This window comes from Chaetodon trifascialis, chromosome 15, assembly GCF_039877785.1.
Source record: "Chaetodon trifascialis isolate fChaTrf1 chromosome 15, fChaTrf1.hap1, whole genome shotgun sequence".
NCBI lineage: Eukaryota > Metazoa > Chordata > Actinopteri > Chaetodontiformes > Chaetodontidae > Chaetodon > Chaetodon trifascialis.
Genome location: NC_092070.1, coordinates 23,666,927 through 23,736,944, shown reverse-complemented (window position 1 = coordinate 23,736,944; position 70,018 = coordinate 23,666,927). Strand labels below are relative to the sequence as shown.

Below are 70,018 nucleotides of genomic sequence, written 5' to 3'. Positions count from 1 at the left end.
GACCCGCTGAATGACACTGTGGTGCAGCTTTACCAAAAGGCTTCTCTGAAGCTGCTCTCTCAGCTCTTTGCCACGTACGCCTCTGCTGACGGTGAGTTCACCGACCGCAGACACACAACAGATTATGTTAACTGTACATCATGTACATACAGATAATTTACTACTTATTGTATTCTCTTCTGTTTCTGCAACAGCTGCTGATGGAAGTAAGAAAAGTTCCAAGAAAAAGGGCTCATCTTTCCAGACAGTTTCAGCACTTTTCAGGGTAATGACCAATAATAAGAAGGGAATTACACTGGTGGGTTTATTTGGTGTCAGTCTGGTTATGTGGGTCCTCAGTACTACTAGTATTGATGCACAGACTAAGCAGTTTCAGTAAAGATGAAGACTAATTTCCTGTTAATAGACTATAATCTGTGAATCTCCTCCAGGAAAACCTGAATAAACTGATGGCCAACCTCAGGTCCACACACCCGCACTTTGTGAGGTGCATCATCCCCAATGAAACCAAGACGCCAGGTAAGAAGACGACGGAGAGAGCGGAGCTTTATGAAGTTAAAGAGGGAAGATGAGAAGATCGAGTGAGTTTTGATCAAAGAAAGGAGACAGAACATGTTCATTAGTGAGCTGAGGAGGTGCAGGAAGGTTAATTTTGTTACCTTTTTATGCGGAGCCAGGCAAGCTGTTTTCCCCCCCATTTCCTGTCTTTATGCTAAGCTAAGCTAAGCTAACAAGCAAGCTGCTGCCTCATATGCTACATATCCAGTAGATGCACTGGGCCTTGTAAACACGATGCCTTGTCCGCACAGGGTCCATGGACCACCATCTGGTCCTTCACCAGCTGCGCTGTAACGGCGTGCTGGAGGGCATCAGGATCTGTAGAAAGGGATTCCCCAGCAGGATCCTCTATGGAGACTTCAGGCAGAGGTATACACCACACACACACACACACACACACACACACATACACACACACACACACACACACACACACACACACACACACACACACACACACACACACTTACTGAAAGGCACCCATCTCTGAGACAGATACCGGATTCTGAACGCCAGCGCCATCCCTGAGGGCCAGTTTATTGACAGCAAGAAAGCTTCAGAGAAGCTGCTCTCCTCCATCGATGTGGACCACGCCCAGTACAGATTTGGGTACACAAAGGTATTTGTTTGCTTCTGTTTGTGGACTTACTGGGGCTACAGTTTCTGAAATATCAGAGTCCAGCTACTTACAGTCAAACAGTAAAACCACACACCGTGATATTACAAATTGGATCGTTCCATAATATGACAAGTAAATGAATTCGATTAATTCGTTCATTTAAAGGCCTAATGGCCTCAAGAGACTCTATATATTAGCTGCTAAACCACCTTAAATGATTCCATCTGGGCAGTTTTAAATTCCCATTATAGACTTTTCATTAAGACCACATTATCCATTTCTTTCAGAAATAATCAGGAAATAGTGTTCGCTCTGGCTTAAGCAACCTAAATGACAGTAAATTAGTTTCCTCTCACATTTTATCTCCTCGCAGGTGTTTTTCAAAGCCGGCCTCCTGGGTCTCCTGGAGGAGATGAGGGACGAACGGCTGGCTGTGCTGATGACTCGCATCCAGGCTGTGGCCAGAGGTTACGTCACCCGGCTGAGGTTCAAGGAGATGTCGAAGAAAAGGTCTCCGAGCTTTTGCAGCTTTAGTTTGATGAATACATGAGGAATTTCCAGTGAATCTCATCTCAATCTCAACATGAGAAATATCAGAGAGATTTAGGGATTATATGTAATATTACAGTAACACAGCAGGACTGTTTTATCTCATACTAATTTAAATTTGTGGTTAATAGCTTTGGAAAATATGCTGCACTTCCCATAAATAGCATCAGGGTGCTGAGTGTGTAAGCACGCTGACGTTAGCCTTAGCATCAGCTATCCTATTTGTTTTGTGCTAAATTAGCTGAGTTATACCTTTTTTTTTAGTTGTTATTTTGTCAGGGATCATGCACAAAAAACATTAAACTCAACGAGATGAAATGTATTGCACCAAATTTAGCTACTAGCTAATTTCCATTAGAAGTCGCTGGATTATTAGCAGATGTTAGCATGCTAGCATGCTAAACTAAGGAGAACAGTAAACAGCACACCTGTTTAACATTGTTTCTTGTGTGTGTGTAAGCATGCTGACATTAGCATTAACATCAACTATGCTTTATGTTTCGAGCCAATTCAGTTTATTTTTTTTACATTTATTTGTCATAGTCCATGAAAATGTTTTAATTTAGTTATGGTAGGCCTTAAAAAGGTCACTCAGATTTTCATAGGTTTTTAAATATTCTCTGTTGTTTTGCTGTTTCTCTCCGTAGAGAGTCCATTTTCATCATCCAGTACAACATCCGTTCATTCATGAACGTGAAGAACTGGCCGTGGATGAGACTCTACTTCAAGATAAAGCCTCTGTTGCGAAGCGCGGAGGCCGAGAAGGAGATGCAGACCATGAAAGAGGAGTTCTCTCGACTCAAAGAGGAGTTTGCAAAGTCGGAGGCCAGGAGGAAGGAGCTGGAGGAGAAAATGGTCATGCTCGTCCAGGAGAAAAATGACCTTTACCTTCAAATCCAAGCAGTATGTAAACACCCCATAAGAGCAAAGTGGTCTGCTTGCATTGATTTCACTGTGTTGGATAAAGAGATTAGGAAAGAAAAGTCCTTTTTTTTCTTTTTCTGAAATTCAGCAACTGCATAATCAATTCTAATGTAAGATAAGAGGAAGTGTTATTGATCCCTGCAGGGAAACTGGACACAGCAGGACTGAAATTCAACAAAGTGAAAACTGAAGATAGAGCAGGAAGGAGCTGTGAAATCAGCTGTTAATCCAATGATAACACCAGAACACATGAGGAAAAAAATCTAACAACTAATCAATGTTAACACACATACGAATGATACTTTTAAAATAATTTCTGTATATTTATATTTGTATTAATGCTAGGTTTAGCATGTATAATGTTTACCATTATCAGTTTAGTGTGATAGCATGCTAACATTAGCTTTGGCCCTGAACACAAAGTAGAGCTGAGGAGGACGGGAATGCTATTGTTTTTCAGTGAAAAAATAAATATTAAAAATAAAATAGATGCATATTAAAAAACGCCTACGTGGAACTTACAATATGAAATTATTAAGTAACTAACAATGATACTGTACCGTCGTGCCCCTGCTCTGAAGGAGAGGGAGAACCTGTGCGATGCAGAGGAGAGATGCGAAGGCTTGATAAAGAGCAAGATCCACCTGGAGGCCAAAGTGAAAGAGTTCTCCGAGAGGATGGAGGAAGAGGAGGAGATCAACGCCGAAATCACCGCTAAGAAAAGGAAGCTGGAGGACGAATGTTCGGAGCTGAAGAGAGACATCGACGACCTTGAACTCACCATCGCCAAAGTGGAGAAGGAGAAATACGCCACAGAAAACAAGGTGCCTCCGAGGACTCCTCGCACCTTTCACACTGCGATTGGTTTAAGTACACTAATACTCTAAGTTTGAAAATGCTTCTCTGTTTAGGTGAAGAATTTGGTGGAGGAGCTCACGACTCTGGAGGAGAATCTGATGAAGTCTTCAAAGGAGATCAAAGCTCTGCAGGAGGTGCACCAGCAGACGTTAGATGACCTCCAGGCTGAGGAGGATAAAGTGAACTGTTTAATGAAGACCAAAGTCAAGCTGGAGCAACAGGTTGACGACGTAAGTGAAGAGCAGCAGCATCGTCCTCTTTGAACTGGATCAGCGAGACCGTTTGCATCATCTCCCCCGTCTGGTTTCATTGGTTGATGTGTTGCAGCTGGAGGGCTCCCTGGAGCAGGAGAAGAAGGTGCGCGCAGACCTGGAAAGATCCAGAAGAAAACTGGAGGGAGATCTGAAGCTGTCCCAGGAAACCATCATGGACCTGGAGAACGAGAGACAGCAAATGGAAGAAAGACTGAAAAAGTAAGTTGTTATTCAGAGGCGTCTATCCTGAAACACAAAGAGGCCACGATTTGGTTTAATAGTTAGATTTAAGAGTTACTGCTGACAGTCAACACTCAGAGAGATATCACAGTGTAAGTTCACCTACTTACACATTGTTATCCAGTGTTTTAGCATTTACCATTAACCCCTAATTGTAGCTGCAACAGCTGTCGTTTAGCAAACGTTACCTTAGCTCGCTAGTTTAATTTGATGTGTAAGACGATATGTTGTGGTGGTAAACTAGTATTTCTTGGCTTTAAAAGAATTAAACAAAGCTATAACATGTTAATCAGTGAGCTTTAGAAGTGCTGGTGGGTGGTAGCATTACCTTTGCCCAGAACCAGGCTAGCTGTTTCCCCCTGCTTCCAGTCTTTGTGCTAAGCTAAGCTAACGGCTGCTGATTCCAGTTACATATTGGACAGACAGACATGACAGTGATATCAGTCTTCTCATCAAACTCTCAGTCAGGAGGTTTATTAATTAAAAGACTAAATACTTGTATTTTTAACAACTGAATTGTAAAAACTGTGCCCGCTGCAATGAAACATAACTTCAGAGAGTAAATGTTTTATGTGCTGATAAGAAGAAAATGAGCTCTTTTCAGGAAGGACTTTGAAATCAGCCACCTGCAGAGCAAAATGGAGGACGAGCAAGCCCTCGGCACTCAACTACAAAAGAAGATAAAAGAGCTTCAGGTATGATTTACAACAATATTTGAATACGTATTTAAATACATTCTTTTAATATACTACACAAGTTAATACAATTTGGCTGCAGGCTCGCATCGAGGAGCTGGAGGAGGAGATGGAGGCCGAGCGCTCGACTCGAGCCAAAGTGGAGAAGCAGAGGTCCGATCTGTCCAGAGAGCTGGAGGAGATCAGCGAGAGGCTGGAGGAGGCTGGAGGAGCCACCGCTGCTCAGGCCGAGCTGAACAAGAAGCGTGACGCAGAGTTTCAGAGGCTGCGCCGCGACCTGGAAGAGTCCACCCTGCAGCACGAATCCATCGCCGCGAGCCTGCGCAAGAAACAGGCCGACAGCGTCGCCGAGCTCAGCGATCAGATAGACAACATTCAGAGAGTCAAGCAGAAACTGGAGAAAGAGAAAAGTGAGCTGAAGATGGAAATCGACGATATGGCAAGCAGCATGGAGAGTGTTCTGAAGAGCAAGGTGACGGAAGCGTTCATGCTGTCTGTCTTTCTTCTTCTTCTTTTTAATTTTGCTCTTTGTAACCGACGCTTCATATTTCAGGCTAATCTGGAGAAACTCTGCAGGAGCCTCGAAGACCAGATGAATGAATACAAGACCAAAGCAGATGAAGCCCAGAGGTCTCTGAGTGATTATACGACGCTGAGTGCTCGTCTGCAAACGGAAAACGGTTCGTTTCTAAATGTCAAATTATTCAAAAAGATGCAAGGGAACGATCGAGGTGGACAGTTTGTTTGTGTCTTCGTCCTAAAAAGGTGAATTTACACGTCTGCTGGACGAGAAGGAGATCAGCCTGTCCCAGCTGAGCAGATCCAAATCTGCCGGGAGCCATCAAATCGAGGAGCTGAAGAGACTTTTGGATGAAGAAATAAAGGTCTGAAAGACACAAAAACACAAAGACCTGTTTACTGTTTTTTAATCCACAACAGTTAATACCCAGGAGATTAGCTTATAGCTAACCGATACTACTAGCTAACGTTACAGCTCAGCTCAGGAGGACAGCAGTACTGTCTGTCATCGATGAGTGGATGCACTCTTCCATCTGCGCAGTGATACGGTTGGTGGATGTAGTTTGGTGATTGGTGCACGCATGAATCTAAAACAGTGGATCTGAAACTGCTGCTTCCAGAGCCGGGCGATGTTTCCCCCAGACTGGACCACTAATGTGACCATGTAAAACTTTAACTCGCACACTCTCAAAGAGTGGTCACACGTGGCCAATAAACTGTTGTTGAACAAGCTTCTGTTTTTTCAGGCCAAGAACGCCCTGGCTCACAGTCTGCAGTCAGCACGACACGACTGCGAGCTGCTCAGAGAGCAGTACGAGGAGGAGCAGGAGGCCAAAGCCGAGCTGCAGCGCTGCCTCTCCAAGGCCAACAGCGACGTGGCTCAGTGGAGAACCAAATACGAGACGGACGCCATCCAGCGAACTGAAGAGCTGGAGGAGGCAAAGTAAGAAGTGCATCGCGTGTCGCAGTGCTGACGGGTTTCTTACGCTCTCACACCGTTTCTGTTTGGTTGAAAGGAAGAAGTTGGCCCAGCGGCTGCAGGAGTCGGAGGAGATGACAGAGGCGGCCAATGTGAAATGTGCATCTCTGGAAAAAACCAAGCAGCGGCTGCAGGCTGAGGTCGAGGATCTCATGGTGGAGCTGGAAAGATCGAATGCAGCCAGCGCCGCCTTGGACAAGAAGCAGAGGAACTTCGACAAGGTGTCACCGTCTTTTTTCAGTCTTTCTCTTCAGAAGCAGGTTCTCATGTGAATCTACTCAAGGCTGCATTGATTCCTCCTGCTGTCTCCTCTATTAGATTCTGGCTGAGTGGAAACAGAAATATGAGGAGAGTCAATCAGACCTGGAAGTGTCCCAGAGAGAGACTCGAGGTCTCAGTACAGAACTCTTCAAGCTGAAGAATTCATACGAAGAGGCTCTGGACCATCTGGAGACCATGAAAAGGGAGAATAAAAACCTTCAGCGTAAGAATTCTGCCGGAAATCAGCAATTTGGTGGTTCAAAGCTGTAGTCTGTTTTTGATCTTGCTTTATATTTTTCAGAGGAGATCACAGATATCACCGAGCAAGTTGGACAGTCCGCCAAAATTATTCACGAGCTGGAGAAAGCTGCAAAGCAAGCTGAGCAGGAGCGGAGAGACACCCAGGCAGCTCTGGAGGAAGTCGAGGTTTGTGCTTGAACTCCATCACACTGCAGTTCTCGCTAAAGGAACCACAACCCCAAGTCTTCGTTCTTCTCTCCGTAGTCTTCCCTGGAACACGAGGAGGCCAAAATCCTGCACCTTCAACTGGAGCTGAACCAGATCAAGTCAGAAGTGGACAGAAAGGTGGCGGAGAAAGATGAAGAGATCGACCAGCTCAAGAGGAATCACCAGAGAACCGTGGACACTCTGCAGAACACGCTGGACGCCGAGACACGCAGCAGAAACGACGCCATCCGGACGAAGAAGAAGATGGAAGGAGATCTGAACGAGATGGAGATCCAGCTGGGTCACACCAACCGGCAGGCCGCCGAGGCCACCAAACAGCTGAGGAACCTGCAGACCCAGCTGAAGGTTTGTTGGTGCGCTGCTCATAGAGTGTTAGTGTTAGACTGAAATATCGGGTTTTAAGCTCCAAGCCTTCTGTCCCAGGACACCCAGGTCCATCTGGATGAAGCGCTCCACAGTCAAGAGGACTTAAAGGAACAGCTGGCCATCACGGAGCGCCGCAACAACCTGATGATGGCCGAGAACGAGGAGATGATGGCGGCGCTCGAGCAGTCTGAGAGGAGTCGCAAGCTGGCCGAGCAGGAGCTGATCGACGTCAGCGAGAGGATTCAACTACTGCACTCCCAGGTGAGGAGACGGCATGCAGGACAGGACCCTGACCGGGACTGCAGAGACAAGCAGGACACGGCAGAACGGGGCTCAACACAATGTTCTCATTTACACTTATTTCCACCCAAAAAGTCCGATTTTTTTTACAGCGATACAGATTATGTATAGAAAAACTGCTAATTGTGGTTTGTTTTGCGGCTCAGATCTCATTCACAGCTGCTATTAAAATGCAAAGTGTAAATACAAGCTGCAGGAGGAATGCACAAGGAATCAGTTTAGGAATCACAATCGCTGAATTTACATGAGGGGATAAATAATTTATATCTTTTCATAGAAAGCGTTTCACAAAGTTTGTAAAGTGTCCCCAAACTCAACAACTCACAGATTCTCTGTCTGGTGCTGATTTGCTGCAGGTTTTTCTCTGAACTCTTTAAAAATACCAGATAAACGCAGAGACAAGATCAGATGATTTACTGAACACTGATCCCATTTTAACACCAGCTGTAAATGGAACGTGCTCATGATGTTCTGGGGTTATAAAGCTGATACCTGTCCAGATGTGCCCTCACTGGTGCTGAATGGTCCCATTGGCTTGAGTTGAGGATGCATCCGCGAACACAGCAGACAGTGATCAGAAATCTGGTGTTTACATGTATTAGTACGCTGGTTTCCAATGGAGAATTTGTGTTTCTAAAAACTGGAATACTGCTTTACTTAAACACAGATTATTAAACGTTTTCTTCTGTTATTACAGCAGTAATTGATAGAAAAACCTCACAAGAAGGTCCAACTAAAAGACCTTATGGTGGATTGTTTTCTCAAAATGTCAATATCTGCTCACTGTCGTAATGAATGTGTCCCATTTTAATGTCGTCTAATGATCAGAACACCAGCCTCATAAACACCAAGAAGAAGACGGAGGCAGATTTAACTCAGCTGCAGTCAGAGATGGAGGACACCGTCCAGGAGGCGAGGAATGCAGACGAGAAGGCCAAAAAAGCCATCATGGATGTGAGTCTCCCCGCTTTCATCCAGCTCACTGCAGAGAGCCATTTCAACGAGCAACAGATGGACTTTTTGGTCGTGCAGATTAAATTTCACAGCCAGTTTCCATTTGCATACAGGCCGCCATGATGGCTGAGGAGCTGAAGAAAGAGCAGGACACCAGCGCTCACCTGGAGCGGATGAAGAAGAACCTGGAGGTGACGGTGAAAGACCTGCAGCAGCGCCTGGACGAGGCCGAGCAGATGGCTCTGAAAGGAGGGAAGAAAGAGCTTCAGAAACTGGAAAGCAGGGTACGAATCAAACAAGGACGAACTCATTCTGTGGAGAAAAAAAGAGCGAAAAGTGACTAAAACTCGCTGTACTTTCAAGGTTCGCGATCTGGAAAATGAATTGGAGGCAGAACAGAAACGCAGCGGCGAGGCGATGAAAGGTGTGCGGAAATACGAGAGGAAAATTAAAGAGCTCACTTATCAGGTAAACGCCACATCCTGTTATATAACTGTGTCACTGTGAGATTTAACCGCTGGAATCTGAAGAGGAAATGTGCAGAAATGAGATGTGAGAGGAATCCCTGAAACGTTTCAGGGTGAGGAGGAGAAGAAGAATGTGGCGAGACTCCAGGATTTGGTCAACAAACTGCAGCTGAAAGTCAAAGCGTATAAGCGGCAGTGTGAGGAGGCGGTGAGTAAAAATACATGAAAACTGTGTGAAATGTTACCTTGATGTTTACCTAAAAAAAACTCCTTTTCTGTCACGTGCAGGAGGAACAAACCAGCATGCATTTGGCTAAATTTCGGAAGGTGCAACATGAGCTGGAGGAGGCGGAGGAACGAGCCGATATCGCAGAATCCCAGCTGAATAAATTACGAGCGAAGAGCCGTGATGTTGTTGGGAAAGGAGAGTAGAGATCTGCGCCGGCACAAGAGGCCGACCGCCGCTGTGAAAACCATGTATCTCCAAAACATCCCTTTTCTCCGGTTTTCACCACCTGCACTGAAAGCAAACACCTGAAAATTGAAACTTTGAGATTTGTGGTTTGAACAGCAGCTGGGTTTTGGACAAATTTTCATCATTATTTGAAAATTAAATATGAACAGATAACGTAAAGATACTAAAATAAGCCAAACTTAAATAGTCATGCTAGCAGCTCTGTGAAAATGTACCGAGGCACAGTGGTGCTTTGGGCTAAATGCTAACATCAGCATGCTCACAATGCTAACATGCTTATGCTAAGCGGGTTTATCATGTTCAGAATATTATTTTAGCCTGTTAACATGCTAGCATTTGCTAAGTTGTGCGAAACACAAAGTACAGCTGAGGCTAACACGCATGTCATCAGTCTTTATCTTTTTAGAATTTAGTCATAAAGCATTAAACAAATGAACACTTTGACCTGCTGGTGGCGCTCCGTCAAGTCATTTGGATTCACCTTTGTCACCATCTGTGTCTGTGTAAGAACAGAAGGACAAGTTAGACTGTTCAAAAGCAAGTTTCTTGCATACAAACAGCATCTGCTCACCGTTCTGTGTTGTTAAGCCCGGGATCAAACGACACCCAGCAAAGTAAACAGTGACAGCTCGACATGTTCCAGGAATAGTGTCGACAGAAAGATGCTTTTGTGCCGTCAAGCACTGAAATGTATCTGAACTTCATGGGAAATAAATAAAATTAACAAATCTGACTGTAATCCTCCCTGCAGGCCGAGTATCATCACATATTCAGAAGGATATTAAGCAGCATCTGGATTTCAGTCAGATTTATTTAGTGCAAGATGTTAATTATTTAATAAATAATGATGAAAGACACAAAAGTGCACAGGCAGCGACATTTAAAAAAACCAAACAGTATTTCTAATTTGGAATTTTTAACTCTTGATCACCAAAAGATGGAGACACTTTGTCTGTGTTCAACATTATTCCTTAAGCATTGTTCAGTCTCTTGAACAAATAAAGACTATAAAATCTGATGTTTTCCTCCCATGAGAAGCTGTTTTATTGGTTCAACCACATTTACATCCTGAATCTGTCAAGTAGAAGAAAGGTGAAGCAGAGATTTGACAGAGAAATCTGATGTGATTGATAATAAAATATAGAGTTGCTTGCCTGAGGGTATAACATTTTGAGATCTGCAGTTATTAAGTAATAAAAATACAGACACATGAAGTTAATGCATTAAAATAACCTGGTTGTGGGCGTCCCAGTAGCTCACCTGGAGGCCAGGTACCACATGCTGAGGCTGCTTCCTGATCTCAGGGGACTGGGTTTGACTCCCTTCATCCCTCTCCTGTCTGTCTTCAGCTGTAACTGTCTAATAAAGACAAATAAAAGCCAGAAAAAACAACATGAGATGCTGCTATCACACCGTTACATAACTAAAAACTGAAGCACGCAGCTGATAATGAAAATCTGCTTGTCAACACTGCAGTCACTCACCAAGTCAACTGTAAAAATCACATTAGCATCGGCTCAGCTGAAAAACCAGAGATCAGACGAAAAGGCGAATAACAAGCCTGACATTTGGCCATCGTGGAGGAGCCTGAGAGTTCAAACGGACCACATCAAAATCCAGGTTTTTCACTCCTGTCAGCGGGGCAGTAATCAGCAGCAGCTGGTATGTTCATGACATTTGTAGAAATCCTTGTGAAGCAGGGTTCGAGTTACTGAGTGACTTTCAGCAGAGGAAGCTGAAGGTAACCTCCAAGTGAGGAGAAAGTACAAAGAGGAGGACGGGCGGCACTTGAGGAGCTGACAGGTTGTTGTTTGCACTGAGACAGGACACTAAGTGGATCTGCAGGGACAAACATTTCCAGCCAGGCTTTGAGAGACATTCACTTGCAGTGAACACTTAGGCTTGTTTTCGTAGCAAAAATATTCCTATGAGAACATCACTTATTTATTCTCAGAACATTGAAGTAAAGATATTTACACAGAGAGCATATGTAGTAAAGAAACACAGGATACTCAAAAGATAGAGTCCAGAACAACTGTCAAAACACAGGAACTGCATATTTGGACAAAACTGAGTTAAACCAGGATCTGTTTTATAGAAATGTTCATTTGCAATAGAAATGTCTAATTTATTTCCAAAATTTGCTCAAACTGGAATTAACAAACTGCACCGACTACTCTCCCAGACTAGCTGGTGAGATAGCTTTAGCCAAAGCTAATTCACCTTTTTCTCCCCGTTTCCTGTAATTGAAAAAAAAAAAAAAAAAAAAAAAAAAAAAAAAAAAAACTTTGATACTTTAACATCTTAGTAATTGAGTTTTTATACCTCATAAAGAAGACTGGAGCTAAACTAAAACACTGTCATTTTGCTAGAAGTAGAAAACAGGTAAAAACCAAACTGTATGACTAGCACTGTAGCTAGTTACAGTTAGCATGTGAGATCGCATAAGTCAAACCTAATGTAACCATGTAATCATAACAGATAAAAGAAATAATAAATACTCCTCCTAAAAGCTAAGCCAAGCTAGCAGGGTAGCAGTTTCCTGCTGACACGACAGAATCGTCCTCCCCAACATGAAATATAAACATTAGCATCATGTGGAGATTAAACAACAAAATCAGCAACATCACGTTTTTCACCCTTTTCTTTTTTACATTGTTCACCGTCTTTATATTTAAGTATATTCATGTCACCATTTCTAGAGTATTCTGGATTTTTTCACATTGTTAGAACCATGTTTCTCCAGATTTGGTAATTTTGAATTGCAGTGTTGTTGTTGTTGTTGTTGTTGTTGTTGTTAATGTGGAGGTGGTGTTTTTTCATCAATGAAAATTTACGTTTTGGAGATACACGTTCTTTCACAGGACAGTGACAATAGTCAGACATCTGCTTAAGTCAATGGAGAAACAACATTTACTCAAAGAGACATAATCAGCACATTTGAACTACTGTACTTTAAGCTTTGATTTCTCCTTGTTACACTGCGTTACTGCTCGATATTAGCAGATGATGTGATGTATTTTCAAGATGACAAGCTGCTGTTCACACTTGCTTCCACACACTAATATGATGAGAGCTCAGGTTACACCCTCTCTAAATCTGGTACAAAGCGGTCGCCATGTGTTGCTACCCGCTTGTGATGTTCACACAGCCTTAAGTATAGTACACAGCAGATAGTGTGTTAACTTATGAACAAAGCGGACAAAGTGGACAACTTTTCTCAAGGTGACTGGTGGCTATCACTAACCTCAGCATAGAATACCCTGAGAAACAGGACAATAGATGCATTGCAGATGACATAATATTTTTTGAATTATAGCACTGTTTGAATCCAAGTTAATATAAATGCAACTAACTACTAACTACTTATTCTTTGCCCAAAAATGTTACAATCTTCTCTCTGTAGTATCAAGTTCAGTGCACATGATTGTTTCTTCATCAGCCTCTTTAATTGGTGGTGTGCCACAGGGCGCCATTCTTGGCCCATTTGAATTCTTTGTGCGCAAGTTCCAACTAATTATTAATGTTTTTGTGAGGTATCCATTATACTGATTATACTGGTGATGCACTGCTATTTTTCTAATGACTCTTTGAAGCTAGAAGTGATTATTGTCGATGCAATAAAACAATGCATGAATTAGGATTAAGTAGATCTTGTTTGAGTTTCTTTTTATCTTGTGATACTTTTAAAAAAAAATTATACTTTTTTTTAACACTTTTAGGACTAAAAGCATGTGAAAAATATTCTGACATTTCTGAGCCTTATTGTCAGTTGCTGTTGGGGCACTTTTGTGTTTATAGTGAAAAAGATAAGAAATAGGAAATAGGTTTGGTAGTATTTCTACATTTATTACCTTTGATTGGCTATTTTACAGTATAGCACAGCTCGTTGGGTGATGGATAAGAGAGATTGTGTTGATTTAGAGAATATACAATAGCATAAAACCACAAGTTAAATAGCACAAAAACTAAACAAAAATCAATAATATATACGGTGATTAATGGTGGCTCCAAAAGATGATGAAAAGCTTATCACAGTATTTTCTCCTTTTTGATACACTGAATTGGTATTTGTTGTTTCACCTGGATGCAGGTGTAGCTGCTGTTTATGATGGGCAGCGTCCCCCCTGTAGTTTATTACACGTGGTCATACATGTAGCTGTGTTTTACTTCAGTAAATAGCCCACTTTATAGTAAAGTCATGGTTCACATGCACAAATTGTACTTAAGGCTGGGATCTAAGAATTAAAGGAAAAACCTTAAGACAACTTCAGGCGACTTTCTTATCTGTGCATTGACAAAAAGCAGATGGTATTTCATTTTCTCATGACACACTCCAAAACATAATGTCAACATTGTACTGACATCTGTGTCGAGTTTAATCCAGTTAAGCCCAGCAAGGTGCCTTGGAGGTGAATGAGCAGGTGGTCCCAGAATCCAGGATGAACATGAAGGTCATGGTGCATCATGGAGACACTGAGTTACGTATAGTTTCTACCCATAAATACACACAATGAGAGATTCTGTCACTAAATAACCATCATCACAATAATTATGGTGATCAATTCATTACACCTTAGAGATGAGCTGTAGACTCTCTGTACAGCAAACGCAACATAAACGCTAAGTAGCTAATGACAGTTCTTGACAGAATGGGAGGCATGTAAAAATAGTGCTTGAGGATCATCACCTGTTGCTGCTGACATGTTCCTATTACCACTACAAGATCCTTTCCCATATTTAAGTGTCGAGTGGAGATCGATAATGTGACTTGATTGTGACATTGCCAAGTTTGGAGCTTCCGGTTTACTTCAGCAACACATTCGTCTTGATAAAAGGAGCCTCAACCTCCCGCTGGTGTCCAGTTAGAGACGTGTCATTGGCTCAGCGTTGGTAAGATCCATCATTTTCCCTTCTGGCATCTGTCAGCATTGGTGGCTCTCACTGTGTTTGTGTGTTTGACCTGCAGAACCTCTGATTCAATTCTACGAGGGCGTGTAAACCTGGTGAGTGACATAAAATATATCATACGTATCTTTGAAGTTTTTGTTAAATTGCACATAATTGTGCCTCACTTTCTTGCTGTTATCCTCAGATACAAACATGGGTGATGCCGAGATGGCCCAGTATGGGCCGGCGGCCATCTTTCTCCGCAAGCCTGAGAAAGAGAGAGTGGAGGCTCAGAACCGACCGTTTGATGCCAGGACCGCCTGCTTTGTTCCTGATGCCAAGGAGCTGTACATCAAAGGTGTCATCCAGAACAGAGAAGGTGGCCGAGTCACCGTGAAGACGGCAGCTGATGAGGTAAATGTTTCTGTTTGCAGTACCCTGAATGACAACATGCAAAAACACTGAGATGTGTCTTAAAGCCTCACCTGGTTTGGTCCTTGATTTGTTTAAAGACACCAACATTTTATCAACTTTTAACATTATGTTTGTATTCTAGCTGCTCTTCAGTGATATTTTCCTTTCCTTGTTGCTCAGTCAGGTTTGTTCTGCAGCAAGAATGAGCTACTTTCTGCCATCAATATATTTTCATCTTCTCACTTTATTCTCCAGACTGTAACAGTCAAAGATGAAGATTGCCATCCCATGAATCCCCCGAAGTACGACAAGATTGAGGACATGGCCATGATGACCCACCTCAATGAGCCCTCCGTGCTGTTTAACCTCAAAGATCGTTATGCTGCCTGGATGATTTATGTAAGTAACGAGAGCGACGTGTTCGTCTCTCTGCTTGTCTGAATGATTCTCACTTGCTTTATGTTCTCATCTGCAGACCTACTCTGGACTCTTCTGTGTCACTGTGAACCCCTACAAGTGGCTGCCGGTGTATGACCCCCAGGTCGTGGTGGCCTACAGAGGGAAAAAGCGAATGGAGGCCCCCCCACATATTTTCTCTGTCTCTGATAACGCATATCAAAATATGCTTACAGGTACGAAAGAGCATGAAGATATTTCAGCCTCTCACAGGATTGTAGAACCTTGAACTGATGCATTTCTTTGAACAAGATGTTGTCTTCAATATGATATATTGGCCAGATACAGCGGTGGAGGAAGTAGTCCAATCCTTTACTTAAGTAAAAGTATTTGTACTACACTATAAAAATGCACAGTTGCAAGTAAAAGTCCTGCTGATTTTACTTAGGTATTCAAAGTGCAGTAAAGGGTCCCCTGTGACTGTTGTCCTCTTCTCTCTAATCTCATTAGATTATTGTGACTGCTGCATTCATGTCAAAGCAGGATTTTCTAATTGCAAATATTTATACATTTGCAAATATTTATATATTTGCAATTAGATACAAATATTTTGGCATGAAAGTGGTTCAAACCTCTGAGGTGAAAATGAGGTGAAAATCCAAACCTGCTGTAACTTTGTTGGAAAATGTGACGTTCATGAAGGATCCTGTGTAGCTGAAGCTTGTTCATATTTTTGTCACTAACAGATCGTGAGAACCAGTCTGTCCTGATTACGTGAGTCATGTTGCATATCAGTAAACAGAAATCTTATAATTCAGTCAATAACAAACAGACAGTGTGACTCTTTTGCTTTTCTTCAGGTCTCTTTTTTCTGTGTTCACAGCGGAGAATCTGGTGCAGGGAAGACTGTCAACACCAAGCGTGTCATCCAGTACTTTGCGACAATCGCGGTGGCTGGTGGCGACAAGAAAGAGCACACATCTGGCAAAATGCAGGTAATCCCTCAACAAGATATGAGCCCAGAAAAAAGCCCCCACAGAAACAGTCTGAAGCCGGCTCTGTTTTCCAGGGGACTCTGGAGGATCAAATCATCTCAGCGAACCCTTTGCTGGAGGCTTTTGGGAACGCCAAGACTGTGAGGAATGATAACTCCTCAAGATTTGTAAGTCTGAGCTCTCAAAATGAGATCTCTGAACAAGAGTCGCTTATTTTATAGCCCCCAAAATGATCTTCACAGAGGATTTTCTATTTCATAGGGTAAATTCATCAGGATTCACTTTGGAACCACAGGAAAACTGGCTTCTGCTGATATTGAAACCTGTAAGTTTGTTTTTCCATATTAAAATTCATGATATGTGTACTTAGAATTGACAAATAATTATAAAGTCATTATAATTCAACGCAGATTTGCTGGAGAAGTCGAGGGTGACATTCCAGCTCTCTGAAGAGAGGAGCTACCACATCTTCTATCAGATCATGACTGGCCACAAACCAGAGCTTATAGGTACGGTGAGGACATTACATCTTGCAGATTTTGAAGGATAAATTCAGAAAATAAGTGATTCTTTATGTTCATCTCTTCAGAAATGCTTCTCATTTCGACAAACCCATATGACTTCCCCATGATAAGTCAGGGGCAGATCACTGTGGCCAGCATCGACGACAAGGAAGAGCTGTTGGCCACAGATGTGAGTGATCTCTAGTCTATCACTTCCAGGCATACCCATACATTTTATTGGCTTCTGCTAACACTGAATCTAATGTGACAGACTGCCACTGATGTCTTGGGCTTCACCAATGAAGAAAAAGTCTCCATCTACAAGCTGACTGGAGCTGTGATGCATTATGGGAACATGAAGTTCAAGCAGAAGCAGCGGGAGGAGCAGGCGGAGCCCGACGGCACAGAGGGTGGGACTTCTCACTCAAGTCTTTATCAATGACGACGTGTAGATGTTGTTAACACCTATTTCATGTTTATCTCACAGTGGCGGACAAAGTCGCTTTCCTCATGGGTCTGAACTCCGCCGACTTGTTGAAAGGCCTTTGCTACCCCAGAGTGAAAGTGGGCAATGAGTACGTCACCAAGGGCCAGACAGTCCCCCAGGTACTGTGACAGATTTAACCAACAGTGATGCACGATAACAACATAATGCAGAAGGTGAAGCAAAGTAAGGCGGAGTGGTCTTTTGCACCAGCCATACAAAGGTTCTTTCTGAAGTCAGGCTGCCAACTTGTTAGTTTGACGCTAAAGCTGTGTCAGTGAACGTACGGTTCATCTTAATTACTCTGGTGTCCAAGTCCAAATTAACCAAAATATTGTCACTTCCTGTGCCCGATCAGTGGAAAGCTCTATTCTTAATGGAGTGTTTATTACCGTGGTAGCTCCCTCATGCCCAATCATCTTTGAACACTTTGCTATGTAATAGTGAACAGACTAACGGCTAAAAATAGCTAACGTTAATCACCAAACATCAAGTATTCTGTTTCGTTATAACTATACAACCTTAATCTACAGCTAGTGCAAAATAACAACCGTGACATCTAGTGGTGAAACTTAACAACAACAGAGGGTAACGTAATGGTACCCTGATAGTGGGCAGGTGAAAAAAGTACCCACTCCAAACCACGTCCAGCTGGGACATCTGTCAGCCACATTATAACGTTTAATAGCGCTGTTGGTATAAAAATCTGTCTTTTCTGTTGGTGATCTTCAAAATCTCCCGATCAGGTCACCAATGCAGTCAGTGCACTGGCCAAGTCTGTGTATGAGAAGATGTTCTTATGGATGGTCATCCGAATCAATGAGATGCTGGACACAAAGCAGCCACGGCAGTTCTTCATCGGAGTGTTGGACATCGCTGGGTTTGAAATATTTGATGTGAGTTTGGAGTCTGCAGCCAGTGGTGATGATTTCCTGCAGTCATGCTTGATGTGTTATAAGTTAATGGTTAATCCTTGTCACAGTTCAACAGCATGGAGCAACTCTGCATTAACTTCACCAACGAGAAGCTGCAGCAGTTTTTCAACCATCACATGTTTGTACTAGAGCAAGAGGAATACAAGAAAGAGGGAATTGACTGGGAGTTCATTGACTTTGGCATGGATTTGGCCGCCTGCATTGAGCTCATTGAAAAGGTAAGATTAATCTACTCAATCAGCATGTATTACACCTCATTTTAGGCACCACATATGATGTATGTCTGTGATACATTCAACAGCCAATGGGCATCTTCTCCATCCTTGAAGAGGAGTGTATGTTCCCCAAGGCCTCTGACACTTCTTTTAAGAACAAACTCTACGACCAGCATCTTGGAAAAAATAATGCTTTCCAAAAGCCAAAGGTTGTCAAAGGCAAACCTGAGGCTCACTTCACTCTGGTGCACTACGCCGGCACTGTGGACTACAACATCTCTGGCTGGCTGGAGAAGAACAAAGACCCTCTGAACGAGTCTGTGGTGCAGCTTTACCAGAAGTCAGCGATGAAGTTGCTGGCTTTCTTGTACGCTTCATTTTCTGGTGCTGAAGCAGGTAAAATATTACAAAGCTTTGGAACAAATAACATCAAACAGACGACAGAATGATTGATCAAAAGACCCCCAACATCTACAGGACTTCATACCTTGAAAAATGTTGAATACTCTTTCTGTTTCTGCTTTGTAGAATCAGGTGGTGATGGAGGTGGCAAAGGTGGAAAGAAAGGAGCAAAGAAGAAGGGTGGCTCGTTTCAGACGGTGTCTGCAGTTTTCAGGGTATAGAAGTGATAATAATTCATTTAGATATGATCTTCATTGATCCCTCAAAGATGGTGCCTCCACACAGTTCAGTGCAGCTTTGCTTCTAATAAGCTCCATCAATCATGTAATAACAGTTAACTGGATTTAAAGGAGGCAGGATTTGTATGTAGCCCTGTTGGCAACGCTTCTCTGTGTTTCACACTCTCAATGGTTGATCTCCTGCAGGAAAATCTCGGAAAACTAATGACCAACTTGAGGAGCACCCATCCTCACTTTGTGCGTTGCCTGATTCCAAATGAGATTAAAACACCAGGTACAAATTTAAGAAAAAAAGAACCGTGTATCTCCAAACACAAAGGCTGTTATTGATGCACATGATGGTGAAACATCCTCTTAGTGTCTGTTGCCAGTCAGTTCTTGTTGACTTCACTGTAGGTATCATGGACAATCACCTGGTCATTCACCAGCTGCGCTGTAACGGCGTGCTGGAGGGTATCAGGATCTGTAGGAAGGGATTCCCCAGCAGGATTCTTTATGCCGACTTCAAGCAGAGGTCAGCATTGATTCCTACCTCAAAGAACTACGCAAGAAAGCTAATACTCATCCTTTCATCCAAACTATTCCAGTTTGTAATAATCTGTTTTTATCCTACTGTGGACAGATACAGAATCCTAAATGCCAGCGCCATCCCTGAGGGACAGTTTATTGATGGAAAGAAAGCTTCTGAGAAGCTTCTTGGTTCGATTGACATTGACCACACACAGTACAGATTCGGCTCTACAAAGGTACATGTCCGACTGCCTCACAGGGTCAAGTTCCCAAAGCGGTGTAGACTTCAGCCTTTACAAGCAACAGATTGATTAATTTGAACAAACTGGATGCCGCATTACCGCTGTACCACTATATTATTGCAGGTCTTCTTCAAAGCTGGCTTACTTGGCACTCTGGAGGAGCTGCGAGATGAAAAACTCGCTTCTCTCGTGACCCAGACTCAGGCGCTGTGTCGTGGGTATCTCATGAGAAAGGAATTCTCCAAATTAATCGCACAAAAGTAAGATCAGCACCAAAAAGGCTGCTCTACAATGAGAAACCAGTACCAGACAGACTGAAAACTGTTGCTGTATTCCTTCCAGGGACTGTGTCTGGATTCTGCAATATAACTTGCGCTCATTCATGAATGTGAAACACTGGCCGTGGATGAAGCTGTTCTTTAAAATAAAGCCACTTCTAAAGAGCGCAGAGACCGAAAAGGAGATGGCGACAATGAAGGAAGACTTCGTCAAATGTAAGGAGGATCTGGCAAAGTCAGAGGCCAAGAGAAAGGAGGTTGAAGAGAAAATGGTTTCTCTTTTGCAGGAGAAGAATAACCTCCTCCTGCAAGTACAAGCTGTGAGTATCACACCAAACGAAGGTCACTGATCTCAGTCCAGTCACTGTGCAAGTGATCATGCATTAGTGTTGTTCCCTCTGTGGTTTTCTCAGGACTCGGAAAACCTTTGCGATGCAGAGGAGAGATGTGAAGGCTTGATCAAGAGCAAAATCCAGCTGGAGGCCAAACTCAAAGAGGTGACTGAGAGGCTGGAGGATGAGGAGGAAGTGACCGCCGAGTTGACCGCCAAGAAGCGGAAGCTCGAAGACGAATGCTCTGAGCTCAAAAAAGACATTGATGACCTGGAGATAACCCTGGCTAAAGTGGAGAAGGAGAAACATGCCACAGAAAACAAGGTCTGTGATTCCTCCTGGACTGTTTGGCCGGTGCCTCCACTCATCTCCTGCTGAATGTTTCTGGTGCCTTATAATTATTTAGAGGTCAAAAGCCTATCTTGTTTCATATTCTTCCTGATCAAGCAGCATATTTTCTGCAATTAGATCATATTGGCGTGTATGTGTACCACCTGTCGCAGGTTAAAAACCTAATGGAGGAGCTGTCGGGTCAGGATGAGAACATTGGCAAACTGACCAAGGAGAAGAGAGCCCTTCAAGAGGCTCATCAGCAGGCACTGGATGATCTTCAGGCTGAGGAAGACAAAGTCAACTCTCTGACCAAAGCCAAGTCGAAGCTCGAGCAGCAAGTGGATGATGTGAGTTGCTGTCGACAATAATCCACCGAGACACTGTCGTTAATTGACAACTCAATTAACTTTGTGTAATTTGCTGTCAAGCTTGAGGGTTCACTGGAGCAAGAAAAGAAGATCCGCATGGACCTGGAACGAGCCAAGAGGAAGCTCGAGGGGGATCTGAAACTTACCCAAGAGTGCCTGATGGACCTAGAAAATGACAAACAACAGTCTGAGGAGAAGATTAAGAAGTAAGCTCCTGCTCTGATCACGTAAATCATGTGTGAGGAAGGTAAATCTGTCTTTCAACTGTCGTCATGTTTCTTCTTGTCCTTGCAGAAAAGAATTTGAAAACAACCAGCTCCTCAGCAAAATAGCTGACGAGCAAACGATTAACAACCAGCTTCAAAAGAAGATGAAGGAGCTCCAAGTAATAAACCTCAGATTAAATTATATATTAATCGGCCTGTAACAACCGATCATGCCCTCATGACGTGGTCTACGTTTTTTTTTTTTTTTTTTTAAAGGCTCGTATTGAAGAACTGGAGGAAGAAGTCGAGGCCGAACGTGCCGTCCGGGCAAAGATTGAGAAGCAGCGGTCCGACCTCTCCAGGGAGATCGAGGAGATCAGCGAGAGGCTGGAGGAGGCCGGAGGAGCCACCGGCGCCCAGATCGAGATCAACAAGAAGCGCGAAGCTGAGTTCCTCAAACTGCGGCGAGACCTGGAGGAGTCCACGCTGCACCACGAGGCCACGACCGCCGCGCTGCGCAAGAAGCAGGCGGACAGCATGGCCGAGCTGGGAGAGCAGATCGACAACCTCCAGAGAATCAAGCAGAAGCTGGAAAAGGAAAAGAGCGAGCTGAAGATGGAGGTCGACGATTTGGCCATTAATATGGAAACGGTCGCAAAAGCCAAGGTGAGATTTTTAAATCTGGAGTCTGATTTCAGCAGGAGGGACTGCTTGAATTTGTGTTGCCTTTTCATACTTGTAGGTCAACCTGGAGAAGACCTGCCGCTCACTTGAGGATCAGCTGATGGAGCTAAAGACCAAGAATGATGAAAACATGCGGCAAATTAATGATCTCACCAACCAGACAGCCCGTTTTCAGACTGAGAATGGTAATTATTTTCCTCCTTTTACTGAAATCCTTAAAGTCACAGTTTTAATTCAAATATGTTTTATCTTCTGCTCCTGGTAGCTGAATTTTCCCGACAAATGGAAGAGAGAGAAAGTCTCATTACCCAGCTGACGAGAGGAAAACAAGGATTCACAACACAAGTTGACGAGTTAAAACGGCTGATCGAGGAGGAAACGAAGGTAATCAAAGGCTTGCAAACAATCACTTTTTTAATTTACTTTTATCTCACAAAGCTCCTTATCTTGTCCTCCTCAACAGGCGAAGAACGCCTTGGCTCACAGTTTGCAATCAGCCCGTCACGACTGCGATCTCATTCGTGAGCAGTTTGAGGAGGAGCAGGAGGCCAAAGCTGAGCTGCAGCGCTGTTTGTCAAAAGCAAACACTGAAGTGGCTTTGTGGAGGAACAAATATGAGACTGATGCCATCCAACGCACCGAGGAGCTCGAGGAGGCAAAGTAATTATACGCTGAGATAAGACCCATAGATCAGGCTAACGGTGGCTGCAGGTAAAAATATTAGACATCAAACAGTGTCTAATATGATGGAGAGTAAACAACAGTCCATTTTATTTATTAATTTTTTTTCTTTATTAACATTAGATTGAATATATATTAGTTATCAGAACTTCAGGAGCCTTTTCTCCTCTGCTTTTTCATACTGATTTCAATGCCACATCTTATATTGCCGGTCCATAATTCCGTCATCATATTTGTGTCTGAGGAAGTTGTAAAGTTTCAATAATGTTCAGGAAAATAAAGACTGTGTTTATTTGGTCCGGTTAATTAATTACAATCCTACAGTCTTGTAGTCAGTGCACAGCCACATACAAAAATATGATAAAGTTCCCATAATAGATGAATAATGACTGACTATTTGAGTTTTCTGGAATTCAACAACTGCTTTTAAACTCAACACAACTAATTAAAGTCTTAACTGAGAGAACAGTAATATTATTTACATGTAATAATTATTAGTAAATTCCAAAGAATTGCTTTCCAGAAACGTTGATAGCTGCTTTATTAGTTGCTACTTCTGACTAGATTCTTAATAGCTTTTCTTAATAATCCCCCTCTGACAGGAAAAAGCTCGCCCAGCGTCTCCAAGAGGCTGAAGAACAAATCGAAGCCGTGAATTCAAAGTGTGCCTCGCTGGAGAAAACCAAACAGCGGCTTCAAAACGAGATGGAGGATCTCATGGTTGATGTGGAACGGTCCAACAGCTTAGCCGCCACCCTCGACAAGAAGCAGAGAAACTTTGACAAGGTGGCTTCTTAACCTTAATACCACATCAGTTTCTTTACATTACATCGTGAGTTATTACTAACTACTGTTTTGGATGAATTCAGATTCTAGCTGAGTGGAAGCAGAAGTACGAGGAGTCCCAGGCAGAGCTTGAAAGTGCTCAGAAAGAGTCTCGATCTCTGAGCACGGAGCTTTTCAAACTGAAGAACTCCTACGAAGAAGCTCTGGATCACTTGGAGACCATGAAAAGGGAAAATAAAAACCTGCAACGTGAGTGAAATCTTATTGAGAGAAGCTGCAGATCACAGATCAGTGATTTCATGATGTGTCTGTCGTTCCAGAGGAGATCTCAGATATGACGGAACAACTTGGGGAGAGCGGGAAGACGATTCATGAACTGGAGAAGATGAAGAAGCAGATGGAGGCAGACAAGTATGACATGCAGACATCACTGGAGGAAGCTGAGGTACAACCAATAACAAACACAGCCAACAAATATGTCTTCAGTGAAAACACAGCGTGCAGCATTGGTCTAAGTAACCAAAACTGCTTTTTAGGGCTCCCTGGAACAAGAGGAGTCTAAGATCCTTCGTGTCCAGATGGAGCTCAACCAGATTAAAGCTGAAGTTGACAGAAAAGCTGCAGAGAAAGACGAGGAGATCGACCAGCTGAAGAGGAACCACCAGAGAGTGATGGAGTCAATGCAGGCCACCCTGGATGCTGAGGTCCGGAGCAGGAACGATGCCCTGAGGGTGAAGAAAAAGATGGAGGGCGACCTCAACGAGATGGAGATCCAGCTGAGCCACGCCAACAGGCAGGCGGCCGAGTCCCAGAAACAGCTGAGGAACATACAGGGGCAACTCAAGGTACAGCAATGCAGTGCTAAAGTCAGAGTCACTGAAAGAAGAAAGAGCATGTCTCAACTCAAAATTAGCTGCTGCAGCCTTAGTTGGCTAGATGTGACCAGTAGCTTATGGTGGCTAATTTTAGCTAATGTTTGAAATGACTGACTTTACACCTCCTCTGTACTTGCTGCTGTTACTCTATGTTTTAGCATTAGAAAATCTGATGAAATCACCTGCTATAGAAACGAGCAGGTTGATTGACAGCTTTACTGTGTTTTACAAAATTATTAGCTTACAGTAGACGAGCTAGCATGGCAACCGAAAACTAGCTTAATGAAGCATAACAGCCTGTCGAGTCCTCACAGTGTAGCAAGCATTTTGTGTTTTGGCTTTAAAAACTGTAAATGCATTTTTAGGATGCCCAAATCCACCTGGATGACTCAACAAGAGGGCAGGACGATATGAAGGAGCAGGTGGCCATGATGGAGCGCAGAGCAGCCCTGATGCAGGCTGAGGTCGAGGAGCTTCGAGCAGTGGTGGAGCAGACGGAGCGGAGCCGCAAAATGGCCGAGCAGGAGCTGGTTGACGCCAGCGAGCGTGCAGGTCTTCTGCACTCTCAGGTAGGTTGTTTGCCAGAGTCAATGGATTGAACAAACCCTCTTGATTTGCAGGAGTCATGCTCTTTTTGTCTCTGGCAGAACACCAGTCTTCTAAACACTAAGAAGAAGCTTGAGGCGGATGTGACTCAGCTTCACGGTGAGATAGAGGAAGCTGTCCAAGAGGCCAGGAATGCAGAGGAAAAGGCCAAGAAAGCCATTACGGATGTAAGCTGCTCTTACAGGGCTCTTATTTTGGTAACCCACAGCTGATGGACCTTAAAAGATCAGTACTCCTGTTGTGGTACCTCTAGGCTGCCATGATGGCTGAAGAGCTGAGGAAGGAGCAGGACACCAGCGCTCACCTGGAGAGGATGAAGAAGAACCTGGAGGTCACAGTGAAGGACCTGCAGCACCGCTTAGACGAGGCCGAAAACTTGGCCATGAAGGGTGGAAAGAAGCAGCTTCAGAAACTGGAGGCTAGAGTGCGTCTGCTCACCACAGATACCCACATCAACCATCAGGATAGACTGAAGATAGTGATGGGAAATGTTTTTAAATTTGGAGTTTGCACTAAAATAGACATGATGTTTGGCAGTAATGATGATGGAGAGGAGCTCAATCAATTCAGGACTTTTTATTCCTGAGTTATGTAAATTAATCTCATTCAAATACATTTATTTATTTATTTAAATGTAATGTTTTTTCTGGCTCAGAGCTGATATGTGGACAGAATTTAGATGTAGTTGCGCCGCATATAAATACAAAAACAAATGAGTAGCACATTTATCCACGTGTCAGCGCCAACATTGTGACAGCTGGCAGAAATGTTTCTAAGAGATGGTGAAAAAAAAACTGTTAAAAACATTGTACAACAAAGAAAATTCAGTCGATTTCTCATCAGCTGTTGTGAGCCACAAGCTGGAAGCAGCTGTTTGGATCAGGATACCATTAAATTTAACAAGTAGCTAAAATAAACAGGACGTACTGACTGCAGTACTGCCACATGTCCGTCTACTGAAGGTCAAAAGGGAGCTATGCTCATGTGTGCAGGTCCGTGAACTGGAAAACGAGCTGGAAGCTGAGCAGAAACGATCCACAGAGGCCATCAAAGGAGTCCGTAAATACGAGAGGAAGGTCAAAGAGCTCAGCTATCAGGTCGAGCGACAGCAGCTGTTTTTGGTTGGAATCAACTGAATCATCCAAGAATCCATCAGTTTGCTCGACTGACAGTTTCTGCTTCTTTCAGTCTGAGGAAGACAAGAAAAACAACGTCCGGCTGCAGGATTTGGTGGACAAGCTCCAGAACAAGATGAAGGCCTACAAGCGTCACGCTGAAGAAGCCGTGAGTGAATCACTGCCAGCAGAAACCTGCTCAGAGATCCAGTGACGGTTCAGATCACAGATACGCTTTCTGGTTGATTTCCAGGAGGAGCAGTCCAACATGCACATGGCCCGATTCAGGAAGGCTCAACATGAGCTGGAGGAGGCGGAGGAGAGGGCTGATGTGGCCGAATCCCTGGCCAACAAGATGAGAGCCAAGAGCCGCGAGATAGGGACGAAGGTACCGAGTGGCTTCTACTATGTGGACAAGAGATGCTAAATGTTACCTTAACGAGTTAAAAACTAGTCATCAAACAGTCAGTAATCAGAGTTTTTAGTGCAAAAATATGCAAAAGTTGTTTTTTCAGTAATGATTATAATATTTTTATCTTGATTGTATGTTTGAGGCCTTTTTGTTAATTCTGTGTGCACAAACAGTGTTTTTGCATCGATGTGTTTGTTTTGCAGGGACAGGAAGGACAGAGCGAGTCCCTGAACGTTGGACTTTAAGTCTCTCTGAACACCAGTGGACTCAAACGTGCATGACAGAAATGTTTGACGAAGAGTTTAATCACATCATATTAACATCACAGCATGTTGACTCGTAGCAGCAAATAAAGTAAATTAAACAATCATCCATCAAATGAGTTAACAGTCATCCATACGTATTGAATAACGTGATAAATCTGCGTTTTTGAGAAGTGTGTAACAGGTGAACTGTAGCTACAATATTTATGCCTCCAAATAGTGAAGATAAATGGTTTAATAATACTGATTTTAATTGGTGAAAAAATGAAAATAAAAAGCAAGTATTTTAATTATTCTCCACACAAATGTAGTATATTCATTATGTTTTAGGAAGGCTGGTTTATAAAACCTGCAGCTGCCTGAGGGCCCGAGAGCCTCAGGGGCCACAGAAGAACCAGGTTCACTGAGTCACCGTTTGCTCTTTAAACTGATTAACAGGAACTTTGTTTGGCCGAATGAAATATTAAAACACAATAAAAAAAAACTGATCAGATGCGCAGCTGAGTCCTCTAAAAGCTTTTTTAATTGATCTTCTTCTACACTCAGGTGTTGAATATTCCTCAGAGTTACTCATCAATATTCGACAGCCATGAGATCACAAGAGCCTTCGGCACGATTTCATCTTCATTCGATCATTTTGTCTTTGCTGTTAGTTTTAGAACAATAATAAATGTTTGTAAAATTAATTTGTCCTGTTTTTTAATTTGTCTGTGCTTCCTCTACATTCAGCGGTGAAATAATAATAATAATAATAATAATAATAATAATAATAATAATAATAATAATAATAATAATAACATCCCTCTCTCTAGTTTAATTCAATAAAACAAGGACTGAGGTTCTTTTTTTTTTTTTTTTTAGATTTTATTGAAATTAAAGCAACATGCATCCACAATGCAATTCATCCTTTAAAGCCACTTTGTGCTCAGTTTGTCATCTGAGGTTTTTAACAAAGACGCTCAGCTTGTGGTGAAGTTGGCGAATCAGTCGAAACAAAAAGCAACAAAGTGAAAGAGGCTTAACGATGACGATCACGTGACTGAAGCGTCCAATGAAAAGATGCCGACTTCACACAGAAACACCACGTTTCCATCATGTTTTCCTTCTTTGAGCTTTGACTGGGGCTCTTCTTCTGCAGAGAACTGGGTTCATCTCAATGCAACAACTCCTTTTATTCACTTCGCAGCAGAGTTTAGATGCACAGTTTAATCTTCTGCAAATTTAGTGTAATCTTTGGCAGGTGGTGGCTGCCTCCAACTGCTCTCTGCGGGGGAGTTTCTGGAATTTCCCCTTGCGGGATGAATAAAGGAATATTGAATTGAATTGAATTGAATTGAATTGAATTGAATTGAATTGAATTGAATTGAATTGAATTGAATTGAATTGAATTGTTACATTATGGCTTTAAATGAAGACATAAACACATTTCCAGTGAAGAGTATGTTGAACACTGTCTCATCTTCAGAGACTCGGCAGATCTGATCATCTCCTCTGCAGCCTCGGTCTACTCTCCGCTGTCTTTGGCCTGGTGGAGAGAAAACGAGGAAGACTTTAATGGTCATCATCAGTGTTAGCAAGACGCAGCGTGTTGGAAGAAGCCGACCGACTCACCTTCCCCATGTCACGACTCTTGACCTTCATCTTATTGACCTGCGACTCCGCGATGTCGGCTCGCTCTTCGGCCTCCTCCAGCTCGTGCTGCACCTTCCTCAGCTTCATCAGGTGGGCGTTGGCCTGCTCCTCCTGTCGGGCACAGAGGAACCGATCGGTAAAAACCTGCAGATGTGGAGTTAAACGACGTTTCGCTCGGGGTGGAGGGAGTCACTCACGGCTTCTTCTGCCTGCCTCTTGTACACTTTGACCTTCAGCTGGAATTTATCCGCCAGCTCCTGCAGCCTCATCATGTTTTTCTTGTCCTCCTCAGACTGACGATCAATAACAAGACAAACACGTAACACCAGTGACAGAATGCAAACAAGCACATTTACTCAAGTACTGCACTTCAGTACAAATGTGAGGTACTTGTACCTATTTATGCAGCTTTAAACCTCCACTACAGCTTTAGTTACTGGTTACTTTCCAGGTTACAGTTTTTCATCCCCTTCCTGGCCAGTGAAAACCACGTATCTCCAGATGTTTGTGATAAACTGAAGGATGAAGCGTTCCTCACATCTTCTTCGTACCTGATAGGTGAGCTCCTTAATCCTGCGCTCAAGCTTGCGAACGCCTTTGACAGAGTCTGATCCGTGTCTCTGTTCGGCCTCCAGCTCATTCTCCAGCTCCCGCACCTGCACAGAGAGATAGAGCTCACAAAAGCTCTTTAACGGACTGAATAAATGAAAGTGGTCAGCCTCTCCTGTGAGATTAATGGCCTGCATGCAGTTTTAGAGCAGTGTTAGCAAATTTGTACACGATTAAACTCCTTCAAGTGGTCTTTGTCCTGAAATAAATGGTTCAATAAAGCAGACAAACACACAAAAAGATTAATGAGTCCAGCAGGATTTATTTACTGGAGACAGAACTTTACCCTTGCTTCCAGTTTCTGGAGCTGCTTCTTTCCTCCCTTCATGGCCAGGTTCTCGGCCTCGTCCAGACGCTGCTGCAGGTCTTTCACCGTCACCTCCAGGTTCTTCTTCATCCTCTCCAGGTGAGCGCTGGTGTCCTGCTCTTTCTTCAGCTCCTCAGCCATCATGGCGGCCTGAAAGGTGTGGTTAAGTCATGACTAGATGGCTGTTTATGAAGCTGAGAATTTAACAAAATCCAGACGCTTACATCAGTGATGGCCTTCTTGGCTTTCTCCTCAGCGTTCCTGGCTGCTTGAACGCTGTCGTCCATCTCGCCCTGAATGTGAGACAGATCAGCCTCCAGCTTCTTCCGACTGTTGAGCAGACTGGTATTCTGGAGGAAAAGTTAGTATCTGATGACATCTGAAATATGACCTCAGCTGGAGAAACTCTCTTATTTTGTCACAAACACACAGGAAGTCTTCTAACAATAGTGGTGATGCATGAAATGCAGGTAGATTTGCACCTGTGAGTGGAGCAGCTGCACTCTCTCGCTGGCGTCCAGCAGCTCCTGCTCCGCCAGCTTGCGGCTCCTCTCGGTTTGCTCCAGAGTCACTCTGATCTCCTCCATTTCAGCCTGCATGAGGTTGCTTCTGCGCTCAGTCATGGCGACCTGCTCCTTCATGTCCTCGCTGTTTCTCAGAGCGTCATCCAGGTGAATCTGAACTTCCTGTTTGGTGGAATGAAAATACTCCATGTTTGAAAGGTGACACTGAACTCACTGTCACTGTAAGTGCTGCTGACATTGAGTAAAAGAAGCCTTACCCTTGTCCAAGTTCAATAGAAACTGATTATTATAGCACAGAAAATGAATATTTTCATGTTTTTTCTAATGGTATATGTAGGCATTCTCCAAAAAATGTCAATTTATCATCTTTATCTACATAAATATCTACATTTATATTCATGAAATGTATATTTTGTCCACCTTTATTCATATTTAAGGTTTCTCTACTTATATTTTGGCTCCATATCTTCATATTGAGCTCATTTACTGTATTTCTAACTTCAGATCGTGTGTAATATCCCTATCAGCACTGAAATCCTTGATATGAGATGATCAGAGCTGCAAATAATTCACTGCTTTGTCATATCAGCGTGTTCAGATTTTCATTGGCTATTCAAAGAGTCAGTCATGTTCAAAACTGGTTGTGATTGGCTTGTTCTGCTCAACCAAGACTGCTTTTGGCTTCGATGGTTGCTAGGATTCATATGGCAGCTTGTGATTGGTCAATTGGTCAACCTGAGACTCCACAGAGGAAGTGCCGTCTGTGTATGTTTCCGGAAAGTGTAACAGGGAAAACACAGAGAAGACGAGCACATTGTCTGGAGAAAACTTCTTTCTGTGTATTATTATCATGTTTTGGATGAAGTATTTGTACTGCAGTGGATCATCTGGACCTTTGTGGATGCGACCAAACCATTTTCATCAGAGTTTTATTGATCTGTGGCTCACAGAGAGACGTCAGCGGTGAGTTACCTCAACTTTAAAAATGTTTCTTTTTGTCTGCTGTTGGCGTTTGTTGTGATTGTATCTTGAAAAGGTTTGCATCCTCACGCAGATCGTAGCTGTCGAACGGTGGATAATATGAGTGTAAACAGAGTGTATGTGTCAGTGGAAAGCATCAACCCTCAGGCGGGCCATTGGAACGTTAGGGCTAAGCTAACACCCTCAGTCTTCACACGCTCCTCTTCCTCACCTTCAGCTGGACCTGAACGTTCCTCAGCTGTTTCTGGGACTCGGCGGCCTGCCTGTTGGCGTGGCTCAGCTGGATCTCCATCTCGTTGAGGTCCCCCTCCATCTTTTTCTTCACCCTCAGGGCGTCGTTCCTGCTCCGGACCTCAGCGTCTAAATTACTCTGCATGGTGTCGACGATTCGTTGGCCGTTCCTCTTCAGCTGCTCGATCTCTTCGTCCTTCTCGGCGATCTTCTTGTCCACCTCAGACTTCACCTGGTTCAGCTCCAGCTGGACTCGCAGGATCTTGGATTCGCCGTGCTCCAGGGAGGCCTGAGCACAGGAGTGAGATGAGGCCACGTTGAGCAGAGATGTTAAAACAAATGATGTTTGTTCTTCTCACCTCCGCCTCCTCCAGAGCGCTCTGCGCCTCCAGCTTCTCCTGCTCAGTCTGTTTCTTTGACTTCTCCAGCTCATGGATGCTTTTTCTCGTCTCCCCCAGCTGCTCGGTCAGATCCATTATTTCCTCTGGAAAAGGAAACGTGTCTGTCATTGCTTTGCATTCAAAACACTGGCTGTGCATTAGCGGCAAAGGAGGGCGCAAACGTACGTTGCAGGTTTTTATTTTCCCGTTTGAGCGTCTCCAGCTGTTCCAGACATTCTTCGAAGGCGTTCTTCATCTTGAAGTTCTCCGTACCCAAACAGCGCACCTCCTTTATGGCTGACTCCACCTCTGCCTGACTTTCCTCGTGTTTCTGCTTCCACTCGGCCAAAACCTACAGGGACCGATGAAAAAGAAAAGGCCGACGTGATCAACAGAGGTGAAATTAATGCTCCTTTAAGTTAGCAGGAATTTGATTTGTGGTGTCCATGTGGTTCTTGGGACCCTGTTCATTTTTCAGACCTTTATTTAACCACATTTAGGTTGCAAAAGCAGACAAAACAATACAGAATCAGGCAATGGATGGAAAAATGTTTTTAAAAAAGATGATAATAGTCAAATACGGCTAAAACAGAGACAATAAAATGTGTGTAAAAAGCCAGGGAAACATGTTTTTTCTGTTCTGTCAAAGTTTTGCTGGAGATTTTTGGGCAGGAGCAGCAGTGAAGCATCATGTCCCTTCTAGGATGCAGGTCAGTTACAGTAAAATGGATCGGGCTCAGACTTTGTGGTACTGCATGCTTCATTTGCTCTGAGATGTTCACTCTGCACCTTGCTGGTTTATGGTTTGGCTGCAGAGTTTTACAGGAGGCGTCGAGGGTGAAAACCACCTGGTTGGTTTGATGAATACATGCCTGCTAACCTCTGCCAAAGTGCAGCACACAGTGGAAAGCGTTTGCTCCAAACTGAGGTTAAATGAGCCTATTTTAGCAAAATAAAACGTTATATTTAATACCATTGTATTTGGGGGAAAATGGAGTCGCCAGCTGCCCTTCACTATGAATACTCCATTACTCCAAACACTTGAATCAGTCACTTTCACCTTCATTTACACGACATTTTAGGAAGTCTCAAGATTCAAACCTTATCAAAATTTCTCTGCTTCTTGTCCAAAGCAGCAGCAGCAGCATTTGACCTCTCAACGTCCATCATTAAGTCCTCCACCTCTCCTTGCAGCCGCTGTTTGGTCTTCTCAAGGGAGGAACACTTGGAGTTAACGGCCTCCACGGCTTCCTCTGCATCCTGCAGGCGCAGAGCCAGCTTCTTCCTGCAGGAGAGCAGACATGTGAGGCCTCGGGAGATCATCCCGCTTTGAAGTTTTGTGGGGATTTCTCTTACTTTGCCTCCTCGAGCTCTTCGGTGCGTTGGATGGCATCGGTCTCGTATTTGGTTCTCCACTGAGCCACCTCGCTGTTGGCCTTGGAGAGGCAGCGGTGCAGCTCGGCTTTGGCCTCCTGCTCCTCCTCGTACTGCTCTCTGAGCAGCTCACAGTCGTGTCGAGCTGACTGCAAACCGTGAGCCAGAGCATTTTTTGCCTGCAAAGAAATTACAGCATAAACACTTAATCTGCACACTGAGACTTTAAAAGACTGGCTGTGCTCGTCTCTTCTGTTCAGACTTTACCTTAACCTCCTCCTCATGAAGCCTTTTCAGCTCCTCAATCTGCTGAATGAAGGCTTGTTTTCCTCGAGTCAGCTGTGACATTAAGGATTCTTTTTCTTCAAGCTGGCGAGACATTTCAGCTGCACGATAAGTGGAAATAAGTAAGAGCGGCCTCGTCTGTGAGTGGATGTGACTGCTGGCTGTTCGGATACGATCAAATCTTTCTCACCGTTTTCAGTCTGCAGCCGAGCTTTCTGACTCGAGAGGTCATTTATGAGCCTCTGGTTCTCCTCCTCTTTGGTTTTCACCTCACTCAGTTGATCTTCGAGTGAACGGCACATTTTCTCTAAATTAATCTTGAAATTTGAAAGACAAAAGATGCACTTATTATGTCTTTACATGGAACTCAATGTAAGAACTGTGAATTTGATAACCAACCTTTGCTTTGGCCACGGTTTCCATATTGCTTGCTAGGTCGTCCACCTCCAGCCTGAGCTCGCTCTTCTCCTTCTCCAGTTTCTGCCTGACCCTCTGGATGTTGTCCAGCTGCTCTCCCAGTTCAGCCACGCTGTCTGCGTGTTTCTTGCGCAGAGCAGCAGCCGTGGCCTCGTGCTGCAGCGAACACTCCTCCAGCTCCCTGCGGAGTTTCAGGAACTCGGCTTCGCGCTTCTTGTTCATCTCGGCCTGAGCAGCGGTGGCTCCTCCGGCCTCCTCCAGCCTCTCGCTGATCTCCTCCAGCTCCCTGGACAGATCGGACCTCTGCTTCTCCACTTTGGCTCGAGCCGAGCGCTCGGCCTCGATTTCCTCCTCCAGCTCCTCGATGCGAGCCTGCAGATGAGAGATGATGTAAGTGCGCCCACTGAATTCTGGTTCATGATATCACCTCAAACTCAAGCCAATGATTGAGTTCTTCACCTGCAGCTCTTTGATTTTCTTCTGTAGCTGAGCACCAAGAGCTTGTTCATCTTCCATCTTCGTCTGCAGCTGCGACAACTCAAAGTCTTTCCTGTAAAGTGAAGCTGTTTCTTTTAAATCCATCACAAACTAATGATGCAGAACTACTTTTCATTTTGAAGCATTCAGACCTGCTGCTGCTTCCAGTGTGCTGGCTCTGTTTTTGATTGAACTTTATTGGCATTGTCAAACAGGACAAGACAGACCTGATAAACCAACGCACTGACTGTAGAATTTCCTGAATAAGTTAGAAAATGTAAAATTCCCACAGGTTGTTCCTCTCATGAAGGCTCAGTCGTGATGGATTTCACTGAGCTGTGAAAGCTAGCTGATGGATTTTTGAAGGTAGCATCTTTCCAGAGACGACTTACTTCTTCAGCTTTTCGTCCAGCTGCTGCTTCTCATTCTCCAGATCCATTATGGACTCCTGAGCCAGTTTCAGGTCGCCCTCCAGCTTCCTCCTGGCTCTCTCCAGATCCATACGGACCTTCTTCTCTTGTTCCAGTGAACCTTCCAGCTGAAATCACACACACACTGTCATTACATCTTACAGATGCATTACAGATGCATCGCGTTCAGCCTCTGCTGTGGCTACGCTCACCTCGTCCACCTGCTGTTCCAGCTTGGTTTTGGCTTTGGTCAGAGAGTTTATTTTGTCCTCCTCTGACTGCAGGTCGTCCAGCGTTTGCTGATGAGCCTCCTGCAGGGCTTTCTTCTCCTTCGACAGTTTGGTGATGTTTTCATCCTGGCTCATGATTTCTTCAGTCAGGTTTTTCACCTAAAGTCAGCATGAAGAACTGATAATTCCTCCTTAAAAATGATGATACAGCACTAGCAAGCAGAACAACGCGCAGGACGTTACCTTGTTTTCGACAGCATGTTTCTCCTTCTCCACTTTGGCCAAGGTGAGCTCCAAGTCGTCGATGTCCCTCTTCAGTTCAGAGCACTCGTCTTCAAGCTTTCTCTTCTTGGCGGTCAGCTCAGCGTTCACCTCCTCCTCGTCTTCCAGTCTCTCTGTCACCTCCTTCAGCTTGGCTTCCAGCTGGATCTTGCTTTTGATGAGGCCTTCACATCTCTCCTCTGCATCCAGGAGGTTGTCTGCCTCCTGATATCAAGTTTGTGCACCATTATAAAGAGCTGCAGACATCAATGATCATCACAAACTGACTGCATGACCGTCTACAAACTCTGTGGTCGAACTTACTGTCTGCACTTGGAGGAGGAGATCGTTCTTCTCTTGCACAATGGAAACCATTTTCTCTTCAAGCTCCCGCCGCCGGTTTTCTGATTTGGCCAGATCGTCTTTGAGTTTTGTGAAATCCACCTTCATTTGGGCCATTTCCTTCTCGGCTTCAGCGCTCTTCAGGAGAGGTTTCAGCTTAAAATACAGCTTCATCCATGGCCAGTGTTTCACGTTCATGAAGGAGCGGAAGTTATACTGGATGGTGTAGATTGCCTCCCTGTTGAAGGAAAACAGGTAAATTTACTCTGCAAGTTTCTGCTTTGCTTTCAGAAAAAACGAAATAATTTACATTGAAATGAATGAATGTATTCTATTAAGAAATTATGAACCAGGCATCATGTGATTACTTTCTGGCCATCATCTTCTGGTACTCCAGCCGGACGAGGTAAGCTCGGCACAGAGCCTGAGTCGACGTCACAACCTGAGCTAACCGCTCGTCCCTCATTTCCTCCAGAGCTCCCAGCAGACCAGCTTTAAAAAACACCTGAAGTCAATCAAAGGTCATTAGTTTTCTGTGCAGCTCATTTGCTCTTAGTATCTCTGTCATTTAGCGCCGTCACAAATGCAAACCTTAGTGTGTCCAAACTTGTACTGAGTGTGATCCACGTCGATGGAGCCCAGCAGCTTCTCTGCAGCTTTTTTGTTATCCATAAACTGTCCCTCTGGAACGGCGCTGGGATTCAGAATCCTGTATCTGTAGGAGGAATAACAGGTCTGAGGACGGGAGCAAACACTGAATATTTAAATCTAAAACTTCATTTACCTCTGCTTGAAGTCCCCGTAGAGGATTCTGCTTGGAAATCCTTTCCTGCAGATCCGGATGCCCTCCAGCACGCCGTTGCAGCGCAGTTGGTGGATAACCAGCTGGTTTTCCATGACACCTGTGATGAAGGTAAATATTCGTTTTATGCCTGTGGTTTTAAAGAATATGTGTCATAATAAAAGAATCATCAGAAGTACCTGGTGTTTTGGTCTCATTGGGTATCAAGCACCGCACAAAGTGAGGATGAGTGGTTCTCAGGTTGGTCATGAGCTTCCCAAGATTCTCCTGTAAGAACATTTACAGGTGAAATTAGATTTTTTTCCATTTCTCAACTTCAGACAGGACAGAAAAAGAAATCCAACGTTCAGAGCATGCATATATGAAACTTTCATCTCTCATCTCTCTCTCACATTGGACCTTTCTCCATTCATTTAACCGTTTATACAGCCATGAAGTGTGTAACTGTCACTGGGTGAAGCCTGCTGACGGGTGATTTCATGACTTTCCCCAAGCGAAAAGTTGACATTTGCTAAGTCATCATGTTAGCATGAGGTTGCTAGCATTTAGCTTAAGTACAGACTTACTGGGCTGTCAGCTTGGCTGTAGACTTTAAGTCATAGTTTCAGAAAGGTCTGACATCAGTGTATAAAATATTTTATCAAAAAAAGTCTTGAGCAGCTTCAGTTAGCATCTTACCCTGAACAGCGCTGACACCGTTTGGAAAGACGCTCCCTTCTTCTTCGATCCTTTTTTGGCGCCTCCTGCAGCTGCCTCTGCATTAATACATTAATGTTTAAAACTAACGAACAGCTGCAGTAATATCTCACTTTGATCATTTTCACTTTGCATCTACAACATTTCTCCACATGCATGAACTGTGATCATCACTCGACTTGCAATCCTTCCACAAACCGACCCTGTCCGTATGTTTATTTTTCTGTATTTCCACAATCAGGCAGAACAAATTCATAGAGATACTTACAGGTTAAATGAAATGAAGATGGCTGTACCTGAACTCAGGTAAAGCAATATAAAGTGATCTAACTAATATATGGGTTTAAAGCAAAAGTATCCGGCAATATTCAGGAAACCCCACAATGCTTGAGAACCAGAACTTGCCTTCGGATCCAGAGAAGCTCGCGTACAACATGGCCAGTATTTTGACTGAGGACTTCTGGTAAAGCTGCACCACAGACTCGTTCAGAGGGTCTTTGTTCTTCTCCAGCCAGCCGCTGATGTTGTAGTCCACCGTGCCGGCGTAGTGCATCAGAGTGAAGTGAGCCTCAGGTTTGCCTTTGACTGTTTTGGGCTTCAGGAAGCAGTTGTTCTTTCCCAGGTGTTGGTCGTACAACTTGTTCTTGAAAGAAGTGTCTGATGACTTTGGGAACATGCACTCTTCTTCAAGGATGGAGAAGATCCCCATTGGCTGGGAAATAAACGCTCCTTGTTAATAGCATTATTGCAGATGCAGCACTTAATTCCATGCAGGCTGACATCTTAAATTAAACTGTACCTTTTCAATGAGCTCAATGCAAGCTGCTAAGTCCATGCCAAAGTCGATGAACTCCCAGTCAATCCCTTCCTTCTTGTATTCCTCTTGCTCCAGCACAAACATGTGATGGTTGAAAAACTGCTGCAGCTTCTCGTTGGTGAAGTTAATGCAGAGTTGCTCCATGCTGTTGTACTAAAGACAAATCACAAAGATAATATTTGAGTAAACCTACATCAGGCAGTGAACCTCCGGGCAGAAAATGCAATCGAACACCCACATCAAAGATTTCAAAGCCGGCGATGTCGAGAACGCCAATGAAATGTTGCCTGGATTGTTTTGTATCCAGCTGCTGGTTGATGCGTACGACCATCCAAAGAAACATCTTCTCATAGACGGATTTAGCAAGGGCACCGATAGAGTTGTACACCTGGAAAGAGGCAAAGTTAGAGAGAGTTTCTAATTCATATCTTCATGCAAGATAAACAGATGATTTGAGGGGAACGAAGGAGGATGCCATCCCCCTTGTTTACCTGTTTACTTGCATCCCCTAGCAGCAGAGAGAGTGCAGGGGCAGAGGGGGGGTTTAGTTGAATAGCTTAGTCATGGATTTGTAATGTAATTCATCTTACATCTACAATATTCTCTAAACTGTATACTATAAATGTTCAATTCTGCACTATATTGAAGCCTGAATACTGTAGAGGAGCGAGAGGATCATAGAGGCACACTGCGCCTGAACAAAATATTTAAGGGGAGGCAATAAAAAGTTTCAGTCAGGTAGAAAATCTGGCTTTACCTGCTGCACGTTCTGTCCTTTGGTCACATACTCATTTCCAACCTTTACTCTGGGATAGCAGAGGCTCTTCAGCAGATCAGCGGAGTTCAGGCCCATCAGATATGCTGCTTTATCAGCTTCTGCAACACCACAACAAACAGAACACCACGTGTGTCTTCTTCCTCGGCTTTGCTGATGCGTATTGATTCGGATGGATGATCCTCACCCTCGGTGCCGTCGGGCTCCGCCTGCTCCTCCCGCTGCTTCTGCTTGAACTTCATGTTCCCATAATGCATCACAGCGCCAGTCATCTTGTAGGTGGACGCTTTCTCTTCAGCGGTAAAACCCAGAATATCGAAGGCTTCCTGTGTCGTAAAATGGACAAAGTCAGGTCTGAAACGGCAGAGAAGTCGAGCTTTGTGTGCTTTAATTGAGTCGACTCACATCTGTGGCCATCAACTCCTCGGCGTCATTTATGCTTTTGACGCTGATTTCCCCTTGACTGATGAAGGCAAAGTCGTAGGGGTTGGTGGTGATGAGAAGCAGATCTGAGGGGAAAGAAATCGAGCTAAAAGTTCTATGAATGAATCAGAGTAAAAGTGAGAAAGATTCATTAATCACATTACCAATCAGCTCAGGCTTCTTGTTGCAAGTAAGCTGATAAAAAATATGGTAACTCCTCTCAGCCGACAGCTGAAAGGTCACTCTTGATTTCTCCAGCAGATCTTTGAGGAGGAAACAGCAGATTTAACTTTACTTGACAGAAACGTCATTTCTCTGACAGCATTCTGGATGAAATTTGTGTAAACTTACACGTTTCAATGTCTGCAGATGCCAGTTTACCAGATGTGCCAAAGTGTATTCGAATGAATTTGCCCTGTTGAACAGAGCAAATAACATTAAAGCATCTGTGTTTGACAAATTCTTGGTGAATGAAATCAGAATGAAGTCCCTCAGGCCGACTCACAAAGCGAGAGGAGTTGTCATTCCTCATAGTCTTGGCGTTCCCGAAAGCTTCCAGCAGAGGGTTGGCCTGGATGATTTGATCCTCCAGGGTCCCCTGTTGAAAAGCCAACATGCAAATCTGAGATCCAGAACAGGAAGTGACTCTGCACAGCCAATCAGAAGTCGTCGCCAGCTCACCTTCATTTTACTATTTGTCTCCTTCTTCTTGTCTGTCGGCACCGCGATTGTCGCGAAATACTGAATGACACGTTTAGTGTTGACCGTCTTTCCTGCGCCGGATTCTCCACTTCAGTAAAAAACAGACATATTGAGCTTTTTGACTGTTTCATCTGTCAGTAACCAAACAGCAGACTCTCAGATAAACTTACGTGATGAGGATAGACTGGTTTTCCCGATCTGAGGACATAAAAGAAGACACATGTGAACAAAAGAAACTGAACGATGCAGCTGCATTGATTTTCTGACGTACCAGTGAGCATGAACTGGTAGGCGTTATCAGACAGGGCGAAGATGTGAGGAGGAACCTCCATCCTCTTCTTCCCTCTGTAGGCCCGGACCACCTCTGGGTTGTAGACCGGCAGCCATTTGTAGGGATTCACGGTGACACAGAACAGCCCAGAGTAGGTCTGCAGGAGAAGAAACCAGTTTGCACCTGAATGAACATTAGAAATACAGATTTTTGACGTCTTCTCTGAGCTTCCAGATGGTCCTGAACTGATAAATCCAGTTTACTGCATTTACAAAAAGGCTTGAATCACGACTTTAATAAATGTTCAGCAAGCGTCAATATAAAGTAGTCAATAAATCAAAAAATGATAATAATCAAATAAATAATTCGTCAGTGTTGACAGCGACTCCTCAGGGAACAAAGTGTCTCCTTTTCAGCAGCAGGTTGAAAATAATATTCAGTACAAACAGTGTTTTCATGCACATTACAAAGATTTTCATCTTTAATTTTGTTTGTCAGAGATTTACATTTTCAATTCTTAAGTGTCAAAGCCAAATTATGAACTTAATGTAACTTTTGTGAACTTGAGTGGGTTTAAACAGCCAAATGCAAGTAAGCATAGTCTCAAGTGAATGTCAAATTCAGCAGACAGGATTCCTTAAAATGAAGCTCAGATGAATTTAAATTATTTCGTTTTTAAGATTTTCTTTCAATGAAGTTCAGGCTTCAGGCCTCTTCTGTCTGATTGCCGTCATAATCGCTCAAAGACTCACGTAGATCATCCACGCCGCGTATCGTTCCTTCAGGTTGAACAGCACCGCGGGCTCGTGAAGGTGCGTCATCATCACCATGTCCTCGATCTTATCAAACTTTGGTGGGTTCATGGGAAACACCTGGTCCTCCCTGACGGTTAAAGTCTGCGAAACAGGAGCATAAATCTCTGCACAACACATTATGGTGCTTGAAGTTTAAAGTAATGAGAGCAGGTTTTTACTGAAGTGGATTTCCAAAAGCTGCACATTCGCAGCCTTAATGACCTTTAAAAACACAGTGTGAATAAAATATGACTCTGGTGGAAAGCGAGGCAGCATCGCAGCTTCAGGGGAGACTAAATGTCTCTGTTGAGAGCCAGACTCATAAAATTCTGCAGATTCTTTATTTCAGGTTTTGCAGACAGACGCCCTGAAGCTGCATGAAATCCTTCCACACCAGCCTGCAATGTAAAGTGCTGCTCAGGCCGCATGCCCTGTGTTCAGCCATGAAAGGTCAGGTCATCAGCGGCCTGTGACCCTGCAGTCCACCCACCCGCTCGTCCACGGTCTTGACGGTGACTTTGCCGTCCGCCTTGTCCTGGATTTCAGCCTTGGCGTACAGCTCTTTATCATCGCTGACGAAGCACGCCGTCTTGCCGTCAAACGGGCGAGACTGAGCCTCCGTCCTCTCCCTCTCAGACTTGCGGAGGAACTGGGCAGCTGGCCCGAAGATTGCCATTTCCCCATCTGTGCTCATTTTCTCCTAAAAGACAAAAAAAAAATGCCACCATCAGCATATTTTAAATTATTTCATGCAGCAGATAATGCTTGAAATTGAATCCAGAGCCCATTATACTCACCCTCTTACTGCACCGCTGTGTTTACCAGGAAGTTCAGGAATTTAACTGGACTAAAGTTTGAGAGTTTTTACAAAGATGCAGAGAAAAATCCTGCCGTTAGACACCAACGGACTGTGGACTCAACCCTCTCAATTACACCGCGACAACAGACATTGTCCAGGCACCGTCCCTTTTTATACCTCACCGTCGTCCTTGGTGTGAAACCTCCGTCCTTCACATGGACATGCGGTGGTAGAGTTACACAAAGCTGTTGCTCGTTGTGGATGAGGATGGATCATGGATTAAGCACAAGATGCAGTGAGGTTAAATATAGAGTACAGAGACACCACAGAGTGTCACATCTGAGTGAATCCAGGTGTAAAATTCAGAATAAGGAAAATGTGTGACGGATAATAACAACAAGAATAATATAACAGCAGTGGTACCAAAGCCCCATAAGGTGCTTTACCAGGAAAGAAAAAACACACAATATATACACAAAAACAAACCAAATAAATCAAGTTGAGCACCTTCCAGCAACAGGGGAATTCAAAGAGCTTTACATGTGAGACACAAGGCAATGAGACAAGGAAGAAAATTAACACAATATAAATAAAAGATTTAAAAAAATGAGCTGAAATAGAATAAAACAGCAGCTACAGTGTGAATATGAATACATTTATCCAATAATTCAAAGGCGAAAACATGGTTATGTGTCCATTAAAAACAATGCACTGAGCCGCACTGAATGTTAGTCATTTAGCAGCAATAATCGTAGTTTTCAAAAAATAAAAGTCAAAAAGACAAACATAAGAAAAACTGCTGCACTTTCAGCTTGAAATGACACAAAAGAATCTGTAAAGTGAAGCAATTAGGCAAAATTTTATAACATGTACAGGAATTAACTACATGTATTTTTGCAAAAAACATCCATATTTTCATATATTCCTTAGAGTAAATCACATTTTACTCTGTTTTGGTCCCGTTTTCTTTCATTGCAGCTTCACTTTGCAAACCTCTGCTCTAATTTCCAACCCAAATCCTGCAAATTAAAAAGATCAACATGTCTGTTAGCAGAGCTGACATGAAGCTACAGGTTATTTATATGATCTGTAAGATCTCGTCCACGTTCAGACTGAACAGTCCCTTTGTTTAACCAACATGTTTTGAGGGTCTTACGGCTGCAGGCTGAGGTGATTAGTGCCCGGACGCGAACAGGCAGACAACCTTTAAAAGTGGATTTGAAGAGGATTGATTATATTCCTTTTAGAGGATTATTGCAGGCAGCTGGTGCGGAAATAAAGGCCGTCAAAGCCTGAGTGGGATACAATGTTTTAACAATGAGACTGTGGCAGCGGTCCAAAGCAAACAGTCCAGCGTGAGAGGTGCATTGTTATTCATGTGCGAGGTCGTCCGTGATCCTCGGCGACGGTGGATGCTTCAGTCAGTTGTTTCTGGCCGCCGTTTCAAGCGCAGCTCGCGTTGGAGGTTATCGAGTCGCGTGGCTGTAATGTCATAGCAAGGTGAGGTAAGGCAGAGGATTTGAACATCAGCCTCTGAGTGGCTTTGCTAGCAGGTTTAGGTTTCACAGCTGATATCAGCTGGACCGCAAACATTTCTTCCATCAGAGCGCCATTTTGAACTCGGCTCCATCACCTCGTCTTTCCTTCCAAAACGCTTCCAAAATCACAAGACGCCAGTGAACAACAAAATCTTTCAAACCATTTCTCCAGGACCACACAGAACTCCATCAGGTGCCACAACGAGGACTTTTATTCAGGGGAAAGGTTTAGGTTACAGGAAAGGATTGAGGTCCTGAGTCGGTTTTCTTACATTTTTTTAACAAAAACACTAAATTTTAAAAGCCAGATGCTAACCGCTCTGTGAGGCTGTATTTGAGCATATGATGCTACAACATCATGCTAACATGCTCACAGTGACGCTGCTAGCATGGTGATGTTCAACAGGTTTGCCATGGTCACCATCTTAGCTTACTGTGTTAACATGCTAACAGTTGCTAATTAGCTCTAAACACAGAGTATTTCTGAGCCTGATGGGAGTGTCATTACTTTTGTTGATGAAAAATCGCTAAAATTATTACGATTAATTCTGAGAGAAACATGAATGCACGAGTTTCATGGCCATCCAATAGCTGTTGAGACATTTGGCTCAAAAAAGCAAATGTCAACCTCACGGTGGCGCTAGCAGGTGGACACGCACAAAGGGCGAAGCGAGGGGTGTTCGGTTGCGGCCTCACCACTAGGTGGCACTAAATCCCGCAAGCGGGACCTTTAAGTGTGAATATACAGCACAGCAAAGTTATTGTTACTGAGCCTTTATTATTGTTGCTGGGCAGATAATTAACTGCAACACAAAGACCTAAACACTCTGAATTGTTCTGCTTTTCAGTGTCAGCATCTACATGAAGTGTTGTGTTTGCACATTTTCTCCATACACCGGAGAGGAAGTGACCTTTGACCCTCATCAATCACTGCAAGTGCTGCACGTTCACCTATTGACTGTGCACAGAGAGTCTCAAAGACGCTTGAGGGTGACATACTAATGATGATCGCTGCCGTGCTGCTGCTCTGACACCCCCAGGGGGCGTCAGTGGGAAGCAGAGCAGGTAGAACTGAAACATCCAAATCCTGGCCGTCATGTTGAAGTCACACTGTTTGTCAGCATGAGGTGGAGTCGTGAACTCTTGTATGTGCTCGTCGTCCCTCGTCTCGTCTGCAGACAGCTCCTCTGTGTCTTGAAGATGTAGAAGTCATTAATTTTAGATCTCTTGCAGGATTTTGGCTTCCGCTGAGACATCCAGCTGCTTTTGATCCAAACTGAACAGTACGGGCAGCGTGACAAAAATAACTTCGTTCTTCCCTTTTTTCTCTATTATTTTTAACAAAGCACTTTGTGCGGCGCTGACAGAATGAGGGGGAGAAACATACAGACAATGTTTTTGATTCAATTATTGATCCTGATTCTGTGTGAAAATAATGCAAAAACAAGCCGAAACAGAGCGAGTGATAAACGAGGAACTCCTCCCGTCCTGTCAGCCTTCAACTGCCCCTCACAGATAAGACGGACGACGTACTTAATAATGACTTAACTGTGCGACTTGTGACCTGTCCTGTTCTTGGTTTGTAGCCAAATGAAAACGAATTAGAAGAAATCTAAAAACACTTAGTCTCCTTGGATCTTCGTCTCAGCAGCTGCTTTCCGGTCCAGCTCAGTCGACATGAGACCAAATGTTTGTTTGAGGTGAGACGATGAAATAAGATCCAGGAAGTCCAGCTTGAGTAACAGATTAATGCAATTAAAGGCTTCTCAGATGGCTCCACAGTTTGTGACGGGACGGGATTTTACTTCTCTGGAAAGTTAGCGGTCGTGAGGTAAACAGTAGAAATACTGCGTTCACATTAGGACGTCTGGTTCAGCTTGTCCTGCTGGGACATTAACAAGTAAATAAGAGGACGACTGTCTGTCCAAAGCACAGCCTGAGTGAACTCAGTGTCTTTGGAGGCCCCAGAAAAAACACAAATACTAAATAATGAAATAAACACAATAACAAATGCACTGTGATAAATAATCAAAGTGTGAATTATTAGTATTGGCATGAAAAACTGGGTTATGTCTTCATGTTTCTGGGTGCTGTGCTGATGGAGCTTTGAGGAGTGACAGCTGGAGGTCTGAGCTGCGCCACAAAACAAAAGAAGAAGAAGCAGCGATGCTAAAAATAGCAGCAGTCAGTGTTACCGTGATCGCCATCGCCACCGTGCTGGAATCTCTAATGTCGCCTTATAATAATGATGATAATGATAAAGTTTTACTGATGAAAATCTAGGATTTAATGGTCGAATAACAGCGAATACATTTGGTGAGTGTGGGTGCGTTTGCAAATTGAAACTCCAGTTTGTGTCTTAAAAGAAACAAATTCTTGAAATGTTAACAAGTTTTGAGATTTGGGGGTTAAATATCAATAAATTTGGGATGCGGCCATATTAAAATGATAGATACACCAACAAATGTAAGAATTATTAGGATTTATAACTAACTGAGATGCTATATTAAAATAAGGCACTTGGGCCTTATACCAAAAAACTCATTTATAAAAAGTATGTTTTCAGATTGACATCTGAAAAAAGGGTTTTTTCAACCAAATTTTCTTATTTCCAAGTGATTTAATTCCCATAAATTGTATTAATGAGAAATTTTGGAATCATGAAAAAATACATTTTTGAGGTGCCAAAATAAAATTTGGGCCCTTTTCATTAAATTGTAAATGATGAATTTGGGGACTTTGGGGGCTCTCAAAGCTTTAATAATGTGTTTTCATAAGATAAGATAAGATAAGATAAGATAAGATAAGATAAGATAAGATAATCCTTTATTAAGGGAAAGTTCAGGTGCCACAGCAGCAGCACGAGTACAAAAATAAGTGAAGAAGAAGAGAAAACTTAAGAAATAGAAAACAATTGAGCTCCAAATTAAAATGAGATTTTTTTAATTTTTGCTCTTTCCATCAGAATCTTCTTTGTTTATCAGCTCCTTTTTTCATTTCTGACTGACTTTAAATGCCATAAACTGTCACTGACTGCACATCTGCACACAGCAAAGTGACCTGGACCTCTCAGATCCTGCTCCTGGTCCCAGAGGGCCCAGCCTGGTCCGGCCCGGCTCGGCTCGGCTCTGCAGCGTATTCACAAGTGGCCTCATTCTCCAGAGAGAGACAGAGCTCATCTGTTTGAAGTGACTGCGAGCAGACTGACACTCACTGTGTGCAGAGTCAATTCCATTTAACGTAAGAAGAACAAGCCGGCGAGACAGACAAGTCCTTGTTGTGTCCCCGTCCATCGCAGCTCTGTCTGACAGTGTCCTCTTTTGTGTTTCTGACACAGAGTGAGAACCACTGGACATTTATGCTCAACAAAGACTCATAGAAAATGTCCTAAGAAGCATGTCTCTCTGTCAGCCCTTTTATTTTTTAACAAATGGAAAAAAATGGCTCTTAGCTTGAAAGATATTCAGTGTCTCCATTTCCTCTGAGTCCTGAGCTGTGGCCCCGCAGGCTCTGGATCATTCTGGACAGTAATGAGACCCAATAATCTCTTCTGTCTCTTCATTCAGACTCCAGTGGCTGGTTGACTGACACATCTGCAGCTCTGCAGCGCAGCAGCATGGTGAGAGCGCCGTTTAATTGCTTTACGTGTTACTTAAACAAGTGTGGCAGTGGCTTGTTTACTGTAGAGAGCTTTTAAAAAGTTATCTAAGCTTGTGATGTGTGCATGTTAAATCTGTCGTTCACTCCATGAAAAAGTCTTTTATCTGAGGCAGAAATAAATTCTGGTGTGTGGTGAGATATGAATCTCTGAAACGGGGGTTTGTGCTGCAGAAAATACACATTTAGACTGCTGAGATCTGGGAGGAAGTATTTGTTTTTGATGCTTTTTTAAGTTTTAGCCGTTCTTGCAGACTCACTGGAACTTTTCAACAGACATTCATTGTCCCCAGACGATGAATCCTGATGACTTTGGTGACTTTTCCTCAAGTGCCACCATGAGGCTAACGTGTGATTTGGACTTAAGTGTCTCAGCTGTTGGCTGGAGTGTCCAGCTGATGTTCATGTTCCACTCAGGATGAGCTGTAATAACTCTGGTGATCCCTTAAAGTGTCGTCTGGCCGCCATCATGTCATAATTTCACTTTGTCCAATACTTAAACGACATTCCCGTCAGCCTCAGCTGCACAGATTATCAATTACGCTAACACGCTAAACTCAGTAAACAAGCTAAATATTATATCTGCTTAACATCGGCATGTTAGCATGCTAGCTTAGCAGCGTTAGCCTAGGTGCAGCCTCACAGAGCTGCTAGCATGGCTTTAGCCTCCTTTTCTAATTAAGTTTCCACTGGATTGACTTTTTCATTTCCCCCTTTTCCCTGAAACGTTGCATCTTCTCTCAAACACTGAGCCCATCGAAGTCTTCCAAACATTTGGTTTTAAGATGCGTCTCTGCTGTCAGTACAGTCTCTCCTCATTTACATCCTCACTGAAGCTCTGCCTCCCTCGGAGGAACAAAGCCGACCTGGCAGTAGGCTGAGTAATGCGCTGCTGTGGATGTTTATTTGGCCTCACAGCGAATAAAGGCCTCATTGCTTCCTCCGTGACCTTGACTTTAGTATTTTTATCTGCGTCCTCTGTGGCTGTACGTCCCTCTTTAAGGCCCCAGCTTGTGTTTTTGTAATGATTGCTGTTGTTTGAAACTCTGAGCAGCCGCCTCTGGGAACAGAAACAAACCACTTTTGGTGTCAACGTCTTAAGTGACACATACAGAAGCTTTTCCTTTTTGATCATTGAAGATTGCTCGTACGGAGCAGCCAGATTCCAAAATAGATTTATGATAATGAAAAACTGCGATGAGATGTCCTATTTTTTAGCTCATGTTTCCCTTGTCATCGCTTCTCGACAGTAAAAAACTACCTTTTTTCTTCCTCTTGTGTAAAATCGACCCCAGAAAACCGTTAGAAATGGTGTAACTCTGTGAATAAGGCACAGAAATGGAGGAAAAAGCACAAAAATGTAAACAGCAGCTCTTCTCCTGCAGCACCATAAGAAGGCTGAGGTTCATTAATCTCATTTTCCAGGTGGAAAAGGATCTCAACGCCTTCATTCTTTCCCTGTCAGCCCTCATGAAGAAGCTCCGTGAAGCAGCGAGAGGCATCCTCCCTTCTGCAGGAGGCTGACACAGCCTGTCTTCTCAGTTTCCTCCTGCTCAGAGAGGGCCGAGCTAACATGAGTGGAGTGGAGATCCTGCTTTTAGGGTTACGCCGAGAGCGGCACCCCAGAGGATTGTGGGATTTGGCAGGGATATCTTACAGATCTGTGTTTTCACATAAAAGCTCGGACAGCAGTCGGCCGCTCTTCTCTTTGCGCGCCAGAGAAAGTGTGAAATGATGATAAAAGTTGGTGTTTAAACCTTTTGATCATTCAGCAACAGTGCAGGGAGTCTTTATGGATGAATTTAGAGTTTTCAGATTTCTCCCTGACTCCTTCAGGTGACATTAACGTGAAACTCTTCTGCTTCAGTTTATGTCCAATGGCGTACGACTGATACAGGAAGGAGTTAAAGTGCAGTGTGAAATGCTTTTTGAAGGCCTGAAGAGTGTTTCAGCTGCTGAATGAAGGTTAATTCTTCGTCCAGTCTGCACATTTGTGTCCAGGTATGATGTGGAGCATTAAGAACAATTGGCTGACCTGTCGGTAAATGGGTCGTTGGTAACTGTCCGGAGAGGATGTCACTTATCTTTTCTGTGCAGCAAACGTCTCCTCGGCGTGAATTCAGCCGCTGAAATACTGCAGCAGGCCGAACGCGGCCGAAGCTATCTGCTGCTCTCACAGAAAGAGATAGGAGAGATCCGATGAGTCCCTTTAATGTTACACATCAGTCGGCCTCATCCACCCACTCTGCCCTGCTGCCCGTGCGAGCAAAAAGAACATGATACGACTCCTTTATCATTCCGCTAATAATCTCCCCATTTATATATCTGTCTGATGGCGTTCGCCCACCTCGCCTCAGATGTCTGATTGCAGCACACCGTCCTGAAGTTCAGCGGCCTTCTGTCAGATTCAGCTGACAGTTCAGAGCGGCCATGCACCGCTGCGCCTGAAAATGAACAGCCAGCGATCCCTGCAGATTAAAAAACGACTTTTTTCCCTTATAAAGCACACAGCAGTCATTTCTGGCCCCGTATACAGAGAGCAGGCGGTATATAATGGTCTGTGGTGGAGGCTCCTGGGGACGGCTGATAAGGTGGAGTGAGCATTTATCATTATTTATCCATTTAGCGCATCATATTTCACCATATGAAAACCACCATTATTTAGCAGCTGAGAGCTGCTGAAAAGCAAAATGGGAATTTGATGATAATAACTTCACTTGTTGGAGGCTCCTACATTCACAGTCACTGTATGTGCAAAGTGGAGGAAAGCTGTTATTCTACCTAAACTTTAATGAAGCAGCAGCATCACATTAGGGACTTTTTTATTCATTGCTGCCTCAGTGAGGATGAATTAAACGATCCATTTTCACCGCTCTCAGGAGCCTCCAGTTAATGCCCACATTATACCAGAATACAGGACTTACTTCTTCATTTATGGACACAGCTGCATGTTAAATATTCAGATCCTTCACTGAAGGTACTAATACTGCAGTGTGATAACACTCTGTTACAAGTGAAATCCTGCAGTGAAAATGTTATTGAAGTGAAAGTATGCACACAATAAACTCAGAAGCTCTGTGGGTCATTTCTGAGATGTTTAACAGAAGGAAATGTGCTTGATTTACATCAATGATGAGGTGATTGTTTGTTTATGACAGAAGCCAGCGGCCGTGAGCTCTGCTGCACCCGGGGAGGAGACTGACACCCGACCTCTTCCCCCAGGATGGAGGAGCTACACCTCACCCGAGGGACTGAGGTACTACGTCAACAGCTGCAGCAAAGGTGAGAGCCACACCTGAAAACATGAAGCATGGAGGCTGTGTTGTCCTGTCAGACTCAGACTGAAGTATTCTTCTGTATAATCTGTAAATACTGTAAGCCTGTCAGACATACATGCATTTGTAATTTCTAGCAAATTTCATTGAGAAATATTTGTATATTGGTGCAAATTTAACCTCCACGAGCATCCAAAATACTTTGTTTCCTGCTGTACAAGGACACTGATCAATGCTGTTCACAGAAAATGAAACGAATTCCTGCAGAACTAACGATGTTCCCATCATGCTCAGCTGCTCTTTGTGTTTAGTGCTAATTAGGAAATGTTAACATGCTAACAGACGACACAGATGGTAAACATTAAACCTGCTAAGCATTAGCGTGTTAGCATTGTTTCATGAGCACACAGTAACACAGATCTCGTCGCCTTGTTTTAAAAAAATAGTCTCTCATGAAAGTTTTAGCTTCATGCAAATGAAAACCGACCTGCAGGAGCTTCAGCCAACAGCTTCAAACTCCCCGGGGCATCACTGTTTATGTGCTGTCTCAGTTAAATGTAGATGCTGTTAGATCCTGCAGTGGGAAATGAGCTGACCTCGCTTGTTTGCTATGAGGGAGTTGTGATCCAAAGCTGAACCTTCGTTCAACCAAACATGCCACGTCTGCCTGCTCTGCTGCCGCTCTTTGAGACATGTTTGCAGGATGAAAACTCCAAGCTGTTGATGGCGTGAACTGAGCTGAGCATCGCCTCCTCGCTGCATTAACACTGTGAACCATGAGGCCTCATTATCATTCCTCCCCATCATCGCGCCTCAGCGGTCCATTCATGTGAACACAGGCCTGCAGATTCGATCCACTTTAATCTGATTATCTTAAACGTGAGCGCAAAGTATCTCAGCCAGTGAGATCCGTGGATCCAGAGGAGGAGGACGGATATCTGTGGTATTTGTCTTCTGCTTCCTAACCAGACACTGACGAGTTAAATTAACACAGAGGCCGGGAGGCAGGTGACCTTTCACAAACATCTGCTTTGGTGTGTGCGTTTTACACCTCGTTTGTGAAGGAGTCCAGGGACAGGCTCCCACGGGACGGACGAGGCGGCATCAACAACAACTCTGGCACTGATTTCACTGTGGCAGCACACACACCCAAAAGCTATTTTTACATTCAGCAGCCATATGGTGCAGCCGTCACTTTTTATTTTGTTTCCGTGTGTTGTTGTTTGAGTGAGGAGCTTCAAAAAAGGCTCAGAGAGATGCCAGTGTGAGTTACAGTGTTTATTAGAAAGCTGCTTGTTGTTTTTAGTCTGTGTCACTTAATGGAGGAGGTGCACAAACGAGGATCAGCTGAAATCCTTCCACTTAATCCCCCTAGAGTTGCAAATATGACAGTGGGATTTGGAACGATGAGAGAGATTTACGAGGAGGAACCGAGGCTTAAAAGATGTGATTGTGTATGATGATGTTTTATAGTTTGGCAGCAATAAGTAGCAGTTGATGTGATAGACAGAAGAAACAGGAGTGAGCTTTACAAACCAATCTGCCCACTGTACAAAGTTTTCTGAGGAACTATAGCTTCGAAAAGTGCCCCGAAAACACCTCAAAAATATGTTTACTTTAAAATGACAGAGAGGAAAAGTTTTTGCAGAGCAACAACAAACTGTAAACCATGCTTTAATTACTGCTGCTCATTATATTCCAGCATGAGTCAATACAGCTTTTCCAAGCTTGAACTGGTCCAGAATGCGTCCAATCTCAGCATCCCTGCATTGATTACCTGTTTGCTTCTCAGAACAAGTAGTTCTTAGGTCACGGCTAAATACTGGATGTGTTTTTCCCACATTCGAAACATCCATTCATTTCAGTGCAGTTTGAAAATCAATGTGCAATAACTTATAAGTTCCTCGAGCCACAGAATCGATCACAGCTAATGTAATGTGTCTCAGTGATGCAGAAGTAAGCCTGTCATCGTGTGTTTACTTTGACCTTAAATGAAGTGGAGTTCCTCAGGGCTCTATTCTCGGGCCTCCTCTGTTTTGTTCTGCATGCTCCCTCAGATTATAACAAGAAATAAAATGCCTAACCAGAGTTATGCAGACTTCACACAGATTTCTATAACCATGTTTGCTGGATGACAGTGGTCCCATACAAGCAGTGAGCAGGTGCATTCAGAAATCAATGATTGGATGGAATACAAAAAGAGTGCTTTAGAAAAATTTGTCCACACTTTCATCCTCAGGATGGTTGAATACTGTATCCATCCATCATCCATTCAGAGACAGACTTGTGTCTATGAAACTTGGCATTAGTGTGAAGAGGTGTATTTAAGATGAAGCAAAAAACCAGGAAATTAAAGCAAGATTTGAATCGTGTATATTTCACCTACACAAGATTAATGCAGTTATATTACAGTAACACAAGTCCATGATTCTTCAATTTCAGCTTTCCATGCACACACGTGGACGTTTTTGCTTTGAGATCATCGCTTTGAGCACCGCCAAAACATTTGTGCTAATAAATGCGCCCGTATTTGATGAGGTGGCTTGTCATAGAGGAAAACAATTCAGCCCCAGCTGTCACAGCGTAAAGGGCTTCCTGCTCTGCTAAGTGAAATGATTTACGATCACTAGTGATGGCCGACTAAAATACATGAGGGGAGATGGAAATTATCCTTTCACTCTTCAGGAAATAAAGTTAAGTTGCCCTCGCCTGAAGTTCTGACACAACAAGGTTAAATCTCCATAATCAGAAAATATAACATCAGAAATAAACTGCAGAAAAATCTCCTCCTGCTTCATTTTAACTGGCTAACATACTCACTACTGAACACATACTGTAGGCTCGTCTGGTTTTTGGTTTTTGCCCATGAGAAAAACACAGTTGCCTAATAAATACTGAATTGTACATGATCAAATGTGGATAATAAATACAACATTTTACACAGTAGCAGAGAGTGAAACCTGACTCAGGTCAGTTTACATGTCGTACAGCGTGTACTTTAACAGCCAGAGGGCTGCACCTTCTAGTGTTAACATGCCAAAGTTGTCAGTTTTGGTGTGCAAATGACATTAATTATCGAAAGTGTGTGTGAAGTTAATGCAGAGAAACATGAATATGCAGATTTTGCTGTGAAGGAGTTGATGTTCTGTGAAATCACGCCACGTTTTCTTCTCCTTCCTCTTCCTTCCTGTTGTTGCATGTTCCAGAAACAACATGGCGACGTCCCTCCTCGTCAGCTGAGGCCCCACAGAGACCGCTGGCACGACACAGCTCATCACCATATGGTAAAACTGAGTCTTCCCGGCCATCCATTTCTAAACATGTAGAATACAGAGCGAGAGCAGTGAAAGCAGAGCTGAAGGTTTAGAGGCGACAAAGATTAAGAGCTGATAGTAGCTCTCTGTATTCATTGGCTAAATTGCTCTTTCCATGAAGATTGTTTCCGTTCAGAGCTGCAGGTCATGATTTAATTTTTCAACATTCATCCTGTCAGACAGATGAAGCCTTTTGGCAATCACTCATCAGCAGTATTAATCTGCTTATTATCCCAAGAGCAGATTCCTTCAGCTGAGGACTTTAACTGACACAATAAGCAATCGCAGTACACTTCCAAGAGACTTAGTCACATTTTCCCAAAAGGTTTTAAAAAACCTTTGACAAATCCCTTGTAATGCATTTCTCTGCTGTGTCCTCCATCATCATCATGAACCTCACTTAGCGCGACTGGAGGAAATCCTGGTTTTCTTAATGACTGGCTTGTTGTGCTTCATGGCTGCCAGCGTCCTCGCTGACGGCGTCTTAGCACATAGCAGATGGTTTTCTTCCTTCTGCTGGCATGTGGCCTGAACACACTTAGAGGAAGAAAACGAGCGGGGAGGCTTTCAGCTGCAGGGGAGTTTGTCAGCATTCAGGCAGACAAGTGTGATCCTCCTCAGAGAGGAAGACGTTGAGCAAAGGCCAGGTTCACATCTGAGCAGCCGAGAACTGCACTCAAGTACAAATTCAAGGTACTTGTAAATGAGTTTGTGCAGCTTCATACTTCTACTCCACTACTGAATATCATACTTTCCCTCTATTACATTTGTCTCACAGCTTAAGTGACTTTCCATCTCCTTCCTGTCCTGTGAAAACCTTGTATCTCCAGATTTGGTGATTCTGAATCACAACTTTTCTGATAAACTGAAGGATGAGTTTTCATTTATGTGTTGAGAGAATTCTCCTCTTTCTTCAGCTGAATAAACTCTTTAACAAGCCTCTTGGATCAGCTGGAAAATGCATCACAAGGCTGAAAAAAGGTTGTTTTTTGGAGCTCATGAAAATTTGTAGAGATATGTGGTTTTCACAGGACGGCCATGCTGTGAACATTTGATGGTCTCACAGAAAATGATGCATTGCTGTAGATTAAACCAGCGAACAGCGTATAAAGTAGTTAAAATCAAAGAGGTAAAAACTCATTCCTGAATTCTTTAATCTTTGAAATACCAACCTTTCAAAGCTTTCTGTCAGAAAGGCTTTCTGCCAGAAAGGCTTTCTGCCAGAAAGGCTTTAGGAAATCAGGTGACTTAATACAAAGTGTATTAAGTATAGTACAAAAACACAACTATATGTACTGTTACTGTAATGATGGATGAACGGGTCAAACACAGGACTTTCACCCAGGAGACGGGGACTTGTATGTTGTTTGGAAACCAAAAGTCGGTGTAGCCATGTTATTTTTACCTCACTGTTTTGGTTTTGTTTTGTTTTTATTATTTTGCTTTCAGTTGCTGTTTGGTTCGGTTTAGGAAAAGATCATAGTTTGGATTAAAACAGACACTTTCACAATCTTAACTACAGGTGAGAAAGGCTTTCTGACAGAAAGCTGTCTGACAGAAAAGGGCTTTCTGGCAGACAGTTATATTTTTATGTTATACTAACATTTTTTATATTGTATATTATCCTTCTACTACATCTTTATTGTAATACAGACAAAAACTAGGTTCCGTTTCTTCACCATACCATGTTTTAGTCTGGTGTTTGCTGTTAAATTTAACCTCTTGACTGTGCTGCTATCAGTCCCATCACTGACACTTTGCCTATAATTTTGTATTCAAATGCTCTTGTAAAGCTTCTTTTATATATTAAATACCTCTATTATTTTTTTCTTCTACTTTCTGTACTTATGTTATTTCTGTCATTGTGCTGCTGCAACACGTTTTCTCTCATCTCAGCCATGTGGTTAAACTAGCTTCAACAGACATGAGAGTGTCATCAATCAAACTCTCAGAATAACATAATTATGCAAATATTAGCATATTTCCATATTTCCAACGTTGACATATCTTTAATTGTTAAGGATTGGGCCACAAGTCAGACATTTCTCTGACAGCTGAACACCATTTTCACCAGAACACAGTTAATATTATAAAGTGCTCGTAGTTGAAATCTGACTTCAGTTTCTGATGGATCGCTGCTCAGTGACCGACCGTCAATCACGTCACTTACAGCTCATGTGTCCAGGACCTGACGATGATGAATTTCACTGGGCTCCTGCAGAGGTCAGAGAGGGCCGAGGATTTCTTAATGCCCCTTTAAGCAAAGTGAGCGTCACTGCTATTTTTGGAGTCGCCTGGTTCGCCTGCAGGCGAGTCCGACCGGCGTCCACGCTGTGATGTGTGGCCTCAGGGGTCGCGCTCTCACGCGTTTACCTTCAGCTGGACATGAGACCATTTGACATGCAACGAGCAGACAGCTCATGAATCACAGGCGATGAGGAACCATTAAGGGCTGATGGGATGAAACCGGGGACGTTACTGCAGAGCTGTGAACCCCCGGGCCAAGCTCGTTAATGACGTTCCTTCAATATGTGTTTATATATGGATGCTCTATAAATCTGAAGAATAATGCCCTGACAAGACGAGTCAACAGTACCCATCTCGGCCTCAAACTGCCTGTAAATTGTCATTAATTGTTGTTTCGGTGTCAAGGAGAACAAATCAGTGTGTAGTCAGCTTGGACACAACGATATTAAAATGTCACACCTCGAAGTAAAAGTGACCTTTTCACCGTAATTGAGTCGCCTCTCAAGCTGCCGATCCTGCCTGCTCGTTTTTCTGAAGTTCTTGTTCAAACATGAGACTCCAGCTGTCACAATAATGAGCTGTTTATAATCTGTTTGTCTTCAGCTAACGGATGCCGCAGCAGTACAAAGACCGGCCAGCCCGCAGAGACCCTGAGGCCTGATGTTGCTCTGAGGAAACCCGCCAACAAACAGGTACCCAAAGACGCTGATTAGCAGGATGAAATGTCCCTCAAAGAGCTTCAGACTGTCGTACGAATGAACGATGACGCTGTGGTTGAGGTTTGAGTACAAAAAGAGAAAGACAGGATGCAATAAGTGTTTCTTTAAGCTTTGTCATCATGGTTACAGCAACAGCCACCTGGTTTAGGTGCGTAACAGGAATCGAACATCACCCTCCAGATGTTTTTTTGACCCATCTGTGCTCCTCAGACCTCCTTCTGACATTTCCTCTTTTGCTCATAATTCCCACAGCCACTAGAGGGCGCTGTCGCTCGAACGTAAACACGTCGGGATTTGCTGAAACGAGTGACACTGTCGTATTTATTGTCTCGTACTTGTGTTGTTGGACGATCGGGCATCATGCTGATAAAATTAATCAGCAACATCTCCGATCATCTACTAATCATTTAAGTCATTTATCAAGAAAAAAATGCAACGTTCCTGATTTTCAGCTTCTCTGAAATGTTGTCAGACCAAACTAACAACCTAAAGGGCATGGAGTCAGTTTTCATTATATTCAATAAACAGTAGTTTGACAGAGTAATTGGCAGATTTTGGTCCTCCGCCGTCACGTCCTGTCCTGAGTGGTCTCGCTCGGTGCTTCCTCCTCTTCAGCTCGCAGAGTTTCAGTATTTCCGTGATGTGAATCTGCCGCTCTGTCCAGCGAAGGCAGGCCTGCTCCCGCAGATCTGATGAACCCGGGCCAAGTTCCTCTCCATGCCAGCCCACGTGACTAATTACGAGTCAGATGAGGGCATACGGTGTCATGATCACACAGGAGAGTGTAGATGGACAGACAGTTGGGCCATATGGGCGGCTGAGATCTGGACCCCACTTGTCAGAGTTTGTCAGCTTTGGAAAGGAGGCCAGCCAAGACGGTCAAAGCTCACACCGGGAGCACTGGAAGCGCCGGGGGCCACGGATCTCGAAACCCGGACTGGGACTGCGTTGGCCGGAGCTGCCCGCCGCCATGTTCTGTGCAGCGAAGGTGAGAACGTGGCCGCCGTGCTGCTTCGTGGGGTTTGTTCTGGCTGTGGTGGTGTTGGACCAGGTGGATGTTGTGAGAGGGTGTGAGGGGCCCCTTGAGGGCAGCATCCATCTCCTCGCAGCTTCAACCTTAAAACTCGTGTGACAGCAGCTTAACCGGAGGCTAGACTTCGTCACGCTCCCACAGCCGCCACCGACTCCCCTGCAACCCCACTCCTCCCCCTCCTCACCCCTAACGCTATACCTCCCCGCCGCCCCCCCACCCCCTCCCCCCGTGCAGCGCGACTCCTCTCCACTCGCTCCGTAGCTTGTGAGACTGAAGGCAGCCTCGGCGCGTGGAGGGAAAGGCAGAGAGAGAGGAGAGAGTGAGGCTTTCCCAGAATAGAGAAGCAGGAGGAGGTGAGAGGGATGATGATGGAAGCCAGCTTTGACACTGAGGAGAGTTTTGACGATCCCTCCTGTCTCGCCCCGCAGCCCCCCGGCTCGGTGTCGCCGGCCAAGAGGCAGATCAAGGAGGTCAAGGAGACCAAGATCACCGTGAGTACCCACGAGCTCCAACTTCACCCTCCTCATCCTCTCCTCTCCATCCTCTGAGTGTGTCTGTGGCAGAAAATAAGTTCACGTCTCTTTTCTTTATCATCTGTTGACATCGTCTTCGAGCCCGCTGCTCGAACCATAATGCATTGTGGGTTGTTGGTGGAGCAACACGGGCTTCCCTGCATACTGGAAACCACAGTAGTCTGAATGAAGGAGCCGTCCAGGAGACTTGCGCTCATTTTCATCTCGCTGACTGATGATCCATACTATTGATCCTCTGCCTGTCAGTGATGAATTAATGCTCTCCAGGTGCCAAAACGTGGCTCTTCACATTGCAGTTGTCACCACGCTGAAATGTTATTGAAGTGAGTGAAAAGTACGGAGCCGATCCGGCGCCTGGTATTTTTAGGACCGCGTTGCTTCAGTCTGACAGATAAAGATCTTGATCTCTGAGTGTTTTTGTCACCGGGTTGCTGCTCGACGTGATTCCCCATCCCGGCTTTTCTACCTCAAAGGGCTCCACGTCTAATCTGCGGGGCATTGCAGGTCGCGGTTTGTCATCCAGCAGCTTTTGGGAAGTGAACACTTTGTGCGCCAGACTGCGAGGAACTCCCCCTTTGCTCATAGTAGAGCTCCAAGTCTGCATCAACCTGCGATGAGGCTTGTTACAGGACGCAGAGGAGGAATTAATGTGAGATATTGTGTAAAGTATCTTTGTCTTGAGATGCCCAGACTGTAGCTGCGGTTATATAACCTCTCTCACGATGATCACTGTGGGGGGAAGCGGGGGGCTGGCGATGAGGGCGAACGTGTGGCGTTGATGGTGAGGAGAAGACAGACAGACAGAGGTGGTTTTGTGCCTCTCGGGGGCTGATTTTGCGCTCGGTGGGCTCGCTGACCTGCTGCAGCCGCGGGAGCCGTCAGTCCGCCCATTGTGAAAAACCCCCCCAGACCTGCAAGAGATGCAGCAGGTCCAGTTTCCATGGTGACAAAAGCAATAGCATTGATTAATGGGTGTTCAGATGGAAAACACTGGTACAGGAGGAGGAGGGGGAAGCCATTCAGATGTTCACTGAGGGCAAACTGTGGAGGAAAAAAAGGTTATTTTGCTCCTCGTCCCTCTTTGCAGGCCTGTTCAAAGGCTGTCAGCGCTCGTGGATGCGCCGTCACACTGTGATTTGGCTTCACGGGTGAATTCTCATGAAGAGCTGAGGCATGAGAGCAGCTTTATTTTGGTATTCCAGCACAGTTTTATGTCTTAATTAGTTCCCCAGAAACAGGATCACAGAGGAGCGTTGATTTCTGGAAAACCAGCATCAGTGAGTGAACAGACTCAGGTGTGTGATCGAGCTGTGGCAGCGGCCGGGTGACGTCAGTCCACAAAGGTGCCTTTTTGTTCGCCGAGGCGCACCTCACGTTACACAACCCTCTACAGTTGTCATGGAGACGCATGCATCCATGGCTGCTGGCGTAATGGCGGCTCGCAGGACGGCGAGGCTTCACACATCAGACAGGAGAAGCAGCAGCAGCAGCGTAACCTTGTTCTCACCTTCAGCCGTTTGTGTCAGCCCTGCGCGTCTTTCGGGTTATTAAACATCCTTTCAGGTGCGGTCTGACTTGTTGCTACGCCGCGTGCGCTCAGCGGCTCGTTAAGAGTCTCACCTGGCCTCGTTGGCGGGACTCGGCTGGGGCATTCTGATTGGTCGCTGAGGAAAAGAAGAAAGGAACAGAGGGAAGAAAAGGCAATAAAGAGCGGGAAGAGAGAAGTCTGAGCTTGTTTTGTTATGGGAAAGTGTGTGCGTGTGTGTGTGTGTGTGTGTGTGTGTGTGTGTGTGTGTGTGTGTGTGTGTGTGTGGTGGGGGGGGTCTTTTACAGCAAAAGTAATTTGTCGCTTAGCAACAGCAGCAGAGCATCCCACAGTCTCATTCGCTGAGATTTTCTGCTCAGAAATGGACGTGAGGAGAGGAGAGGAAGTGCCTGCGTTTCAGCCGTTTGTTCCACTGCCAGACGTTATTTCCACGTCTCCCGTGGGCCATTTCTTCTTCAGCTGTGTCATGATTTCTCTTTCTTTTCCCCGTATTCAGCAAAGCAAAATAAATAAATAAATGAGTAAAAAACATTACAATGTGTAATGAAAGAACCGCTGCCTGCAGCCTGGAAACACAACTCTCATGAGACTGAATGTTTATGAATGCTGAGTGAGGACAAAATGTCCCAGCTCACCCGACAAATCGGTGCTGCTTACAGCTTTGTTTTGTGCTGAGCTGAAGCATTGAAGGCAGCACCTCAAGTCCAACAGCTGGATGTCAGACGTCCTCAGAAGGATTTACTACACACTGTGTCACAAAAGTAATGTGTATTAATATTTAAGTCCCTCACCGAGCAGCCGCAGAGGAGAGTAAGTCATCCAGACAGCTTTCCTTTAGATAAATGGTCTCATTTTCTGCTGGATGTGAGAGGCAGATAAACAACAGTCATGATAGATGTGGAGCCAGTCTAATGGAAAATCTGGTGCCCATGACAATCAGCATGATTTGTGAGGCAGAAAATGAACACAGTGACTGGTCGGCACACATCAAACCGCCGTTCCTTTACATTAAAAAAGCTTCACTGTCACTTAACGTGCGCCTTGTTTATTTATTCACGTCGCTTCAGCTCGCCGTCCATCCTGTCGGTGCACCCGTTTGGCGAGAAGCCACATTAGCATTTCCTCTGGATTTCAGTGGTTATATAACAGAGAAGCAGTGTTACTCATCTGCTTTTGAAGTTGTTTATTGGAGGCCGTTCGGATCAAGTGCTGCGGTGGCAGAGCAGAGAGCGAGGAGGTCAGCGTGCAGCGCTCAATGGGAGGTTTTATGCAAAGCTACACACCTCCCATCGTGAATCACACGGCGAGGCTGCAGCACAGACGCTTCACATTTAAGTGATATTTCTAAAAATGAATCAGGTGTGTGTGTGTGTGTGTGTGTGTGTGTGTGTGTGTGTGTGTGTGTGTGTGTGTGTGTGTGTGTGTGTGTGTGTGTGTGTGTGTGTGCGTGCGCACGCTGCATAACGATCACCAACACTGCAGCTCTGCACAGTGTTTTGTCTCAGCTTTCTGTTCTTCAGACACACAGACAGACAGATTGAGCATGTCCAACGAGTACAACACTGCAAACAACAGAGTGAGTGACTGTTAAACAGAGTAAATGTTAGATATTTGATTGGTCAGCAGTGGTGGAGGAAGCATTCAGATCTGTCCCCTGTGACTGTCCTCTGTCTCTGGTCTCTTTAGATGTGTCTCCTCATTCATGTCAAAGCAGGATTTTATCGTTGGATCATTTGATTGATCGTTTGGTTTGGAAACACTGTGAAAACAGTGAGAAATGTGGTCACAGTGAGCCCAAAGTGACGCCTTCACCATGTTTGTTTGGTCCAAACAACAGTCCGAAGCTCCACATTATGACAAACACATTCAGATCATTGAGCTCATTGAGAGGAAAAACAGCAAATCAAACATCTGAGAAGATCAAAGATCACATGTTTCTACAGGAAAAATCACCACTAACTGATCAATGGACTAACTGCTTCAGCTGTTAAGTTGCAACAAAACATCTTGTTTTATGCAGTAGAAAGCTCAATAGGAGACACAATATTATGTCAGTGTTTGATGTTCTGCCCTCATGAAGAGCACAGAGTGAGAACCGTGGTCGTATCAAGAGAACTGCGGTTCTCCACGGTCCCCCATTCATTCCAGTGAATCCTGGCTCATGTGCAAGACCCCCTCAGGCTTTCATTTCACGTACTGATGTGCATCCTCGTATCCTCGTAAAACTGAAGTGTTTGTTTTTCTCTTGTAACGTAACGTGATGGCCAAAAAGTGTCACATGACATGCAGTTTCAAGCGTGACCACTACACCAAACCTTCATGGCCCGCGCTGGTGAACATGAACGCCCCGCGTGCACTTAACTGACATCACGTCGTTCACGCCATTCGAATGATTTCTGTCCCAGCTTTGTGTGAAAAGGTGAACAGAGCGAAGCAGCCAGCTGGTGAACGCTCGTGTTGTTCTGCAGCCTGTGTGACAGCAGAGCAGCGCTGAGCTCACGCAGCACACACTGTGACTCAGTGTGTTTTTGTGTGTTTGTGGATGAAGCATCCTGCCTGGATGCCCGTGGAGTGTGCAGCGGCGGTGGACATGGCACACAGGCTATCTTGCAGTGCCAGGAGGGAGGGCTCACAGATGGTGAACATTACATAATTGTAGCCCCAGGAGTAATTGAAGACGCTGTGGACCATGGAGTCTGTATTCAGGCTGAGCGCTGGGTGTTTATCTGCAACACCACATATTCTCATAAAGTTCCTTTGTTCAGTTTGAGGGACGCGCTGAAGTATGAGAGGTTCGTCTTTGCTTTGGAGTGGACAGGACTGTCTCTCTCTCTGTTTGTCTCTGTGTCTCTCTCGCCCCCCTGAAGGCCCGTGGGTCACCTTCTGGATGGTCAACATCACCACATTTGTGTGTTTACTCATGCCTGACCTTTTTCCTCTCATCTGCATGCCGTGAAACCCAGACCTGTGTCCTCTTCATCGCTTTTCATGTCTCAGATAGGTCATCCCGCCTCGTCTCTAAACTTCTTCTCCCGTTGCTTCAGATCAACTGTGTGACTTTCCCTCTGCCTGGAGAAGGACCGGAGCAGCAGCTCCTGAAGCCTGACGAATGGAGCTACTGCGATTACTTCTGGGTGAGTACTGCTGAAACACAGGAACTGCAGTACAAGTACAGATGAGACCTGATGGACGAGAGCAGTACACTGTGTATACCGTCTGAAAACCATGTACATCTATATTGTTTTCATAAACGGCTTTGTCATCTACTTTTATTTTGAAAAATACAGTTCTTTGTAGCCGTGCTAGCATCACGTGGGTCAGTCCATCACTTTGGGGATGCATTGCTGTGCAGATGTTTCCCCTCTCTTGCTTTTTTGCTGTTTGCAAATGGATCCGCTCTCCTTCTCATTTGACAAACGATCCAATCATCTTCCAGTAGGTGGATCACAGGTGGACATTATCTGCAAACACGATGCTCCCCAGTGGCTCCTGTAATTTTCAGTTTCCATACATTTCCATCCTAAATTAGATTGGTATTGAAAAGCCCTTCAGCCTGCCTAAGTGACTGCAATCTGATGCCCGCTTCCTCCCCCTCTATGGCTCTTTGGCTCCTTGTTTGCAGCCTGTCGCATCGTGCTTGTGATGTTTTGTTCGTCCTCTGACCTGCTGCTCAGACCTGCTGTGTGAAATAAGTCTGGCACCTCTGGAGACGCACATCAGTCCCGTCACAAGCGAGACAAAGTGCCGCGCACGCCCGGATCCCGCTCAGAAACACACACGTAACACACATCCGCCCATCCGGTGATTGACGCACACACACCAACGCATGTCCTGCTTGACATGCGAGTGTGAGTCACACATTCAGAGCTCGTTCTCACAAACCCCTACACGCTCTCCAAGCTAAACAACGAAGAGGTGTTACCGGACGCTCTGCCGTTTCTGAATGATGTTCTCCTCCTCCGCAGGCCGACAAGAAAGACCCCCAGGGGACCACGTCGGTGGCGGGCTTCGAGGTTCTCCTGCAGAAGCAGCTGAAGGGCAAACAGATGCAGAAAGAGATGGCCGAGTTCATCCATGAGAGGTAACAGTTTTGTTCCTGTTACAACAACAGAACAGAGGCGGCAGTTTGCTGACAGTTTTAATGAATTAATTAACAGGAGTGTCAGACACAGAGTCGATCTGAAGGCAGAAATATTCCCGCTGGAGGAGCCACAAGCTGGTTTCACGAAGCACGATCCTGTAAAATAAAAATGTTGATACAAATACTCACCAGAGCAAATGTGGATTCATCCACCGCTGAAAATAGTCCCAAAAAATGCCCTTTCCTCCCTTTGTAGTAACGACTGTTAATCAGCGTCCAGCTGATTTTAGAAATTACTGAGCCTTTTTTTAAATGAAAGTAGATTTATTTTAAACATTTTTAAAGATGTTTGTCTTCTGTAGAACCACAGACGGCGCAGAGCAGTTTAAAAGTGCTGAGACACAGTTTAAACGCACAGTTGGTTTGGATCTTTTCATCCTTCAGTTATCATGTGTACGTAAGTCTTCATTACGGCAGTTTAACGGTGATAATTACACCAACAGACTACCATAACCTGCAGGTTCTCTTCTGAAATCATCATGATACCAACGCTCTTTAGAAACCTCAGAAGCCATTTGTAATTGAAACTGAAAATGCAGCAAATTGTCAATAAGATGCACCTTTGCAGGTTTGGGATTCAGGACTTGTTGCTATGACAACATTTCCAGTTTTGAAGAAGCATAAAATCCAGACTCATGTCAAAGCGTCAGCATTATAATCAGTTTTCCACGGATGAAGGACTCTTTGAGGACGTGGTGTGCATGAAATCTTTCAAAGGTGGGAAACTGGAGAGGGTTTTTATTGTGCTCCACAAACATGAGCTGATCATAAACAGGTCCAAAACAAGGTCTCCCCAGAGGAAGCTCAGTCTATAAAAGGATCTGTAAGGTGAAGCTTTGTCTCACACAGCGGGCTGCAGTCTGTGCTGGCATCCAGTAATTAACTCTCCTTTAGATCTCAGTGAACGCACATATCGCTGAGCTCCTGCCGACTCTGACACAGGATGTCAAATAACAACATGAATAACGAGGAGCTCGGTTCAACTTTTACATCCGATCTCACGCCTCTCTATATAATTAGCTCCACCTAATTCTACAAAAGCTCCATTCACATCCCGGTCCGAGTCGTGGGACGTTAATGAGGATCCTCGTCTGAAGATACTCACCGTCCTTCAAGAGCATTTCTATTCACCGCTGACCTTTCAGTGCTGTCTCGCTGGGTCGCTCGGTGCTGCAAGTATCAGCAAACATTAAGGCAAAGAATGGATCTCGTGACCTTCTTCAGGTGGCAGATTTACTCAGGTGTGGATGTTGAATGTGAGGCCGGTGGAGGACGTGAATGTCACAGGGGGCACAAACGTGGCTACCTTGGCTGAGCAGCCCTCGGGGCAAACATGAGCGCATCTCATTTCCATCTCTCAAATGCAGATGAGAGCAGTGGCTGTGAAAACGTGCTGTTCTGTAAAATCTCTTTCATTACAATGGGATTGATGAAGAGGAGTCACAGCCATCAGGCCATTTTCAGCCTTTGCAGCGTTGCAGTGGAAGCCTGGGAGCTTCTGCTGCAGTGAAATAATCTGCATTTAAGCATTTTCTCCACTTCACTGAAGCGGTTTCTCTCCTCCCTTGAGCCAGGCAGCTCAGGGTTTCACGTCTTGGTTCTTTGTGTTTCAGGATAAAGATTGAAGAAGAATATGCCAAGAACCTCTCCAAGCTGTCTCTGAGCCCCCTGGCGTTACAGGAGGAAGGGTGAGTGCAGTAAACAGAAGCTCCAAACAGGGAGTGCAAAGCTCCCTCTGCAAAACACTGCATTTAGTGATTAAAAGAAGCAAGCATTTAAAGCAGGCTGACTCCCACGCTGCTGTTTGTCTTTGGTGCACCTATCAAACTCTTACTCTCATCAAAGTGTTTTTCATGTCAGCGGAAAACAGAAATCTCAAAATGAGTAGACAGCAGAAATGAGGCTTGGCCGGGTCGAGTGCGTCACTGTGTGTGAGGTCAATACAGCACCAACAATATACTGGTTTAATTTCACCCAGCACCAGTAACACAGTGTTTGAAAGTCTAAAAGCATAAAGAGTTAACAACCGTCCAGCATGACGCTCCTTAGAGTTCACCTTAGAGGAAAACAGGTTTATTATAACTTTATTATTCTTGATGACATTGACACAAAAGACAATCAGGAAGGTTGTAAACAAGCCAACAGCTTAATCCAGTTTATTTATCAGAGAACATGAAGGCAAACAGTAAATTCAAACCAAACGCTCCATAAACACGTCGCAGTTTACAGCCTTTGTCCTTTTGATAGTAAAATGACTCTAATCTGATAAAACTGTCGGCTCGTTTACAACACGCCTGATTGTCTGACCCCTGAGGAAAGTTCAAGAACTCACCAGGTTACTTGTTATAAAAGTGAAAATACTCAATATGCAAAATGGCACCATTCAGAGTATTTTTCATTGATGTAATTGGATTACTTTTTAATGCAGTCTGAAGTGCAGTGCTTGAGTAAATGTACTTAATTAGTACATTTTCACCAGTGATTATAACCCCTACAAAAACATTGGCTGGGATTATTTACATTTAAAATGTAATGATTAGCATGTCTGGCTAACTAGCTTACTAGCTACAGTATAGTAAGTTAGCGTTACCTTCAAGGCTAAGTGTTAGCCTATCAGAAGGTAAACTAAGTTAGTCCACTTTTGTTGGTTGAATTGAAATGACAGTGAGGATTTCTGTGGGTGTAAACACGTTGAAGAATATTCAGTGATGGTAACGAAGCTGCTTTAGGGTTCAGTTTGTCTGACATCAGTCTTTTCTCAGGACTCTTGGAGAAGCCTGGACTCAGCTGAAGAAGAGTCTTCATGATGAAGCTGAAGTTCACCTGAAGTTCTCCAACAAGGTAACACAGCTGCTGCAGAATCTCACAGAGCTGAACATCAGTCGTTAAAGGATTATTTAACAGGCTGTTTGCAGTCACGTGACATTCAATTCAGACGGAGGGCAGGAAGTGACAACTGGTGGCGCTGATTGTCGCAAATCAAGACAGTTATTTACATTCAGCTGTCTTATGTGAAGGTGTTTGTCGTGTGGCTGTTGTTCTAAATCCATCACCATAAATTTAAAACAATAGCTAATGTTACACCATTTCCACGGTGAATTAAAATTTCTTTTTTCCACGATTGTTGACATTTTCTAGATGATGCAATGACTTGATTCATAGATTTTAATGTGAAAAAATGGCTGAAGCTTTCTGTGGAAGCACTTTCATCCCTGTGTGGATGTCTTTGGTTTGCACCTCCTGCACCTTCAGGTCAAGTGTTTTATGTCTTCAATCAGCTGAAGTAATGGATACTTGATCTGACCACATCCTGAGGTGACGGGGCTTGTTTACCTCAACCTTGTCAGCGCCAACCGGAGAGAAGAATGACCCGTCAACGATCTGATGAGCGGCGATGCAGAAACCGCACACGGGCCCCAGATGCAGCCTTAAATAAGGCAGAAGCTGCCTCGGAGCGTCTCATAGCCCTGTGTTGTCTAATTAATTAGCTACGTGTTCTGACGAGCCCCCACCCAGGGCCATGCAGGCTCTGCCCTGCTCCACCCGTGCTCTGTGCTTCATTATGAGGCGGGTGAGGAGGGTAATGTGTGGACAGACGGGGAATGAGACGTCTTATCGAGGCGGCAGAGGCTCATTTCTTCTCTCAGAGTTTCTAATAAGCCACATTTCATCTGTATCTTCCAGCTTTGACATTTGCATTAGATTAACATTCTGTGTGCAGAGTCAGCATTTCTGACAAGAACTTTATTGAAGTGTCATAAAAAAAACAATCTTTTTCTTATCATTGACCAAATGTTTGGTGGGAGGAACAGAAACAGACTAAAAGTGTTATTGTCTCCCTTTATGGTGATGGATGTGAGTCTGTGGGACAGGAAACAGGCTTTATTAAGCACCGTATTGATCTCAGAGAAAGGCTGAAGCACATGTGACAAAAACAACTATAAATCTTTGTTATATAAAAACTAAACAATATATTTTCCAACCACCATTTACTATAAGTGACTGTGAAGTAGCAGCAGGAGTTTGAGGAGGGATTTTTTTTGTTAACAGGCTGATGAAAAATGAATATTTAGATGATGTTCTGTAGATTTTATTTTCCATTCGGTGTACAAGTGATTCATAACAGTATCATATAGTCCTAACACAACAGAGACGCTACAAAACAAAACAGTATCCAGTGCATGCAGTAGAAACGGCAGTGATGGAGTTAATGTTTACTGCCACTGAGGTAGGACTTATTTTGTAGTCCTTATTTCTTCTCACAAGACAAAAATGAAATTACCAACAGTGGAGTGACTTGTTTCCACAGCTCCACACTGAGGTGGAAAAACCCTTGCTGACGTTCAGGGGCGACAACTTCAAGAAGGACCTGAAAAAGTACGACCATCACATCGCCGACCTCAGGAAGCAGCTGGCGAGCCGCTACGCAGGTGTGGAGAAGGTACTGAGTCTGACGGGCCTGTAGATCATTAAAGGCCACCATACATTATCAATCAATCCTTACTGCTTCCCACCTGCTTCAGTCATTTCATGAATTAATTTGTTTCTTCTGTACGCACACAAATAGAGGCTTAATGTGGAGTTACTGTAGCTACCCCATCTGTTGTCTCCCTGAATATATATTTGTATTTTACACTGATAAATCAGGCACATTTACCGCTGAAATTACAAATTATTTTTGAAACCGTGGGTCTTTAATTTCAGGCAGAGTTAGACGCAAGCAAGCTTCTCATTTCTAGCCAGTGACCCTAAATTTTGTCGAAATTAGCAGCTGTAGCTAGCTAGCTGGTTAAGCTAGCGTTAGCTCTGTGAGTCGGTTTAAATTGTTTTCAGCAGCTTGACTTTCTGTTTTGTGCCTATTGTTGTTGTAACCCTTCCTGTATTGCCTTTATTAGTGCTTTTCTTAAAATCTAAACTTTTATAAACTGAGTATAATTGTATATTTGAAACTAGGCTAAATTTATTAGCTGAAATGTTTCATCTAGTTTGTTGCCGTTTTTCAGCCTGATATCAATCTCAGTTTTTATTATTTTAATACAACAATGTTTGACACACTTTTCATTCACTGTTTACTGTCTATCACTAAAAAAATCTCAGCTATGAAAGTGATTTCTATTCTGCTAACTCACATTTGGTTGCTACTGTTGCCAGTACGCTAGTTAGCCAGAGATGCTAACAATTACAGCTAAGGATAAAGTAAACAAACACACTGTCCTATACATCCCTAATGCTGTTGTTTTTGTGTTTTAGAAAGGCTAAAAAAAGACATCATCCCTGAATCTCTTGATACTGAGTGTTGCTACTAGCTTGGTTAGCTAGGTTTAGCTAATGGTCAGCTGTGTTGCGTGTTGATGGTGCCTGTGATTGAGCGCTTGTTGCCGTCCTGTCATCAACCTCAACATAAGTGTGGTTGTTTATTTCAGACCTGCTTAAATTGTTTGACATGTTTTGCGTGCTTTGCCGTGGTCTTTCACTCCATTACCTTCAAATGCAAAGAAGTCTGACATATTTTTCATTCACTGTTTTCATGAAACACTGAAGTTTGCCAGCTATGAAAATGATTTCCAGCCAAAAACAAACTTTTGGCTCCATTGTTGCTCCTGTGACCTGATCAGTGGGTTGAGAACGAGTCCATCCCACGTTTCCCTTTTGTTGGTGTCTCTTAAAAAGAGATTTTCTTGGCTTATGTATTACTTTTACTGTGTTTACCTTTTTAAGCACTATTACACCATGACCTTGGAAAGGTGCCTCATAAGAATAAGTGGAAAGACTCCGTATGGATTAAGAAAAGATTAAAGGATGAGACCAGGATCAGAGTGCAGATGTCAGAAGCCGACATGAAAAGGCTGTAATGACTCTTGTAGTAGATGTAGGTACACTAAATCTGAGGATTATGTTCAATGACTCATTGTTTCTACGTTCACACATCCTGCTCGATGTGTGTGTGTGTTTGTGACACAGGCCCGTAAAGCCCTGGCAGACCGACAGAAGGATCTGGAGGTGAAGACCCAGCAGCTGGAGATCAAACTCAGCAACAAGACAGAGGAGGACATAAAGAAGGCCCGGCGGAAATCCACACAAGCAGGTCAGAAGTCACAGAGTGTCAGAGCTCAGACAAGAGCCGGTCGCAGCTTGTGTTTCAGGCAGTTTCTCTGAACCCTCTGCAACATCTACTTTGCACAAAGTATGATTGTTGGGATGTCACGAAATTACTGTGACTCTGCAGACGTGTCGGTTGGACCACCACTTTGGTCCAGACTGAAATAAATTCTCTGTAGGAAAATGTCCTGACAGCTATTGGAAGGACTGCTGTGTGATTTGGTGCAGACATTCATGTTCCCCACAGGATGAACTGCAGTAACCTCTTTCATCCTTTAGCTTTTCATTTAGCACCACCAGCCGAGCTAAACTTTCATTTGTCTAATGCTTTGGTTTATGACCAAATTCCTGCAAAACTAATGATAATCCCATCAGCTTCAGCTGTGCTTTGTGTTTAGTGCTAATAAGCAAATGTTAGCACACTCACAAACTAAGAAACATTACCCCTGCTTGATATCAGCTCTGTTATTGTGAGCATGTTAGCGTGCTGATGCTAGCAGTTAGATTAGATTGCTTCTGCGGTCAAAATGTGTATTTGTGCCTTTTATAATTAGAATCATCAAGCGGATGCTCTGTTTAAACTGTAAATTAATTTATGCTACTGGCTTTCTACAGAGCAGAAATCACATTTCACTGCTCTTTTCTTGCATGTAGTGCAAAACTTCAATTTCTAATTAAATGTCCTGCACACTCAGCTGATTCTTGCTTATCAAAATGTGATGGTAAT

General features: G+C 44.0%; 3 protein-coding genes and 1 pseudogene across 7 annotated transcripts in view; 3 read left to right on the top strand and 1 right to left on the bottom strand.

The window, feature by feature from the left end:
• The window catches only part of LOC139343650 (myosin-1B-like), a 14,005-nt gene extending 3,502 nt beyond the window's left edge, over positions 1-10,503 (top strand). For both annotated transcript variants that reach the window (XM_070981402.1, XM_070981403.1), the window contains exons 14-38: positions 1-91; positions 195-265; positions 432-519; positions 810-927; positions 1,054-1,177; positions 1,551-1,687; positions 2,374-2,629; positions 3,232-3,474; positions 3,562-3,738; positions 3,836-3,981; positions 4,607-4,697; positions 4,780-5,169; positions 5,251-5,377; positions 5,463-5,581; positions 5,963-6,159; positions 6,233-6,416; positions 6,514-6,679; positions 6,758-6,882; positions 6,961-7,269; positions 7,348-7,551; positions 8,419-8,544; positions 8,658-8,828; positions 8,908-9,012; positions 9,124-9,219; positions 9,300-10,503. The exon at positions 1-91 is cut by the window's left edge and continues 216 nt beyond it. In XM_070981402.1, coding sequence (XP_070837503.1) covers positions 1-91; positions 195-265; positions 432-519; positions 810-927; positions 1,054-1,177; positions 1,551-1,687; positions 2,374-2,629; positions 3,232-3,474; positions 3,562-3,738; positions 3,836-3,981; positions 4,607-4,697; positions 4,780-5,169; positions 5,251-5,377; positions 5,463-5,581; positions 5,963-6,159; positions 6,233-6,416; positions 6,514-6,679; positions 6,758-6,882; positions 6,961-7,269; positions 7,348-7,551; positions 8,419-8,544; positions 8,658-8,828; positions 8,908-9,012; positions 9,124-9,219; positions 9,300-9,443 — 4,005 coding nt within the window. In that variant the 3' untranslated portion in view covers positions 9,444-10,503. The remainder of the gene's footprint in view (positions 92-194; positions 266-431; positions 520-809; positions 928-1,053; positions 1,178-1,550; positions 1,688-2,373; positions 2,630-3,231; positions 3,475-3,561; positions 3,739-3,835; positions 3,982-4,606; positions 4,698-4,779; positions 5,170-5,250; positions 5,378-5,462; positions 5,582-5,962; positions 6,160-6,232; positions 6,417-6,513; positions 6,680-6,757; positions 6,883-6,960; positions 7,270-7,347; positions 7,552-8,418; positions 8,545-8,657; positions 8,829-8,907; positions 9,013-9,123; positions 9,220-9,299) is intronic.
• A 4,086-nt stretch (positions 10,504-14,589) lies between these two features.
• LOC139343652 (myosin heavy chain, fast skeletal muscle-like) lies at positions 14,590-26,730 on the top strand. Its single transcript, XM_070981404.1, has 39 exons — positions 14,590-14,790; positions 15,046-15,189; positions 15,266-15,422; positions 15,933-15,960; positions 16,070-16,181; positions 16,256-16,348; positions 16,443-16,506; positions 16,592-16,690; positions 16,771-16,874; positions 16,956-17,094; positions 17,172-17,290; positions 17,915-18,064; positions 18,151-18,321; positions 18,405-18,714; positions 18,847-18,935; positions 19,146-19,233; positions 19,356-19,473; positions 19,582-19,705; positions 19,835-19,971; positions 20,054-20,309; positions 20,403-20,645; positions 20,825-21,001; positions 21,083-21,228; positions 21,317-21,407; positions 21,505-21,894; positions 21,971-22,097; positions 22,178-22,296; positions 22,376-22,572; positions 23,196-23,379; positions 23,463-23,628; positions 23,700-23,824; positions 23,916-24,224; positions 24,620-24,823; positions 24,902-25,027; positions 25,114-25,284; positions 25,853-25,957; positions 26,049-26,144; positions 26,229-26,363; positions 26,591-26,730. The coding sequence occupies exons 1-39, from the start codon at positions 14,590-14,592 to the stop codon at positions 26,630-26,632; spliced, it is 5,856 nt and encodes a 1,951-aa protein (XP_070837505.1). The 3' UTR covers positions 26,633-26,730.
• Positions 26,731-27,510: 780 nt separating this feature from the next.
• LOC139342934 (myosin-4-like) lies at positions 27,511-41,451 on the bottom strand (annotated as a pseudogene).
• Positions 41,452-56,690: 15,239 nt separating this feature from the next.
• gas7a (growth arrest-specific 7a) overlaps positions 56,691-70,018 on the top strand; it is a 19,096-nt gene continuing 5,768 nt past the window's right edge. For 2 of the 4 annotated variants that reach the window (XM_070982186.1, XM_070982185.1), the window contains exons 1-8: positions 56,691-56,927; positions 57,401-57,463; positions 62,096-62,185; positions 63,017-63,132; positions 64,806-64,880; positions 65,955-66,033; positions 67,502-67,633; positions 69,154-69,277. In XM_070982186.1, coding sequence (XP_070838287.1) covers positions 56,706-56,927; positions 57,401-57,463; positions 62,096-62,185; positions 63,017-63,132; positions 64,806-64,880; positions 65,955-66,033; positions 67,502-67,633; positions 69,154-69,277 — 901 coding nt within the window. In that variant the 5' untranslated portion in view covers positions 56,691-56,705. Of the gene's footprint in view, positions 56,928-57,015; positions 57,464-62,095; positions 62,186-63,016; positions 63,133-64,805; positions 64,881-65,954; positions 66,034-67,501; positions 67,634-69,153; positions 69,278-70,018 lie in introns of those variants that run through there. The other 2 variants (XM_070982187.1, XM_070982188.1) reach the window with 2 other exon arrangements.

Coding starts and splice junctions, on each gene's coding strand:
- LOC139343652 (XM_070981404.1), top strand. CDS start 14,590: ATGGGTGATGCCGAGATGGCCCAGTATGGGCCGGCGGCCATCTTTCTC. Junction 19,474..19,581: donor TATGCCGACTTCAAGCAGAG/GTCAGCATTGAT, acceptor TACTGTGGACAG/ATACAGAATCCTAAATGCCA. Junction 21,895..21,970: donor AAACGGTCGCAAAAGCCAAG/GTGAGATTTTTA, acceptor TCATACTTGTAG/GTCAACCTGGAGAAGACCTG.